The sequence below is a fragment of the Salvelinus fontinalis genome, chromosome 4 (genome assembly GCF_029448725.1).
Source record: "Salvelinus fontinalis isolate EN_2023a chromosome 4, ASM2944872v1, whole genome shotgun sequence".
NCBI lineage: Eukaryota > Metazoa > Chordata > Actinopteri > Salmoniformes > Salmonidae > Salvelinus > Salvelinus fontinalis.
In genome coordinates, this window is record NC_074668.1 from 22,024,039 (window position 1) to 22,096,127 (window position 72,089).

General features: G+C 42.8%; 2 protein-coding genes and 1 non-coding gene across 4 annotated transcripts in view; all 3 read left to right on the forward strand.

Annotated features, from left to right (window-relative positions):
* Positions 1-12,721: 12,721 nt before the first annotated feature.
* trnaa-ugc (transfer RNA alanine (anticodon UGC)) lies at positions 12,722-12,797 on the forward strand. Its single transcript has one exon. It is a non-coding gene; the product is annotated as a tRNA-Ala (tRNA).
* Positions 12,798-23,807: 11,010 nt separating this feature from the next.
* On the forward strand, positions 23,808-44,673 carry LOC129853341 (coiled-coil domain-containing protein 92-like). 2 transcript variants are annotated; one of them, XM_055919281.1, is made up of 4 exons: positions 23,808-24,235; positions 28,273-28,446; positions 36,434-36,475; positions 39,080-44,673. In XM_055919281.1, exons 2-4 carry the CDS (start codon positions 28,311-28,313, stop codon positions 39,856-39,858), a joined length of 957 nt encoding a protein of 318 aa, XP_055775256.1. In that variant the 5' UTR covers positions 23,808-24,235; positions 28,273-28,310; the 3' UTR covers positions 39,859-44,673. The 2 variants fall into 2 exon arrangements, with proteins under 2 accessions (XP_055775256.1, XP_055775255.1); XM_055919280.1 differs by having other exon boundaries at positions 23,809-24,223.
* Positions 44,674-60,991: 16,318 nt separating this feature from the next.
* Positions 60,992-72,089, forward strand: part of LOC129853343 (E3 ubiquitin-protein ligase DTX1-like) — a 63,871-nt gene continuing 52,773 nt past the window's right edge. The window contains exons 1-2 of the mRNA XM_055919284.1: positions 60,992-62,008; positions 63,522-64,213. Coding sequence (XP_055775259.1) covers positions 63,955-64,213 — 259 coding nt within the window. The 5' untranslated portion in view covers positions 60,992-62,008; positions 63,522-63,954. The remainder of the gene's footprint in view (positions 62,009-63,521; positions 64,214-72,089) is intronic.

The following is a 72,089-nucleotide window of genomic DNA, read 5'->3' on the forward strand; positions in this document are numbered from 1 at the left end:
CATTTTAAAGATACACTTGTTGTAAATCCAGCCACAGTGTCCGATTTAAAAAACGCTTTACGACGAAAGCACATAAAACAATTATGTTAGGTCAGAGCCAAGTCACAGAAAAACACAGCCATTTTTCCAGCCAAAGAGAGGAGTCACAAAAAGCAGAAATAGAGATAAAATGAGTCACTAACCTTTGATGATCTTCATCAGATGACACTCATAGAACTTCATGTTCCACAATACATGTATGTTTTGTTCGGTAAAGTTCATATTTATATCCAAAAATCTGAGTTTACATTGGCGCGTTATGTTCAGGAGTTCCAAAACATCTGGCGATTTTGCAGAGAGCCACATCAATTTACAGAAATACTCATAATAAACATTGCTAAAAGGTACAACTGTTATGCATGGAATTTTAGATCCCCTTCTCCATAATGCAACCACTGTGTCAGATTTAAAAAAAACTTTACAGAAAAAGCACACCATGCAATAATCTGAGTACAGTGCTCAGAGACCAACACAACCCAAACAGATATCCGCCATGTTGTGTAGTCAACAGAAGTCAGAAATAGCATTATAAATATTAACTTACCTTTGATGATCTTCATCAGAATGCACTCCCGGGAATCCCAGGTACACAATAAATGTTTGTTTTGTTCAATAATGTCCATCATTTATGTCCAAATACCTCCTTTTTGTTCGCGCGTTTAGCCCAGTAATCAAAATTCATGAGGCGCGATCATTAGGTGCAGACGAAAAGTCAAAAAGTTCCGTTACCGTCCGTAGAAACATGTCAAACGATGTATGGAATTAATCTTTAGGATGTTTTAAATCATAAATCTTCAATAATGTTCCAACCGGAGAATTCCTTTGTCTGTAGAATTGCAATGAAATGCAAGCTAACTATCACGTGAACGCGCGTTGCCAGCTCATGGCTCTCTGGCAGACCTCTGACTCAATCCCCTCTCATTCGCCCCCACTTCACAGTAGAAGCCTCAAACAAGGTTCTAAAGAATGTTGACATCTAGTGGAAGCCTTAGGAAGTGCAATAGACACTGTGTATTCGATAGGCAAAGAGTTGAAAAACTACAAACTTCAGATTTCCCACTTCCTGGTTGGATTTTTTCTCAGGTTTTTACCTGCCATATGAATTCTGTTATACTCACAGACATCATTCAAACAGTTTTAGAAACTGCAGAGTGTTTTCTATCCAAATCTACTAATTATATGCATATTCTAGCTTTTATGGCTGAGTAGCAGGCAGTTTAATTTGGGCACGCTTTTCATCCAAAATTCCCAATGCTGCCCCCTACCCTAGTGAAGTTAAGTCACACCTTCAGGCCCGGGGAAAGAATGGGGAGTGGACTGTCAGGAACCAGGATGGGAAACCAGAATGGCACCAGTGTGGAGGGATAGTAGAATTGGACCAGACTCGAAAAGAGGTATATTGGAATGGCGTAGAGGGGTAGCTAGTAGAATAGTCCAAGGAAGGTAATGTATCACAGAGATAGGGCATGATGTGTGTGGAGCTTGACTTTAATTCTAGGAGAGAGGTACCGGGCTAGTTGACTGACTCCATTCACTTTCCCTGCAGAGTAAGGGGACAACTTTAGGAAAAGCCTTGACAGTGCGTTGATTGGGCCTTTTCGTCAATCTCGCTGATCTACAGTTTCTCAATTGGGGAAGGTTTCAGGGTTGAAATGGTTTCCTTGTATTTTGCCTGGCCACACAGACAGTGGAAAACAGCTCTGAAGCACGTTTTGCTTGGCGAAGTAGGTCTGTTTTATTTGGAGGCCTCTGCTAAAAGATGAGTAGTCCTGCTCGCCTGGAGCAGGCCCAAGGCATTTGGAGATCACACAGGCACTAAAATCCATATGTGAGATGTATAAACAGCACCCAGTGTTTATATACGGCATATGATCCTTCAGCATGTACCGCATGCTTGCTAGCTCCACACCGGAAAGAGAGAGGAGCAGGAGTCGAACATTCCTGCGTCGGGTATAGGAGTACACTATTAGGGGAAAAAAGAGGGTTCTTCGGCTGTCCCCATAGAAGAACCCTTTGAATAACCATTTTTGGTTGCAGGTACAGAGGGTTCTACCTGGAACCCAAAAGGGTTCTACCTAGAACCAAACAGGGTTCTCCTATTGGTCAGCCAAAGAACCCTTTTGGAACAATTATTTTTCTAAAAGTGTACTATATGACATACCTTGGTGAAGTCTGTCACACTAAGAGGTGTCTCACCTTTTGGGGACCCTGTACTTAGCATTCATGATAAGAAGAGCCATGCTGAGCCAATACGGTTCCCCGGTCCACACATTATCTACCGGTTTAATGTTGTGTTTGATGTGTTCATGTGTGTTTGTAAGGGCTTCCATCACTTGCAGGGTTAAAAATTGTGCCTGCTACTGTAGGATCGACTGCAGAAATGTCAGATTACTGTACTCTCAGTATATTTCTAAAGACACTACTCACAGCAGGGGTCCTCCTGCTATGTAGTGAACGAGCCTGTAGGCCCGAAGTGGTTTCCTACCAAACCTGCAATAGCCACGTCTCACAGAGGATTGCATCAGTTCGATCAGTAAGAAAACAGCTCTCATCATGTGAGCCTGAGTCTGAATCATCCTCTCACCTTTTGGGGACCCTGTACTTATCGTTCATGGTAAGAAGAGCCATGCTGAGCCAATATGGTTCCCCGGTCCACAATACAGACATACGAATGTTGTGAATTATGGTGTGAGTCTTTGATTCACTCCTGAATCCTGACCTGATCTTCTGATGCTTATGATGGATAAAAACGAGGGGCCGAAATGTGTAAGTCAGCAGAATCTTCTTTATTATGACTACACACTGGAAAAGAAACCCTCTATTGAAAACAGTGTAAAAAGTATTCTATTTCTGTGGAAAAACAAAAATTATTTGAGCTCTATCTGTGAGCAGTGATTATGGTGGTAAAGTAGTGAGTGTTGAGGTGGTTGAAATAGGAGCTTGGAGGATTTTCAGTCTGCTCTGAGTCCAGGAAAGGCAGGTCTGCTTTGCTTTTCTGCTGGTATCATTCCAGCTTTCGATCTGTGTGGAATTGTGTCCATCACAAATAAGACTGTATATACAGTACTTTACCATTCAAAGATGGCCCGAGGCAAGGTTTTGTGCAGATTTGAGTGTCCAGAGAAAAATATGGAAAGTAGCTTATCCAGACTCTACTCAATGCATGTACACTACATGGCCAGAAGTATGTGGACACCTGCTCGTCAAAAATCTCATTTCAAAATCATGTGCATTAATATGGAGTTGGTCCCCCCTTTGCTGCTATAAACAGCCTCCACTCTTCTGGGAAGGCATTGCTGCAGGAACTTGTTTCCACTCAGCCACAAGAGCATTATTGAGGTCGTGCACTGATGTTGGGTGATTAGGCCTGGCTCGCAGTCAGCGTTCCAATTCATTCCAAAGGTGTTCGCTGGGTTTGATGTCAGGGCTCTATGCAAGCCAGTCAAGTTCTTCCACACCAATCTCGACAAACCATTTCTGTATGGACCTCGCTTTGTGCACGGGGGCATTGTAATGCTGAAACAGGAAAGGGCCTTCCCAAACTGTTACCACAAAGTTGGAAGCACAGAATCGTCTACAATGTCATTGTATGCTGTAGCTTTAAAAATTTCCTTTCACTGGAAATAATTGGCCTAGTCCGAACCATGAAAAACAGCCCCAGACCACTACTCCTCCTTCACCAAACTTTACAGTTGGCACTATACATTGGGACAAGTAGCGTTCTCCTGGCATTCGTCAAACCCAGATTAGTCCATCGGACTGCCAGATGGTGAAGCGGGATTGATCACTCCAGAGAATGCGTTTCGCTGCTCCAGAGTCCAATGGCAGCGGACTTTACACAACTCCAGCCGATGCTTGGCATTGTGCGTAGTGATCTTAGGCTTGTGTGTGGCTGCTCGGCCATGGAAACCCATTTCATGAAGCTTCCAACAAATAGTTATTGTACTGACGTTGTTTCCAGAGGCAGTTTGAAATTCTGAAATGAGTGTTGCAACCGAGGACAGACGATTTTTACATGCTACGCGCTTCAGCACTCGGGGGTCCTGTTCTTTTCTGTGAGCTTGTGTGGCCTACCACTTTGTGGCTGAGCCGTTGTTGCTCCTAGACATTTCCACTTCACAATAACAGCACTTACAGTTGACGGGGCAGCTCTGGCAGGGCAGAAATTTTACAACTGACTTGTTGGAAAGGTGGCATCCTATGACAATGCCACGTTAAAAGTCACTGAGCTCTTCAGTACAGGTCATTCTATTGCCAATGTTTGTCTATGTTGATTGCATGGCTGTGTGCTCAATTTTATACCCTGTCAGCAACAGGTGAGGCTGAACTAGCCAAATCCACTCATTTGAGTGTTATCACAATGTCTCTTCTAATGTATGTGTTAAAAGCTTAATTATACAGTAATTTTGCAGTAAAACTTTCCCAGTAAAGCACGTTGTGTGGGTGCAGCATTACAACCACTTCTAAGGATGGTGTTGGTGGCAATAAGCGCTGGTAATTAAAGTGTGGCTGTGAATAGTATTAGCACCATTATTCTCCCTGGACTGTAAAAATGAGTCTGCCTGAAAGCACGCATTTCTCTCATAGTCCACCCTCTAATGGATCGAACCCCAGGCTGTAGTGACGCTGCAACACTGCGATGCAGTGCCTTAGACTGCTGCGTCACTCGGGAGGCCCTACAGTACTGTTTTTGTTTGGTTAATGTTGCATAGGCTTATGTTTTTTTAAGTCATATAAAAAAAATCTGAGCGGTAGATCTTTGCTTGCATTTTGACTCAAAGTGATCTTGACTCAGAAAAGGTTGATGACACCTGTTCTAGAGTTTTCCCTGTGAACACTATCAATGTTTCCCTTTGCTGTGGCAATTGTGATCGAATCAGTGCAATATTAGTCACTTTCAAAGCAATATACTGAAACAAAATACACTGCAAGAGATTTTGTTGTAGGCACAACGCATCGGAGTAGGATTCTATTGCATTGACACACACTACTCAGCCCGTACTCTACACAGACTGGTGCGGAACAACCAATCAGAGCTGTACTAGGCCTGTATGCAAATAGACCATTGACATAAACTCAGCAAAAAAGGAAACATCCTCTCACTGTCAACTGCATTTATTTTCAGCAAACTTAACATGTGTAAATATTTGTATGAACATAAGATTCAACAACTGAGACATAAACTGAACAAGTTCCACAGACATGTGACTAACAGAAATGGAATAATGTGTCCCTGAACAAAGGGGGGGGGTCAAAATCAAGAGTAACAGTCAGCATCTGGTGTGGCCCCCAGCTGCATTAAGTATGGCAGTGCATCTCCTCCTCATGGACTGCACCAGATTTGCCAGTTCTTGCTGTGAGACGTTACCCCACTCTTCCACCAAGGCACCTGCAAGTTCCCAGACATTTCTGGGCGGAATGGGGGGAACCCCTCACCCTCCGATCCAACAGGTCCCAGACGTGCTCAATGGGATTGAGATCCGGGCTCTTTGCTGGCCATGGCAGAACACTGACATTCCTGTCTTGCAGGAAATCACGCAAAGAACAAGCAGTATGGCTGGTGGCATTGTCATGCTGGAGGGTCATGTCAGGATGAGCCTGCAGGAAGGGTACCACATGAGGGAGGAGGATGTCTTCCCTGTAACGCACAGCGTTGAGATTGCCTGCAATGACAACAAGCTCAGTCCGATGATGCTGTGACACACCGCGCCAGACCATGACGGACCCTCCACCTCCAAATCAAGCCCGCTTCAGAGTACAGGCCTCGGTGTAACGCTCATTCCTTCGTCGATAAACGCGAATCCGACCATCACCCCTGGTGAGACAAAACCGCGACTCGTCAGTGTAGAGCACTTGTTGCTAGTCCTGTCTGGTCCAGCGACAGAGGGTTTGTGCCCATAGGCGACGTTGTTGCCGGTGATGTCTGGTGAAGACCTGCCTTACAACAGGCCTACAAGCCCTCAGTCCAGCCTCTCTCAGCCTATTGAGGACAGTCTGAGCATTAATGGAGGGATTGTGCGTTCCTGGTGTAACTCGGGCAGTTGTTGTTGCCATCCTGTACCTGTCCCGCAGGTACATGATGTACCGATCCTGTGCAGGTGTTGTTACACTTGGTCTGCCACTGCGAGGACATTCAGCTGTCTGTCCTGTCTCCCTGTAGCGCTGTCTTAGGCGTCTCACAGTACGGACATTGCAATTTATTGCCCTGGCCACATGTACAATCCCCATTTTTCAGAGTCAGTAGAACGGCCTTTTTAGTGTCCTAAGTTTTCGTAACTGTGAACTTAATTGCCTGCCGTCTGTATGCTGTTAGTGTCTTAACGATCGTTCCACATGTGCATGTTCATTAATTGTGTATGGTTCATTGAACAAGCATGGGGAACAGTGTTTAAACCCTTTACAATGAAGATCTGTGAAGTTATTTGGATTTTTACGAATTATCTTTGAAAGGCAGGGTCCTGAAAAATGGACGTTTCTTTATTTGCTGAGTTTATATGGATCTGTGCCATTTACTTTGAACTGAACTGTGTTTACAGCATGAGCGGTCATGAGTAGATGCACTTGTTTTGAGATCAACTCGAGAGCTGCATGTGCACATTATGTTCATATCCTTTGCCAGTTAGTGAGTTATTATCCCAATTATAGATCATTTGTATTCAGCAATAAGGGTGTGATTGCTTCCTACAAGAGCACTAGACATATTTGAAAAGCGAGTCAGGTGAAGAGCTATTTTTTGTCTTAAACAGTGTTGTATTTTGAGACAGGCTTGAATAAGCTAAGTAGCCAATAGGTAGAGGGTAGCAAAATCTGCCTGATTCTCTGTAATAATGGTATGGAAATAATAATGCATTTTATTTTGTAAAGTGGTTTCTTGCATCAAACAACACAACAACATTTTCAGTCACCTCCTTGTCTGAAGGACAAGTGGATAAACAGGTTCATGTCAAGCCCTGCATGTTTTGTTTTAAAAAATGGACCTACATTGAACACCACACATTGGCTGCTACTGTAGGCTGAATGATAGAACTGCTAATTAAAGTGTTATGGGATTCATTTTCTCTATTGTTTTTGATGGTAGGCCTACGTTATGATCAAATAGCCACAATAGCCTACTTGAGCACTGTTAAAACTGTAACTTAAAGCAGGTACAGCTTCAGTGTTCACAGTAAACGCGTGCTGGAAGTTGCACAACATTTTCACAACATTCAAGGTTGTGCTCAGCAGACCTGAAATTTGCTCAGTGCCAAAGAAAATTACAGGGAACTTTGGTAGTGACATTAGATTTGGGGGGTGGTGGGGTCACCATAAATTATTGGGAAAAAATGGGGTCACCAGAAATTCAGGGGGAAAACAATGGGGTCCCCCCTGAAAAAGTTATACCACAATGGAATACCACTGCTGTACAGTAACTGTCCCCTCCACTCATCTTACAGTAACTGCCCCCCCCCCTCCAGTCTTACAGTATGTCTTTGTGTGTTCCAGCTGCTACTACATATATTCTCCAAAAGGACATAGACAAATACTTCCATACCATAAAGCAGTGAACAAAGGCAAAGATTAAAGCCTCTGGGAGGTCCCATTTACAATTTAAGAGAAAGTGGGAATAGCCTCAACATCTGGTTCAAACATGATGAGATGCCTTACCAGAACTGGTGTCTTTTTAGGGTATAGGGGGTTACAGCAGGCGTATAGCAAATGTAGCAAGAGAGACCAAAGTCATTTTGTGTGTGTGTTCTGGGTGTATTGAAAGTAGTTTAGAGTTGATGGCACATGTTAAATAGTACTCGAATAGTTGAGAACCAGTCAAAAAGCAGTATACATCTAACATATTTAGGGTGAAATGCACCATTATGAACTTGAAGTAATTTCTAAAAAAGAATTTCATTGTTACTTTAAATGGACTGGTAGACTTGCTGGCTTTGAAGTGATCAAATAAATGACACATTGGTTTCAATATTGGAGTGATTACAACTATCTTTCCACAAAAAAATAGAAACTTAGCAAATGTAATGAGTTTTTCAGAGTTTTAGGGCATTTAGTCTTGCCAACCTCAATATAATGACAGTAACACTATTACAGCCTGAAAAGTGTTGGTATTGGCAGCTGGTCAGAGCGGAGGCAGTAAAACCCAGCCTTATTAGATGCTGTACTGCCACATCCATAATGTGATTGGATTTCAATGGTATTTCAGGGCATCGGACACAGCAGGTCTGAGTGTCTCTATTAACTCTGATGTGCCAACTAAGAGCCTATCATCCTCCACATTCTTCATTCTCCAGTTTAACTATTTCATGTTTTTTTGTTTTTTTATCTTCCTCTCTCTGTCCTTGAACGACTGCCTGCTGTTGTAACAAAAGCCTAATAGTTCAGTCTAATTACGTTCCCGCCAGTGTGCCCTAGCTGCGCCTCCCTATGACAGTTTTGGGCTCTTTTCCAACACCCGTCTGTAAGGCATCACTCTAAACATGTCTGAAGACACAGCTGAATTTAGTGTTGTTTTAAAGAATGTATTTCCTTGCCTTCGTAATAAAATAAAAAGCTCAATCTGCAGGCCTAGTGGGCAGTAAATCACTGGCACGTTTATGGGGCCTGCCAGCTTGTTAAAGGAAATCAGACAGTGGACGGCATGGGGGAGTGCTTGGGAAGTATGGGAAGGACATTTTTCAGCTGGACTTAATCAGTACCCCATCACTGTTACAGATACTCTACACTGATTCTCCTAAGTGAAATGTATGGACCTGCTTTTTTTCTGGACAATCTAGTTCCTTCATGAAACTTTGGAACACAAAAAGCCAAATTCTTGACCTACAGTGCCTTCGGAAAGTATTCAGACCCCTTGACTTTTTCCACATTTTGTTATGTTACAGCCTTATCCTAAAATTTTTTATTTTTTTATTAAGTCAGCAATCCACACACTAGACCCCATAACGACAATGTGAAAACCGTTTATTTATTTTTCTTGCAATTTATAATAAAATAAAAAACAGAAATACCTTATTTACATAAGCATTCAGACCCTTTGCTATGAGATTCAAAAATTGAGCTTAGGTGCATCCTGTTTCCAAATAAAATGACATATTGGTCACATACACATGGTTAGCAGATGTTATTGTGAGTGTAGCGAAATGCTTCCATTGATCATCCTTGAGATATTTCTACAACTTGATTGGAGTCCACCTGTGGTAAATTCAATTGATTGAACATGATTTGGAAAGGCACACACCTGTCTATATAAGGTCCCACAGTTGACATTGCATGTCAGAGCAAAACCCAAGCCATGAGGTCTAAGGAATTGTCCGTAGCGCTCCGAGACAGGATTTTGTCGAGGCACAGATCTGGGAAAGGGTACCAAAAAATGTCTACAGCATTTAAAATCCCGAAGAACACAGTGGCCTCCATCATTCTTAAATGGAAGAAGTTTGGAACCATCAAGACTCCTCTTAGAGCTGGCCACCCGGCCAAACTGTGCAATCGGGGGAGAAGGGCCTTGGTCAGAGGTGACCAAGAACCCGATGGTCACTCTGACAGAGCTCCAGAGTTCCTCTGTGGAGATGGGAGAAACTTCCAGAAAGACAACCATCTTTGCAGCACACCACCAATCAGGTCTTTATGGTAGAGTGGCCAGACGGAAGCCACTCCTCAGTAAAAGGCACATGACAGTCCGCTTGGAGTTTGACAAAAGGCACCTAAAGACTCTCAGACCATGAGAAACAAGATTCTCTGGTCTGATGAAACCAAGATTGAACTCTTTGGCATGAATTCCAAACGTCACATCTGGAGAAAACCTGGCACCATCCCTACGGTGAAGCATGGTCGTGGCAGCATCATGCTGTGGGGATGTTTTTCAGCAGCAGGGACTGGGAGAGTAGTCAGGACCGAGACAAAGATGAACAGAGCAAAGTAGAGAGAGATCCTTGATGAAAACTTGCTCTAGAGCGCTCAGGACCTCAGACTGGGGTGAAGGTTCACCTTCCAACAGGACAACAACCTGTTAAGCACACAGCCAAAACAATGCAAGACGGCTTTGGGACAAGTCTCTGAATGTCCTTGAGCCCGGACTTGAACCTGATCGAACAACTCTGGAGAGACCTGAAAATAGCTGTGCAGCAATGCTCCCCATCCAACCTGATCGAGTTTGAGAGGATCTGCAGAGAGGAATGTGAGAAACTCCCCAAATGCAGGTCTGCCAAGCATGTAGCGTCATACCCAAGAAGAATTGAGGCTGTAATCGCTGCCAAATGTGCGTCAACAAAGTACTGAGTAAAGGGTCTGATTACTTATGTAAATGTGATATTTCCATTTTTTTTATTTTTATACATTTGCAAACATTTCTAAAAACCTGTTTTTGCTTTGTCATTATGGGGTATTGTGTGTAGATTGATGAGGGGGAAAAAACGATTTAATACATTTCAGAATAAGGCTGTAATGTACTTTCCGAATGCACTTTATGCCCAAAAGGTTGACAATGCAAGTATAAACAAAACACAGCAGTGTAAAGGGCACTGAGGACTTTTGCAAAATAAAAGCCAATGTCAGGGAAGGAGCTCTCCACATTGATCAATGTCCATGGCCATACACTCAATCATTACTCCATAATAGAGTTGACATAAAACATGTTGAAACTGGATTACAACCCGTTTGGCATTTTATTTTATTTTCTTGTGCAAAATAATGTAGCCTATTCATGGTATGTTTAAACAGCTGATACGTTAAATCAAGGCAGTCTTGGAAGGCACTACAGCTAAATATATTGGAATGTGTTTAAATAAATGAATGTATTACTGGAACATTATCTTTGGCTAATCTTTTATTTGGGAGAAGGAATCTACGTCAATATAAGGACAACACAAACACACAACATTTCTGCTCCGGAGCATCATAACTAATTCTTGCAGCAAATAAAAAAGGGAACTGGTATAGGCTATAGCTCCAAACAATATGTTTATTAAAAAATGGTTTTCCTTTTCCTAGAATGGAATGAAAGTGACAGATGATTATCAACAGCCTCTCCTGGAACCTGGTGTCCTGCTTTTCTGTGAATAGGTGTCTGAGTGGCACACACAGTGACACACTCACTCCCAGTCATGATTCAGTGCTTTAGACACACAGCCTGGTCTCATAGATTAGACGTAACATAGTAAATGTAAATCTGGCAAACTGAAATTTGTATGATATGTTACTTTTGATATGGTTACATAAGACAGATGGTTACTTAAGGCAAAAACGAAAGTAGGGTGGGTGGGTGGGTGGTTGGTTGGGCTGGATGTGTGGGTGTATAACGCGAATGTCTAGCAACCCAAAGGTTGGGAGTTCAAATCTCATTATAGACAACTTTAGCATTTGAACTAATTTGCACATTTTCAACTACTTTTTTAGCTACTTTGCAACTACTTAGCATGTTAGCTAACCCTTCACCTAACCTTAATTCGTAACATACTGTACATTGGCAAGAATAAGTATGTGAACCCTTTGGATATACCTGGACTTCTGCATAAATTAGTCATACAATTTGATCTGATCTTCATCTTAGTCACAACAATAGACAAACACAGTGTGCTTAAACTAATAACACACAAATTATTGTATTTTTCTTGTCTATATTGAATACATCATTTAAACATTCACAGTGTAGGTTGGAAAAAGTATGTGAACCCCTAGGCTAATGACTTTTCCAAAAGCTAACTGGAGTCAGGAGTCAGCTAACCTGGAGTCCAATCAATGAGACGAGATTGGAGATGTTGGTTAGAGCTGCCCTGCCCTATAAAAAAAACTCACAAAATGTGAGTTTGTTATTCACAAGAAGCATTGCCTGATGTGAACCATGCCTCAAACAAAAGAGATCTCAGAAGACCTAAGATTAAGAATTGTTGACTTGCATAAAGCTGGAAAGGGTTACAAAAGTATCTCTAAAAGCCTTGATGTTCATAGTCCACAGTAATACTGTGTCTATAAATGGAGAAAGTTCAGCACTGTTGCTACTCTCCCTAGGAGTGGCCATCCTGCAAATACGACTGCAAGAGCACAGTGCAGAATGCTCAATGAGGTTAAGGAGAATCCTAGAGTTTCATCTAAAGACTTACAGAACTCTCTGGAACATACTAACATCTCTGTTGACCAGTCTACGATACGTAAAACACTAAGAATGGTGTTCATGGGAGGACACCATGGAAGAAGCCACTGCTGTCCCAAAAAAACATTGCTGCACGTCTGCTACCTCGGGGCCTGGACAGCTTGCTATCATCGACAGAAAAATGATTTTCCAAGATTATCAAGAAATTTTGCAGGATTATGTAAGGCTATCTGTCCACCTATTGAAGCTCAACAGAAGTTGGGTGATGCAACAGGACAACATCCCAAAAGACAGAAGTAAATCAATAACAGAATGGCTTGTACAGAAGAAAATACGCCTTCTGGAGTGGCCCAGTCAGTCTTGACCTCAACCCGATTTAAAATGCTGTGGCATGACCTTGAGAACTGAAACAGTTTTGTAAAGATGAATGGTCCAAAATCCCTCCTGACCGTTGTGCAGGCCTGATCCGTAACTACAGAAAACATTTGGTTGAGTTTATTGTTGCCAAAGGAGGGTTAACCAGTTATTTAATGCAAGGGTTCACATACTTTTTCCACCCTACACTGTGAATGTTTACACTGTGTGTTCAATAAAGACATGAAAACATATAATGGCCCTGTGTGGCTCAGTTGGTAGAGCATGGCGCTTGCAACGCCAGGGTTGTGGGTTCGATTCCCACGGGGGGCCAGTACAAAAAAAGTATGAATGTATGTACTTGTAAGTCGCTCTGGATAAGAGCGTCTGCTAAATGACTTAAATGTAAAATGTAAATGTATAATTGTTTGTGTTTTATTAGTTTAAACAGACTGTGTTTGTCTATTGTTGTGACTTAGATGAAGATCAGATCAAATTGTATGACCAATTTATGCAGAAATCCAGGTAATTCCAAAAGGTTCACATACTTTTTCTTGCACCTGTATATTTTGCAAATTTGTAACATATAATACAAATTGTAATTCGTAACATATCATACGAAATGGGTGATGTACAGCCACAAAGTAATAAATAGCAAACGTAACATATCATACTAAATGGAGTGTCTCAGATTTACTTACAGAATAATATGGAATGCTCTGAGACCAGGTTGAGACACAGGATTGCAGACTGCTTCTAGATGGTAGTTTATGATGGCCAAGCTCCTTGTTTTACTTGGTGAGTTTCTTACCCCTCACTGAGCTATTTTAATACTTGTTATGATATATAAATAACTCTAACAGCCTTTAAGCAAAACAAATCATGAGGAAGGTATGAGGCTGAGGAATTATTTTTCACCTCAGAAGGGTAAAGAAATATGCTGGAGGAAGAATATCTAACCCTCACCCCAACTGGTTGGTCTCTCCTCTTGATAGAAGGATCTAGGACGTATGCCAGAAACACTAAAAATAAAGAAGAAAAGAATTTAATCCTGTCAAAAACATGCCAAAGCCAGGGAGCGATTAAGGCTGCTTCCCAAAAATAACATTTCAGAGGGAGACAATAATTCAATTTATTCCATGAGACATTTTCCCCATTCATTTGAGACACTTTCTTAGGTTGGTTATGAAAATTGATTTCTTGTTTTTGGTTCCTATCATTTTACGTGGTAGCTTTGCCACTGTGGAATTCCTCTTGCCAGAGATAATAAGGTAGCTTTGGCAGAATGTGAGGTGGGAAAATGGTGGGTGTAGATAAAAAGTCCACTGTCCTCACTGTTTATGTACAAAAGTAAAATAATCTGAGGACTTGAGCAGAGCTGTTATCGAGTGTAAAGCTTTGTTAACCCCTCCCGTCACTTAGTGCTTGACAAAGCAGGCAGAAGCATACTGGTAACACATAGGCTGCACTAGCTCGCCTGCTCTACTTACAGTAGACTAGTAGTAGCACTATCTATAAGACTGGGCCTATTTCTAAATAAAATAAATTATCAATTAGTTGTCTGATTAGGTAAAACTGATTTAGGAAAATAGTACATTTTACCCTTAAATTCCTCATCTCTTTAGCTCTGCTCACTATTGGTCAGCAGTCCACATTTTACTGGGAAGGTGAAATAAGTGTTTTTGATGTTGATACCTTATTCTTTTACTGTCAATGGTCTATAAAGATTTGACCTTTGTAAATGTTTGATAAATGAGCTTTCCTGTTTGGATACTAAAAAAAGTGGTATTCCAATTTTAGCTGAAATTAAAATCAATCTGCATTATGTCAGTCTTCCCATGATGACTGTAGGCCTACAAATCGTTATCGTTGCTCATTGTGTCTTCATTATCACTATTATTATTAAATTGTACTTTTCTATAATTTCTCTATTTTCTTTCCCTCTGCATTCCACTGTTAGTCTACACCTGTTGTTTACGAAGCATGTGAGGTATAAAATTTGATTTGATTTGAAAAGGTTTAGGTGGGCTCAAGGGTGTAACACTATGTTGCATATGGGGGGGGGGGGCAGGTCAATGGGTTCCAGGGGCAACAGCCTTTTCCGGCTGGGTCCAGGGGCATACCCCCCCCCCCCCCCCCGGGATATGTTTTTTAAATAAATAGCTGTGAAATGGTTGTTTCTGGTGAATTTGGAAGGGAAAATATATCCAAAACGTTCCTGATAATTTAGTCAATATATCCCAACCACAACAGGAATACCAATCATTTCTGTATTACTTTACTTTAAAATTGTTGGTCAGTTCAGAAAGTAACCACGCTTGGCAATTTGAGAAAGTCAGTTCTGGGGTGCGTTCAGTTCGATTGAATGTTTGCTACGTTGCATAACGGGTTGTAGTGAACGACATGATTCCCCAAAAACATTCTTTAATGTTCTTGAACAGACTTTGGTGGGTGTGGTGGGTGTGACTTGAAGCAATGAATGACATATTTGAATGGCAGCGGTGCATTTTGAACCCACAACCCAACCCCTTCCCGTTTTTCAACTGGTCGTTCAGAACAGCCCTGGTTCTGTTTAATTGAACGCTGCATTACATTTTATTTGTACTGAACGCAGCTCTGGTGACTTTTCTACTCCAAAATGTATGAAAATATAATTTTCCCCTCCAAAAACGAGCCTAAAAACATATTGGTCCATATTATCAGGCTGGTGTGTTTTTAAGCAATATGCATGATCACATATAGCCCAACTGATGCAACATATTGTCTATAAATAAATAGGCTGAAGCATGGGGTTGCCCATCTGTTTTTATGGTAATCATTAGCTAGATCAGTGCTTCCCAAACTTTTTCTGTCATGAACCCCTTTCATCATGGGGGAACATCATATGCCCCCTAACCTCCCCACAAAAATACAGTATAACAACACACAAAATGTGGGGTTCAACAAGGATTCTTCTAAGATCCTCAAAGTTCCTTGAAGAACCTTACGGCTCTTGCCGCTGAAAGATACCCCCATTAGGTTCTTCCAAGAACCCCATAGGAGATGGGGTTAATTGAGGAACCTCTTTAGTTCTTCTGGGTTCTTGCAGGAACCTAACTACCCAACTGAAAAATGTTGATTTGAATTTGAGATGACAACATGTGCAGGCACTTAACTGAAAAATGTAAAGATCTCCTCAATTTAAGGTAAGGTGTCTCCCTTATGTGTAACGGCGTTCCTCTCTCTCTTCATAAGAAGAGGAGGTGTAGTGATCGAGCCAAGGCGCAGCGGGTTGTGAAAACATGATGAGTTTTATTTATAAGACAAAACGAAACAAACTATACTTGAATAAACTAACAAAATAACAAAACGAAAATAGACAGACTAGTACGACGAACTGACATAACACACGCAGAACGAACGAACGAACAAGTACTTACTACAAAAACGCACGAACAAACCGAAACAATCCCGTATGGTGTAACATCGACACAGACACAGGAGACAATCACCCACAAACAAACAGTGAGAACACCCTACCTAAATATGACTCTTAATTAGAGGAGAACGCAAAACACCTGCCTCTAATTAAGAGCCATACCAGGCAACCAAAACCAACATAGAAACAGATAACATAGACTGCCCACCCAAAACACATGCCCTGACCTAAACACATACAAAAACAACATAAAACAGGTCAGGACCGTTACAGAACCCCCCCCTCAAGGTGCGAACGCCGGGCGCACCAGCACAAAGTCCAGGGGAGGGTCTGGGTGGGCAGTTGACCACGGTGGTGGCTCCGGCTCTGGACGCTGTCCCCACACCACCATAGTCACTCCCCGTTTCTGTCTTCCCCTCCCAATGACCACCCTAAAACTCACATCCCCTAAATAAACGGCCAGCACCAGGACAAGGGGCAGCACCGGGACAAGGGGCAGCACCGGGACAAGGGGCAGCACCGGGACAAGGGGCAGCACCGGGACAAGGGGCAGGTCCCGGCTGATATACTCTGGCAGATCCTGGCTGAGGGACTCTGGCAGGTCTATGCAGGCTGACGGCTCTCGACGCTCATGGCGGGCTGACGGCTCTCGACGCTCATGGCGGGCTGACAGCTCTCGACGCTCATGGCGGGCTGACGGCTCTCGACGCTCATGGCGGGCTGACGGCTCTCGACGCTCATGGCGGGCTGACGGCTCTCGACGCTCATGGCGGGCTGACGGCTCTCGACGCTCATGGCGGGCTGACGGCTCTCGACGCTCTTGGCGGGCTGACGGCTCTCGACGCTCTTGGCGGGCTGACGGCTCTCGACGCTCTTGGCGGGCTGACGGCTCTCGACGCTCATGGCGGGCTGACGGCTCTCATGGCGGGCTGACGGCTCTCGACGCTCATGGCGGGCTGACGGCTCTCGACGCTCATGGCGGGCTGACGGCTCTCGACGCTCATGGCGGGCTGACGGCTCTCGACGCTCATGGCGGGCTGACGGCTCTCGACGCTCATGGCGGGCTGACGGCTCTCGACGCTCATGGCGGGCTGACGGCTCTCGACGCTCATGGCTCTCTGACGGCTCTCGACGCTCATGGCTCTCTGACGGCTCTGGCTGCTCATGGCTCGCTGGCGGCTCTGGCAGATCCTGTCTGGTTGGCGGCTCTGGCAGATCCTGTCTGGTTGGCGGCTCTGGCAGATCCTGTCTGGTTGGCGGCTCTGGCAGATCCTGTCTGGTTGGCGGCTCTGGCGGATCCTGTCTGGTTGGCGGCTCTGGCGGATCCTGTCTGGTTGGCGGCTCTGGCGGATCCTGTCTGGCAGCGGCTCTGGCGGATCCTGTCTGGCGGGCGGCTCTGGCGGCTCCTGTCTGGCGGGCGGCTCTAGCGGCTCATGGCAGACGGGCGGCTTTGCAGGCTCATGGCAGACGGGCGGCTTTGCAGGCTCATGGCAGACGGATGGCTCAGACGGCGCTGGGGAGACGGATGGCTCAGATGGCGCTGGGGAGACGGATGGCTCAGATGGTGCTGGGGAGACGGATGGCTCTGGCCGGATACGGCGCACTGTAGACCTGGTGCGTGGTGCTGGAACTGGAGGCACCGGGCTAAGGATAAGCACCTTCCTACTAGTGCGGGGAGCAGGGACAGGGCACACTGTATTCTCAAAGCCCACTCTATACCTGATGCGAGGTACCGGCACTGGTGACACCGGGCTGAGGACAAGCACATCAGGATTAGTAGGGGGAGAAGATACAGTGTGTTCAGGGCTCTGGAGACGCACAGGAGGCTTTGTGCGTGGTGCCGGAACTGGAGGCACCGAACTGGATACACGCACTACAGAGAGAGTGCGTGGAGGAGGAACTGGGCTCAGGAGACGCACTGGTAGCCTAGTGCGTAGTGTAGGCACTGTAGGTACTAGGCTGGGGCGGGGAGGTGGCGCCGGAAATACCGGACCGTGGAGGCGTACTGGCACTCTTGAGCATTGAGCCTGCCCAACCTTACCTGGTTGAATGCTCCCGGTCGCCCGACCAGTGCGGGGAGGTGGAATAACCCGCACCGGCCTATGTAGGCGAACCGGGGAAACCATGCGTAAGGCCGGTGCCATGTATGCCGGCCCGAGGAGACGCACTGGAGACCAGACGCGTTGAGCCGGCCTCATGACACCTGGCTCAATACCCAATCTAGCCCTACCAGTGCGGGGAGGTGGAATAACCCGCACTGGGCTATGCACTCGTACAGGAGACACCGTGCGCTCTACTGCGTAACACGGCGCCTGCCCGTACTCCCGCTCTCCACGGTAAGCCTGGGAAGTGGGCGCAGGTCTCCTACCTGCCCTTGGCCCACTACCTCTTAGCCCCCCCCCAAGAAATTTTTGGGTGTTACTTACGGGCTTTTTGGGCTTCCGTGCCAGACGCGTTCCCTCATAGCTCCGGTTCCTCTCTCCGGTAGCCTCTGCTCTCCTCAGTGCCTCCAGCTGTTCCCATGTCCATTGCTCCTTCTTTTCCTGTCCCTTACTCCATTTACTCCGCTGCTTGGCTCTGGAAGGGTGGGTGATTCTGTAACGGCGTTCCTCTCTCTCTTCATAAGAAGAGGAGGTGTAGTGATCGAGCCAAGGCGCAGCGGGTTGTGAAAACATGATGAGTTTTATTTATAAGACAAAACGAAACAAACTATACTTGAATAAACTAACAAAATAACAAAACGAAAATAGACAGACTAGTACGACGAACTGACATAACACACGCAGAATGAACGAACAAGTACTTACTACAAAAACGCACGAACAAACCGAAACAATCCCGTATGGTGTAACATCGACACAGACACAGGAGACAATCACCCACAAACAAACAGTGAGAACACCCTACCTAAATATGACTCTTAATTAAAGGAGAACGCAAAACACCTGCCTCTAATTAAGAGCCATACCAGGCAACCAAAACCAACATAGAAACAGATAACATAGACTGCCCACCCAAAACACATGCCCTGACCTAAACACATACAAAAACAACATAAAACAGGTCAGGACCGTTACATTATGAGCTAAATTGATATTGTTTTATGATGATATCATCTATCTTTTCATATTTGTGCAAATGGCTTGGTTGTTTGACACGTTTTCCCTTTTTTAAATGATTTCTAAAACAGGAAATGGACACAATTCAATGTACAGTATATCAATCAACAAAGAGGTAAGAATAGTTAAGAATATGTTAAAGGCTATAGCTCACTTTCATATGTGTCTGTGTCTGCAGGTATACCGACGATGAGTTACAAAAAACGACGATGAGTTACACAAAGGTATGTAGCCTAGAATTGGCATTGGTTTGCCTCATAATGTTATGCAGATTACATGTATCATCTACAGTTAGTTGTAATTAATGAATCCTCTAAAACCTTATAGGACACAGTCACAGCAGCCTTCTTCCTCTTCAATGAAGATCTGATAGGCCTCTACATTATGGACAAGGTATGTGTATGAAAACTGATGTCAAAAGTGAACTGTTTTTTCATTGACAGTTACCACAAAACCCAAGGTATGAATACTGTTGTGTGCACATTTTGTTAACCATCTGTATAATTATTATTTATTGTTTATAGACTTCACCCTCCCTACAAAATCATTATGGCTATAGATATCCTACAGAGGACATCAACAAGCCAGAGGATATAATGTACCCTTTGGACTTGGGGCTCTGCTGGGAGTTTACCTCATATTTAGATTTTTCAATTCTGTTTTACCACTAAAATCATAACAAACACTGACAACTAAAAGATAGTGTTATTGTTGTTATTGTTATGCTGATTATTATTATGAATAATACCCAAAGGGTTCTTTAAAGAACTTATAGGGGTTCCCCCAGTTTAAATGTATTAAAGAACCCCCAAAGGATCCTCCAGGAACCCTTCCTTTTTAAGAGTGAATACATTTCACTCACCAAGAAATAGTACATACAAACACCAGTACCTGGTTTTCCTTCCATATTGAAATCAAGAACAAAAAAATGATGAAGATTAAATAAACCAGTTTACTGCTGTGCAATGTCACATACATCCCTATTAATGAAGACTAGGATGGGCCAATTTCTTTTGTAGATTTTCTCAATTGATATAAAATATAAAGGTGGTTCTGGAAGTATTCTTAGGGTGATTTGTAGGTTGCATAAACATCATGTGTGCTTTCTCTCCACAATTTTGGCAGTCAAATTTGTTTTCTAAATAAGTTTGTTTTCTAAGCATGCTGCCTCTGACTGGGGAGAGAAACAGGCTTGCTTGCAAAGCCACTACACAACACAACACTAAACAATACATTTCTCTGAAACAGGTTATAGGCTACAGTAGAACAGTCAGAACAGTAGGCAAAATTAAGAGGGTTAAATAGACCAAATTATTAGGGTGAGGCACAAGGGCTACTAACATCTTACTACACAACATACACTTAGTGTTACTTTCTTAGCTATAGTATACATATCTCCCTGGCATATTACATAATTTATGAAGCAGTATACAATGCATTTTGGGACTCACATTGTTGTGCTTGGCTCACTTGAACAGGAAGGTGGTACGGCGGTCCTCCAAGTTAACAGTCGTTTTGAACGGCACAAATCATGCTTCATTGACAGCATGACCAATGTTGAATGTTTATCATTTTAATCCCAGATTTGGGACCACACAGCCACTGATACCTTCCAAACCACTTGTTGAATTTGCGATTTCCAACTTGTTGTATAATGTTTATGTCCAATGGTCGAAGAGCACTGGTACGTTTTATCTATTTACATTTACATTTAAGTCATTTAGCAGACGCTCTTATCCAGAGCGACTTACAAATTGGTGCATTCACCTTATGATATCCAGTGGAACAACCACTTTACAATAGTGCATCTAACTCTTTTAAGGGGGGGGGGGGGGGGGGGTTAGAAGAATTACTTTATCCTATCCTAGGTATTCCTTAAAGAGGTGGGGTTTCAGGTGTCTCCGGAAGGTGGTGATTGACTCCGCTGACCTGGCGTCGTGAGGGAGTTTGTTCCACCATTGGGGTGCCAGAGCAGCGAACAGTTTTGACTGGGCTGAGCGGGAACTGTACTTCCTCAGAGGTAGGGAGGCGAGCAGGCCAGAGGTGGATGAACGCAGTGCCCTTGTTTGGGTGTAGGGCCTGATCAGAGCCTGAAGGTACGGAGGTGCCGTTCCCCTCACAGCTCCGTAGGCAAGCACCATGGTCTTGTAGCGGATGCGAGCTTCAACTGGAAGCCAGTGGAGAGAGCGGAGGAGCGGGGTGACGTGAGAGAACTTGGGAAAGTTGAACACCAGACGGGCTGCGGCGTTCTGGATGAGTTGTAGGGGTTTAATGGCACAGGCAGGGAGCCCAGCCAACAGCGAGTTGCAGTAATCCAGACGGGAGATGACAAGTGCCTGGATTAGGACCTGCGCCGCTTCCTGCGTGAGGCAGGGTCGTACTCTGCGAATGTTGTAGAGCATGAACCTACAGGAACGGGTCACCGCCTTGATGTTAGTTGAGAACGACAGGGTGTTGTCCAGGATCACGCCAAGGTTCTTAGCACTCTGGGAGGAGGAAACAATGGAGTTGTCAACCGTGATGGCGAGATCATGGAACGGGCAGTCCTTCCCCGGGAGGAAGAGCAGCTCTGTCTTGCCGAGGTTCAGCTTTAGGTGGTGATCCGTCATCCACACTGATATGTCTGCCAGACATGCAGAGATGCGATTCACCACCTGGTTATCAGAGGGGGGAAAGGAGAAGAGTAATTGTGTGTCGTCTGCATAGCAATGATAGGAGAGACCATGTGAGGATATGACAGAGCCAAGTGACTTGGTGTATAGCGAGAATAGGAGAGGGCCTAGAACAGAGCCCTGGGGGACACCAGTGGTGAGAGCACGTGGTGCGGAGACAGATTCTCGCCACGCCACCTGGTAGGAGCGACCTGTCAGGTAGGACGCAATCCAAGCGTGGGCCGCGCCGGAGATGCCCAGCTCGGAGAGGGTGGAGAGGAGGATCTGATGGTTCACAGTATCAAAGGCAGCCGATAGGTCTAGAAGGATGAGAGCAGAGGATCTATAATTCCTCTTCATTATTTATCTTTATATGACAAGGATTAAAAAGGATTTACCAGTAGATTGTCGACTTGATTCATGATGATGACTAGCTAAGATTGTGAAAGTATGATGTTGACATGATCAGTCCAATCAAAGCTACTGTACATATAATGTGATTTGACGTCATTTTATCTGTGGCCAATGACCTTGAGTCTTCTTGGATGGGCACTTCTATGGCAGCAGCCGAAGGTGATAGAATTTTCAAGGTCTGCTCTTACACTTGGCAGTGACGTAAAGTATCCGTGAGTGACAGAACACTGAGCCAATCACGGTGCAGTGCTCTGTATTTTCTGCTGGCTTGCCCCACCACAGAAAGCACAGAGTTAAACTGAAACATCTGCATTTTGGACCTGCCTTACTCAAGAAAACAAAAAAGAGACCATGTTTCTATACGTCTTTACTAACTCAATGATATATATTCTTTTTTACATTGTTTTCAAACTGATGTGACACCTATTAATGCCAAAATAACATGCAAAACAGGCAAGCCCCCCCAAAATGTGCCCACCTGCCCTGAATAACGGGTCGCCACTGCTTGAGCCTACTGCATGAGGTTCAAACAGTCCTTCTCGAATTCTGTACCCTACTTGAAACGAGTTGTTTTAAAGTTTATAATACTACCAAAGTTGTCTTTGAACTCACAAAATTGAGCACAATATGCCGTAACCGTTACCAATTATCACTCCTTTTGGGAAATTCCGCTCACACGAGATGCGCGTGTTGTCTATTGGCAATAAAAACTTTCTCCATTGGAAAAATATAATGTTCTATAGAATTCTTACTCGTTCTTATGAATGTGCCATGCTAACTGTGACTGTACTTTATTTGTCACAAGTTAGTTCACAGAAGTATGGGTTTGTTAAGGAGAGAAAGACAGGAACTTTTGCTCTGTTCTCCTTACAAGTCTTGCGCATTTTTTTCCTCTTTACAAACCACCGCCTCTGAGGACCGGGCCAAACCAAAAGCATAATTGGCGGCGGGGGGAATCTAATCATACAATTAGGACTTGTGTAGTGTAAAGCCACAGAAAGCCAGTAGCTACGGTGGGAAAATACTTTCTAAGACTTCAAATTCATCATGGTCATCATGACCCCCTTGTCCCCCCCAAGTTATGCTTCTGGGTGGGCTGCTGCTTTGCACTACTTACCTGGCTACAAACCCACATCGCTGCGGCCAAACGCCACGTTTCTTACTTCACGTCAAAGGCCCATTCTTGAAGCACTGCTCCCTCTGCTGTCTGGTGTAGTCTGTTTAAAAAAATTTTTTTTACCTTTATTTAAACTAGGTAAGCCAGTTAAGAACAAATTCTTATTTACAATGACGGCCAAACCCGGACGACGCTGGGCCAATTGTGCGCCGCCATATGGGACTCCGAAACCACGGCCGGGTGTGATACAGCCTGTTGAATGTTATAATGAACAATTTGGGTCTATTATTTTTGTCGAGATATTTTATCTTGAATTAATATTTAAATATTCATATAGTGTAAATGAATAACGTTTTTTGGTTAATTTACACAGAAGTGAGCCCTCGCCAGTTTTGTACCTTACCTCCTCTCTTCGTCGCTAGATGGCTCAAATTAATCATTTTTGTGTGGACAGTGCCACGTTCGGTTGCCAAACGTTGTCGAACGTTGCAGATAGAAATGCCATGACTTGAGTCGACACGATTGTTTGTTCTACATAACATATTTATTGCGGAACGTTCCAAAACGTTGTGTCCTGCTGAACGCGCCCCGCGAATGAGCCCAGCAGTGTTCTGTTTCTATGGCAATGACACTTACGCCCTAGATACAGCTCGACGACATGCGTAGCAACCGCCAGGTTAATCAATTACATTTTAGACTAAAATCACATTTTCTTTGACACATTTATACATTTTCATACATGTATTCCCATCTATTTCAGAGTGTCAAATCATAAGTCATGAAACAAACGAAATGTTCTTGAACATTGTTACTACTTTCAGTAGTATCCCATGATGCATCGCCTTATTTTGTTGTAGCTGAGGGTGATAAGAAGACTGACACAGCCCATCCATCCTGTTTCTGCCGACAGAAGAGGAGCCTTTGGCATCATCAACGATAACAATGCCTAACATGGCAGAACGGATTTAGCCACTGTAGCAATTACGACAAGAATTTATATATTAGAGAATATTCGACGATATTATCATATTTTCTTTTAGGGTAGGTATCACGGTAGGTTGTTAAATGTATAAACCCTTTTCCTCTCTGTTTGGTCAGTGGTAACACAGCAGCAGGACCCCTCCTCGATTGTACCTGCCTCTCTGGTTAACGTTATCTATATATCTATCTAGTTAGGTAAATTAGCATAGCTAGCTATCTATTTGCAATGGTTCATTTTTTTGTCATGCTTTGTTTTGGAATGGTAAAATGCAATGGGGCCATGGTGAACATAACACGATCTTCAAAATCACCTTCGCATGCAGCATTATAACTAGAGCTAGCTTCCAATAATTTTAGCTTACGCGTTAGCTTACCACGATTTTCTTGGTTGGATAGCTACCTAGCCATGTGTGACTGGATAGCTATCAATAAGTAATACTAGCTGACTTGCTGGTTGGTTGGCTACACAATGCCAAATGTATTTAACTTTACTAGCTATCTATGACAATTTTAACTAGCTAGCTATTTAGAATTGGAATGCAAAAAGACATGTTTACAAACATGTTAAGTGGCCTTAACCAATTGTTATGGACCGTTCAACGTTCGTCTCAATTACTGTGAACATTAAATTAAACAATTAGTTAACTACGGTATATGGCTAACATTAGCTAACTAGCTTTGCTGTCAAATCGATTTTGGATTGGAATGTGCTGGTTGGTTGTCAGAAGCGCATGTGATAGTCGGATCGGGTGCTGTCCGCAATGCAGGTGCTGAAACCTTAAACGCTCTACTATAATTTTGTAGTAGGGCAATTCCATGGTAACAGGATGATGCTGGGACTATGCTCACTTTAAAATGTATGCCAAACAAAAACTAACGATTGCAAAGTTAAACAAACCATACAACTCTATGCACGACTTTTCACAATTTCCACTGAAAATTGTACAAAAAACGATTTACTTGTAGAACATAACAGTTCTATAGTTGCCATGGTACGCTAATAGCATCCTAAGCACAGAGCGCCTGTAAATTTGTACATATTTTGTTATTTTTAGGTGTTTTTAATTGTTTTTGAAAACTATTTTGTTTTTGATAACATTTCATGTGTCTGCAGATTGACTGAAAGGTAAAACTTTTTGGCTAGCCTTTGTTTGAAAAGATGCATCTGGACATATTGTTTTACCTGGCTGCCAATTCCTGATCTTTTGAGAACATAATTTGAGGAGTTGCGTGCAGCATGAGAGGAATGGGAGATGGAGAAATACAGCAGAAGACTTGTAGAGAGGACGATTGGCTACTATTCTGAACTTTGTGTTGTGAGCTTTCTGGAACCCAGAGCTGCTGAGGCATCACCCAAGTGGGTGCTACACAGAGTGGAAGAGGAGAAGTCCAGTGGCTATAGGACTCCAGCTGGTTCCCAGACTTGCCCTGTACAAGATCATCAGCAGACTCCATCACCATCATCTACCGTTCTCTGTATAGCTCCCTTCACTCAAGCCATGAGCTGCCCCTCTCCATCTTTGGAGGATGAAGCTATCAAAGACTTGTCCTCTATTGGTTGACCTGTCATTATATTGCTTGTTTGATTTTTGCTCTTGAAGTGATTTGAGATTCTATGAAAAGTGCTTTAGAAGTGTAATATGCATGCACAAGGCCTACTTTTAACAATTTCCACAGAAAGTTTTACAAAAACAAATTTACTTGAAGAACAGTGCAGATGCAAAGTTTAATAAAATAATGACTGCACAAACAGCACAAACTGTCATTCTGTTATTAAACTTTGCATCTGCACTGTTTTTCAAGGTAATGTGTTTTTGTAAAATTCAGTGGAAATAGTTAAAAGTAGGCCTTGTGCTTATAGTTGTATAGTTTGTTTAACTTTGCAAGCGTTGGTTTTTGTGTAACATAACATTTTAAAGTAAAATATGATTCTCAGCCTCATTCTGTTATCGTGGAATTTCCCACTAGCATAAGGTATGTCTGACTTGCTTTTCCATTTGAATGACTAATGAATCCTACAAGGACACAGTGTCTTATTGCTGCAAACCCAACTGGCTACCTGGCTGTTAAGGTGAAAAGTGGAACTGTATAGATTTAATTCGGCACATTTTCTAGCCGATAAATAAATATAGGCTAAATGTCTTAATTGATTCTCCCAAAGCACATGGAAAGTGAATTCTATCAACTGGAACAAAATAGCCATTCAACAAAAGCATTTGCTCCACACCCACCCATCATGGTCCATAGGAAAGCTGTGAGTTCATGATAGCTCCAGCATACTCTTGAGGCAGCACCTGGCTAGGTGATTCGTAAGTGATTTTCTAAGTCTTACAGTAAATGTATGAGACTTCTCCCCTCTTTTTATCACATGGGGTGTGTCTGGAGCGTTAATCTGTTTTAGCGAAGGATGGTAGCTAGTGTGACTTACTGCTGCAGTTCATTGATTATTTATGTCTTCTGTGAGAGGAAATGCTTGTTGGTGTGTAAGCGGAAGGGAGAGAGGAAAGGGGAGTTGTCACTTATCACAGATATTCCATTTTATCTTCAAAAGCAACATACATTTTGGATAACTGAGTATACCAAATCACTACAAAGGCAGAAAGAGGGTGGAGGGTTGTATGTTGGTGATGTAATTACAATGTGATGTCATTAGATAATGTTGTTAATTAAATTTTGCCCTGTAATATCACTGTGCTATCGCATTATCCGTAGTGATGGGAAAGGATTCTGGGAAGTAACCAGGCTTACTGGCATGATCAATGGGAACCTATCAAGCTTGATGCTTGGAAGGGGTGTGTGAGTGTCTGCCATCCATGGTTTACAGGAAGGACTCAGGATTACTCATCTATTATAAATTATCTCTCATAGTGCACTCTTTATGACACATCAGTCACTCTCTCTTTTTGTGATTACTCTGCTGTGTTGGGAGGTCAACTGGTGTCCTTTGCTTCTGTACACACAGTGAGAGAATTTGACATGGCATTGCTATCACTGAAGAGCATGTCTTAAGAGGTGACACACAATTTATTATTCATGTTAGTAAGATGATGATGCAATAGGGAGAAGCTATGAGATGTTTTATTGTAGCTTGCTAATGTATTCAGGGGGAAGGCTCTCTGCACTCAGAGGGGAAAATCAATGTGCTGTCTACTCCCGACTCAGTGGTGTTGTCTGGGAGAGATTGAAGACAATGGGGCTGCTGCTCTGTTCTGACTGACTGATGGTCTCTTACCTCACCCCTGGGCGCCGTCTCTGGCTGAGTATTGGATGCAAGGATGTCCAAGGAGGGAGGAAGGGAGGGAAGCAGGCCCAGCCTGCTGCTGGAGACTGGCTGCATCATGCTGCACCCTCTGACACTGATGTTTGCTAATGTTCTCAAGATCTCTGAAAGCATTCTGTATTTACCCTCAGCAGCCTCATGTGCTTTGTGTACTGAAGTGGAGGAGTAGCCTGAGGTTCCACCTAGAGTTTGTTTGTCCTTTTATAGCCTCGTTTTTTGGATGACCTGTTGATAATGACCTATTCGGTCTATTATATACTGGATTTTTTTACTGGGTTAAAGTAGGCCTTTTGGCCAACCAACGGCAATGCTGATGAATTGTTTCCCCCTGAGGTTAGTCTTCTTTAGACGTAGACTGCCCACTCTGATGATAAAATCAATAGCTCAACATCAGTGTTTGTAAGCCAATTAGAGTAAGCAACAAAGGTATGAGCTTATGTGCCCCCTCTCTCTTGGCAAAAAGCATTATAATGGTATTGACCGAGTAGCATTCCAAAGACAATCTCGAGATCAATAGTGTGCTATTTAAATTAATAATAATATCCTGTGTGTCATCATGTTTGGGCATTAGGCTAGTGACTACTTTAGCAAGCCCAAGCAAGTGGCCAGGAGTTTGGATGGATTTGATGGAATTGTCTTGTAGTCGTAGTGACTGTTCAGTGTATCGTCCAAAGAGGATTATCATGGTCACTGTCATTGGCAGGCAAAGTAAAGCTGGAGCACATCCCAGATGTCTATGGGTGAAAGGGTGAGCATTTAGGTTCAGCACTGAACCCCAGATGGTACGACTCTTGTTTTGATGTTGTCTGTTTGTCGTCTGTGTTTGTAGGTCTCTAGGACTGGTGTGTGTCTGCTGCATTGTCTGCCATGGCATCCCACAATGGTACCCTGGAGAATCAGCTGCACAGCGCCCAGAAGAACCTGCTCTTCCTCCAGCAGGACCATGCCAAAACACTGAAAGGGCTACATGCAGAGATCCGCAGACTACAACAGCACTGCACAGGTGAACATGCTGAACCTCGAATTGAACATGAACTGTGGCCACTATACCTAAATACATACACTTCATACTGCTACAGAATATAAAAACAAACTAGCGCAACCAAAATAAAACATTTTGAACACCTGGATTGCAAGCACACTAGATAGACTATTACATTCTGAGTCCTACATGCTGAATACTCATTTACAGTTCTGCCTGAACAACATGAACAGTTACATTAGATCACAGAACAGCAGCACTGCAAAGTGAACAGGATTAAACATGAACAGACCACACCAGGGATCTTCAACTGGTGGCCTGCGAGACAAATGTGGCCCGCAGACTATTTTATTTGGCCCCTAAATGTTTTCTGAGCCCAACATTTATTAAATTTTGTTATTACATTTCAGTTTTTTAGGCATAAAAGATTAGGAATTTACCTCAAAATTATTAGAATTTAGAAAATGTATTCCCAACTGTTTCCACTCATAAATAGAGAGACATACATTACCGTTGAAAAGTTTGGGGTCACTTAGAAATGTCCTTGTTTTTGAAAGAAAAGCACTTTTGTCCATTAAAATAACATCAAATTGATCAGAAATACAGTGTAGACATTGTTAATGTTGTAAATGACCATTGTAGCTGGAAACGGCAGATTTATTTTAATGGAATATCAATCAATCAATCAAGTTTATTTTATATAGCCCTTCGTACATCAGCTAATATCTCGAAGTGCTGTACAGAGACCCAGCCTAAAACCCCAAACAGCTAGAATGCAGGTGTAGAAGCACGGTGGCTAGGAAAAACTCCCTAGAAAGGCCAAAACCTAGGAAGAAACCTAGAGAGGAACCAGGCTATGAGGGGTGGCCAGTCCTCTTCTGGCTGTGCCGGGTGGAGATTATAACAGAACTATGCCAAGATGTTCAAAAATGTTCATAAGTGACAAGCATGGTCAAATAATAATCATGGATCATTTTCAGTTGGCTTTTCATAGCCGATCATTAAGAGTTGAAAAACAACAGGTCTGGGACAGGTGGCGGTTCCATAACCGCAGGCAGAACATCTGAAACCGGAACAGCAGCAAGGCCAGGCGGACTGGGGACAGCAAGGAGCCACCACGCCCGGCAGTCCCGACGTATGGTCCCAGGGCTCAGGTCCTCCGAGAGAAAGAAAAAGAGAAGGAGAAAATTAGAGAGAGCCAATATTTTCAAAATGTTCATAAATGACAAGCATGGTCAAATAATAATCAGGAATAAATCTGTTGGCTTTTCATAGCCGATCAATAAGAGTTGAAAACAGCAGGTCTGGGACAGGTAGGGGTTCCGTAACCGCAGGCAGAACAGTTGAAACTGGAATAGCGGCAAGGCCAGGCGGACTGGGGACAGCAGGGAGTCGTCATGCCCGGTAGTCCTGACGTATGGTCCTAGGGCTCAGGTTCTCAGAGAGAGAGAAAGAAAGAGAGAACGAGAGAATTAGAGAAAGCATACTTAAATTCACACAGGACACAGGATAAGACAGGAGAAGTACTCCAGGTATAACCAACTGACCCTAGCCCCCCGACACAAACTACTGCAGCATAAATACTGGAGGCTGAGACAGGAGCGGTCAGGAGACACTGTGGCCCCATCCGAAGATACCCCCGACAGGGCCAAATAGGAAGGATATAACCCCACCCACTTTGCCAAAGCACAGCCCCCGCACCACTGGAGGGATATCTTCAACCACCAACTTATAATCCTGAGACAAGGCCGAGTATAGCCAACAAAGATCTCCACCACAGCACAAACCAAGGGGGCCGCCAACCCAGACAGGAAGATCACGTCAGTAACTCAACCCACTCAAGTGACGCACCCCTCCCAGGGATGGCATGAAAGAGCACCAGTAAGCCAGTGACTCAGCCCCTGTAATAGGGTTAGAGGCAGAGAATCCCAGTGAAGAGAGGGGAACCGGCCAGGCAGAGACAGCAAGGGCGGTTCGTTGCTCCAGAGCCTTTCCGTTCACCTTCACACTCCTGGGCCAGACAACACTCAATCATATGACCTACTGAAGAGATAAGTCTTCAGTAAAGACTTAAAGGTTGAGACCGAGTCTGCGTCTCTCACATGGGTAGACAGACTGTTCCATAAAAATGGAAATCTATAGGAGAAAGCCCTGCCTCCCGCTGTTTGCTTAGAAATTCTAGGGACAATTAGGAGGCCTGCGTCTTGTGACCGTAGCGTACGTATTGGTATGTACGGCAGGACCAACTCGGAAAGATAGGTAGGAGCAAGCCCATGTAACGCTTTATAGGTTAACAGTAAAACCTTGAAATCAGCCCTTGCCTTAACAGGAAGCCAGTGTAGGGAAGCTAGCACTGGAGTAATATGATCAAATTTCTTGGTTCTAGTCAGGATTCTAGCAGCCGTATTTAGCACTAACTGAAGTTTATTTAGTGCTTTATCCGGGTAGCCGGAAAGTAGAGCATTGCAGTACTCTAACCTAGAAGTAACAAATGCATGGATAAATTTTTCTGCATCATTTTTGGACAGAAAATTTCGGATTTTTGCAATGTTACGTAGATGGAAAAAAGCTGTCCTTGAAACAGTCTTGATATGTTCGTCAAAAGAGAGATCAGGGTCAAGAGTAACGCCGAGGTCCTTCACAGTTTTATTTGAGACGACTTTACAACCATCAAGATGAATTGTCAGATTTAACAGAAGATCTCTTTGTTTCTTGGGACCTAGAACAAGCATCTCTGTTTTGTCTGAGTTTAAAAGTAGAAAGTTTTCAGCCATCCACTTCCTTATGTCTGAAACACAGGCTTCTAGCGAGGGCAATTTTGGGGCTTCACCATGTTTCATTGAAATGTACAGCTGTGTGTCATCCGCATAGCAGTGAAAGTTAACCTCTACCGAGCACCTACCCCGTGTCCGGGAGCACCCCCCACCCCCCCCCACACTGATTAGCATCGCTAGCATAGCGTCACAATTAAATAGTAGCATCTAAATATCATTAAATCACAAGTCCAAGACACCTAATGAAAGATACAGATCCTGTGAATAAAGCCACCATTTCAGATTTTTATAATGTTTTACAGGGAAGACACAATATGTAAATCTATTAGCTAAACACGTTAGCAAAAGACACAATTTTTTTACTCCAACAGTTTTTTCCTGCGTCAGTAGCTATCACTAATTCGACTAAATAAAAATATATACAGCCACTAACCAAGAAACAAGTTCATAAGATGACAGTCTGATAACATATTTATGGTATAGCATAGTTTTTTTTTGAAGAATGTGAATTTTTCAGGTATAAATCACAGTTCTACATTGCAGCTGCAATCTGAAATAGTGCTGACGCAGCCAGAACAATTACAGAGACCAACGTCATATAACTAATTACTTGTCTTAAAACATTTCAGAAAAAATACACAGCGTACAGATATTGAAAGCCCAACATCTGGTGAATCCAAACAATATTTCTGATTTATTAAATGTTTTATAGCGAAAACAAAATGTAGCGCTAAATTAGCATAGCCACGCCAGCCAGAACCAGCTGGGCGGCCCCGACCAGTTCACATGCACGACAGATATATGAAATAACATCGTAAATTGGGTCTTACTATTGCTGATCTTTCATCAGAACGTTGATCAAGGTGTCCTTAGTCCTGATGAGTCGTTCAATCCATTCATAATGGCAACTTTCCCTCTTCATTTAGCATATGTACTGGTCGACTGGCCAAAGAAAAAAAGTCACAGAACGGAACACGGCAAAACTCCCGAAAAAATTCAAATAATCTGATTAAACTATATTGAAAAAACATACATTAAGATGATATGGTCACATGTATCAAACAAACTTCGAGACGGAGATAGTTTTCATCCGTAACGGCAGCAAAACAGAAGACAATCACACCTACAAATCGCGCGATTCAGAGAACCGGAAGTTGTCGGTCACGCCAAAGAAATAGGTCTTATTTCACGTCAGTACAAGATAAACAAAAAATTTCTCCTCTGACGTCCTCTTGACACCCAGAGGAAGACGAATGAAGTGTGTTTCGGGTCATAGGTGGCGTGACCATATATAGGCAGAGCGTTGAAGCGAGCATACACATCTTGCATTCTTCTTCTTGGTCAGGGAAAGTGCTGTCAAATGACTTCTGTTTCACTTAGAGACAAAATTGAAACGGTTTTAGAAACTATAGATTGTTTTCTATCCAATGGTATTAATTATATGCATATAGTAAGAGCAATAATTGAATAAGAGGCAGTTTAATCTGTAGAGGAAATTATGCTAATGCGAAAACAGCACCCCCTGTATTCTCAAGAAGTTAACCTCTACAGAGTACCTAACCCGGATCCGGGAGCACCCCCCCCCCCCCACACACTGATTAGCATCGCTAGCATAGCGTCACAATTAAATAGTAGCATCTAAATATCATTAAATCACAAGTCCAAGACACCCAATGAAAGACACAGATCTTGTGAATAAAACCACCATTTCAGATTTTTTAAATGTTTTACAGGGAAGACAAAATATGTAAATCTATTAGCTAAACACGTTAGCAAAAGACACCATTTTCTTACTCCAACAGTTTCTTACTCCATCAGGTGCTATCACCAATTCGGCTAAACTAAGATATTGATAGCCACAAACCAACAAACAAATTTATAAGATGACAGTCTGATAACATATTTATGGTATAGCATAGTTTTTTTTTTTAAATGTGCATTTTTCAGGTATAAATCACAGTTCTACATTGGAGCTGCAATCTGATATAGTGCTGATGCAGCTAGAACAATTACAGAGACCAACGTTATATAACTAATTACTTGTCTTAAAACATTTCAGAAAAAATACACAGCGTACAGACATTGAAAGCCCAACATCTGGTGAATCCAAACAATATTTCAGATTTTTTAAATGTTTTATAGCGAAAACAAAATGTATCGCTAAATTAGCATAACGAGGCCAGCCAGAACCGGCTGGACGCGCCCGACCAGTTCACATGCACGACAGATATATGAAATAACATCGTAAATTGGGTCTTACTATTGCTGGTCTTTCATCAGAATGTTGATCAAGGTGTCCTTAGTCCTGATGAGTCGTTCAATCCATTCACAATGGCAACCTCCCCTCTTCATTTAGCCTGGGTACTGGTCGACTGGCACGGTCCATGTCCAAAGTTAAAAAACTCAAAGAACGGAACACGGCAAAACTCCCGAAAAAATTCTAATAATCTGATTAAACTATATTGAAAAAACATACATTACGGTGATATGGTCACATGTTTCAAACAAACTTCGACACGGAGATAGTTTTCATCCGTAACGTCAGCATAACAAAATACAAAGCCACCTCTGAAAACGCGCATTTCAGAAACCGGAAGTTGTCGGTCACGCTAAAGAAATAGGTCTTATTTCACGTCAGTACAAGATAAACAAAAAATTTCTCCTCTGACGTCTTCCAGACACCCAGAGGAAGAAGAAGGAAGTGTGATTCGGGTCATAGGTCGCGTGACCATATATAGGCAGAGCTTTGAAGCGAGCATACACATCTTGCAATTTTCTTCTGGCTCAGGGAAAGTGCTGTGAAATGACCTGTGTTTGACTCAGAGACTCAATTGGAACGGTTTTAGAAACCATAGCTTGTTTTCTATCCAATGCTATATGGTTATATGCATATAGTAACAGCAATAATTGAAAAAGAGGCAGTTTAATCTGTAGAGGCAATTATGCTAATGCGAAACAGCACCCCCTGTATTCTCAAGAAGTTAACATTATGTTTTCGAATAACATCCCCAAGAGGTAAAATATATAGTGAAAACAATAGTGGTCCTAAAACGGAACCTTGAGGAACACCGAAATGCACAGTTGATTTGTCAGAGGACAAACCATTCACAGAGACAAACTGATATCTTTCCGACAGGTAAGATCTAAACCAGGCCAGAACTGGTCCGTGTAGACCAATTTGGGTTTCCAGTCTCTCCAAAAGAATGTGGTGATCGATGGTGTCAAAGGCAGCACTAAGGTCTAGTAGCACGAGGACAGATGCAGAGCCTCGGTCTGACGCCATTAAAAGGTCATTTACCACCAATATCTACATAGGTGTACAGAGGCCCATTATCAGCAACCATCACTCCTGTGTTCCAATGGCACGTTGTGTTCGCTAATCCAAGGTTATCATTTTAAAAGGCTAGCACAGCTGAAAACTGTTTTGTTGATTAAAGAAGCAATAACACTGACCTTGTTTAGACTAGTTGAGTATCTGGAGCATCATCATTTGTGGGTTCGATTACAGGCTCAAAAGGGCCAGAAGCAAAGAACTTTCTTTTGGAACTCGTCAGTCTATTCTTGTTCTAAGAAATGAAGGCTATTCCGCATGCGAAATTGCCAAGAAACTGAAGATCTGGTACAACGCTGTGTACTACTCCCTTCACAGAACAGAGCAAACTGGCTCTAACCAGAATAGAAAGAGGAGTGGGAGGCCCCGGTGCACAACTGAGCAAGAGGACAAGTACATTAGAGTGTACATTAGTGTCAAGTACATTAGAGTGTCTTGTTTGAGAAACAGACGCCTCACAAGTCCTCAACTGGCAGCTTCATTAAATAGTACCCGCAAAACACCAGTCTCAACGTCAACAGTGAAGAAGCGACTCCGGGATGCTGGCCTTCTAGGCAGAGTTCCTCTGTCCAGTGTCTGTTCTCCCGTCTTCATCTTTTCTTTTTAATGGCCAGTCTGAGATTTGGCTTTTTCTTTGCAACTCTGCCTAGAAGGCCAGCATCCCGGAGTCGCCTCTTCACTGGTGACATTGAGACTGGTGTTTTGCGGGTACTATTTAATGAAGCTGCCAGTTGAGGACTTGTGTGGCGTCTGTTTCTCAAACTAAACATTGTAATGTACTTGTCCTCTTGCTCAGTTGTGCTTGTGCTCCGGAGCCTCCCACTCCTCTTTCTATTCTGGTTAGAGACAGTTTGCACTGTTCTGTGAAGAGAGTAGCACACAGCGTTGTACCAGATCTTCAGTTTATTGGCAATTTCTCGCATGGAATAGCCTTAATTTCTCTGAACAAGAATAGACTGACAAATTTCAGAAGAAAGTTCTTTGTTTCTGGCCCCTTTGAGCCTGTAATCGAACCCACAAATGCTGATGCTCCAGATACTCAACTAGTCTAAAGAAGGCCAGTTTTATTGCTTCTTTAATCAGGACAACAGTTTTCAGCTGTGCTAACATAATTGCAAAAGGGTTTTCTAATGATAAATTAGCCTTTTGAAATTATAAACTTCGATTAGCTAACACAACGTGCCGTTGGAACACAGGAGTGATGGTTGCTGATAATGGGCCTCTGTACGGCTAACTCGATTTTCCATAAAAGAATCTGCCGTTTCCAACTACAATAGTCATTTACAACATTAACAACGTCTACACTGTATTTCTGATCAATCTGATGTTATTTTAATGGACAAAAAATTAGCTTTTCGTTCAAAAACAAGTACATTCCTAAGTGACCCCAAACTCTTGAACGGTAGTGTATGTGGTTGTGTACCAATGTAATCGAGGTTTGAAATGATTGTTTTTGTCTGTTTGGGCTTCTTGTGTCAATTTGCAGTGTACAAATTATTTATAATTATGTTCCGGCCCCCTGACCATCCGCTCAAGAAAAAAAATCGGCCTGCGGCTGTACCTAGTTGATGACCCCTGGACTACACCATAAGTAAAGCATGACACCCTGAGCCACAAACCAGAGCACACCACAACAGAGTGGCTAGCCAGGGCCAGGTCCATTAATTCCATCGCTCTGTGCTTTGGCCGATTTGTCAAATGTCCTTGGACAACATACTGCTAAGCTGGCCTGTGACTCTCACTAATCCTGACCGATCTGTAGAGGCCTGCCATCTCACCTCTCTCCACTAGATACCTGCTTCTGCATAGGCTCTCTGAATAGCATGCTCCTTGATGCCACTGCACCGCCCCTGTCAGAGCTGAAGCTTTCACTTCCCGGCCTAATCCTCTTCTCTTTTCACAGACTTGACCTATGAGCTGACAGTGAGAAGTTCAGATCCAACAGGTAAGACGTTTCCCAGGCCTTCCTCTATTATGGGACCCCAAGTACACACATATCCACACAGGTATCTGTTTCACACGTCACATTCCATTGCTAGAGCAATTGGCCTGACTTTCTCTCTCAATAACTAATAGCATAGTTATTGAGAGAATACTATGGATCTTTACTGGGATTGGCAGGCAGGGTCAGTTAATTTTCACATGATTTTTTTGTATATTTAATTCTGTGGGAATCGTTTCTCTCTGTGTTTTGACCTGACTCTGCTGTCATTGTGTAAGTAATATAGGCCCTAGCAGTGCAGTGCATTGTTGGACAGAGACATGGAAAATGTTTGATGTATTTTGTAGCCAATAATGTTTTACCAATTACTTTGACACTGATTTCAATTTGATTGGAAAACTTTAGGATTATGTGCTTTCAAATTAAATTGATATATTTTCTGCAAACTATCGTGCTGGCAGTTGTGTTGTTAATGATGTTATGTAGCCTATGTGAACTAAGAATCACTCAATATATATAAAGTTCAGGCTCTGCTTGCCTTCACCCTGGCTGTTCAACAGTGGCAGTGACAGTGAACAGCCCAGGCCCTAAAACCTGCAACGCTATTAAATAAGACTTTCTGCAGCAGAACAGAACAGAGGCCTCTGTATTTCTTTGCCCTGGGAATGGGAGAAAGCAGAAGGCTAGGGCTGTATCCTGGTAACACTTTTCCACCCAGGAAACTGCGCTGCAGCCAGAACCGCCTGCTGTTCAGGGCACTGTCCTCCTTTCACAGTCAGCTCATTGCCTAGCTCACAGCACAGCCCCCTCCCATCCCCCATATTACCATGGACATGTAACAAGAGTCAAACAGTCTGAATTATATACACAGGAGAACTGCCCATGGGCATGCATTAGAACCACATGGAGGTCTAACCTTGGGATCTGACCTGTAGGCTAGTAGACAGACTCAAAGAATTGATCAATAATTACAGGACATCTATGCAATGGGGAAACAATATAGCAATCAATGTGATGTTGTTAGATATTCAGTCAGTAATATAGAAACAGTGTTAACAATGGGAAGAGGTTAAAGCTCTGCCAGTAAACCTGTCAGTAAACAGTTGGAACTAAGCCCTTCTACCCTCATGCTGACCTTTCAGGACATCATTACAGTCCTGATTAAGCCGCTGAAATAGCTCTATATACTAGCCAGAGAACAATGGGCTGATATACACTTTGTAGCATCTCTAGCCATGGACCCAAGCAAAAAATAATGATAGGAAAGTAAAAACATCCTTTTGCTGAAATCGGAAGTGTTTTAATCAGGCTTGATCTTTGGGCTACATTGGCTTGATATTTGATGTATTTTGTGCTACTGAATTATTGAATGGGAAATCAGTCAGTTCACTGTTACAGAAGAGTAGGTTCATAAGAGTAGGTTCAGGTTGTATGACAGGTAACATGTCTCAATGTTACCTTGTGAATCCTGTAATGGGGAGGTGTTCTTCCTGGCTATGTGCAGTGCAGACAGTGTGGTACTGTGGGGATTGTCGGAGACAGTAGCAGGTTAGTGTTGGACATCATGCAGATTGCAGTGCAGGAAATTAGATGATGTGCCACAGCACTAATGCACAGTCTGCAACTTACTTAGTGCAGCAGGCAGGACTCAGCGGCTCTAGCTGGGGTCCAAAACAAAGACAACATCCCCCTTCTCAGCTGGTAGAGAAACATATCATCACCCCCACGCCCCTAGTAGGAGAAAATTGCAGCTCTTAAACACAGACATGGACAACCCCCCCCCCCCCCCCCCCCCCCCCCCCCCCTCCCATTAAGCAGTAGAAAATCGATATATACTCCAGTATTAGATGTAGATGGTTGTGTTGGGTAGATATCATTATCTAGGATCTATGGTATGCTTTAGGCCTATCTATCTGCTACAGAGAGCTTATAGCTAGGCTATATCTGTACCGTAGCTGATTGTGAATGTGTGTTTGATCATTGGGTTGGGGGGAGGCGATGTGTGGGCAGTGTTGAGCTGGCGAGGGAGGAGGATGGGCAATAATGAAGGTCAGAGGAGAGCTGTGCCCTGGCTATGGACCAGAGCTGTATTATGAGACAGGAGCTATTGCCTCTCGCTCTGCCCACTGCTGATGAGTCTCTGTAGACATCAATCTCGCCCACTCACATCAGCTGATAGACTCAATCCGTGGCCAGTGGGTGCACTTAAAGTGCCTATGGGCAATTAGTGTGTGTGTGTGTGGGAGGGGTGGAAGGTTGGATGTACAGTATGTGTAGCCTATATTTTATACAAAATTGCTGTGTGTGTGCGCGTGTTAAGCATTATTAGGATTTAAGTGACAGCTTTTTGTATTTCGTTTGTAGTATCTGACATGTACACATGCCTACGGTATGTTGACTGCAGATGGTAGCCCTACCAGACCCAATAGGAAAACAGCCTCATGTATTCCTTATGGAATATTTTGAGAGGAATGGACCATGTTTTATTGTGGATACAAATGAAGCAGGCTACTGTATTGGTGACGGTGAATACTGGGTTTCTGATGGTTGTGTGTGTTTTGTCTTCAAATACAGGTCTAACAGTGTGATTTGTTTGTGTTTGTGCAGACAGCAGTGAGGCGCGCTGCAGGGAACTGCACAGTAAGTGCGAGGAGCTGGAGGCTCAGGTGAAGGAGGAGGAGAACACGGAGCTGCTTAGAGACCTGGAGCAGAAGAACGCCATGATCTCTGTCCTGGAGAACACCATCAAGGAGAGGGAGAAGAAGTACCTGGAGGAGCTGAAGATAAAGAGCCACAAGCTGGCTGTCCTGTCTGGGGAGCTAGAGCAGAGAGCCAGCACCATCGCCTACCTCACCTCTCAGCTCCACACCACCAAGAAAAAGCTCCTGGCAGGCAGTTCCTCCGAGGCCAGTCCCAACGTCAGCCCTGTGAGCTCCTACAAGCCCACCCCTCCCCCAGCTAAAGACCGACAGCCTGGCCCTGAGACCCCTCGCCGCCGCATGAAGAAGAGCCTGTCTCAGCCGCTGCACTCAGAGTTAACCGAGGTGTACCGGCTGGGTTCTGATGGGAGGAGGATGGTCCTACGGGAGGCGGTGGATGCAATGCCCGACCCCACCCCCTTCCTGCAGGCATCTCGAGACATGCCTGATCTGCAGATGGTACGAGACCGGCCTGCCGTCATACCCCCCATCACCTGTGATCGCTCGTCCAGCCACAGCCCGGCACGGGACCGGCAGCACCATGCACACATGGGCGTTGCACACCGCATCCACCATTGCACCCCTCCCGTGGTGCCTCCTCAGCCAGAGCTGGAGATCCTGGCTGTGGACCAGGTCAATGGGGGCAAGGTGGTGAGGAAGCGCTCTGGGGCAGACAGAACAGTTTAACACACTCACACACAAGAGCGAGAAGGAGCATCACCTACTGTATAAATCACCTGCTTTTTATGCAACACTGCAATGAGCAAAGAATGTAAAATGGAAAACAGACAAAAATACCACCATGCCAAATGTTTGGTTTTGAAACACATGTGACTTACACATCCTGTCCTTTTTTTGCTTTGTCTCTCATTTCACTCTGTCATACATTGTGCACATAAACTTATCCGCCAAACATCTGCATTATTGCCTGCTTACCTGGTGAAACCATACACATATTGTTATCGTTACTACCAGGGGTGAAAGTATATTTAATTTCTTACCAGTGCGGGACTACAGAAATTACAGTAGTCTACTTTGCTGACACAGACAAACGGATCAATAAAAACAATGTTGTCTGATCCATATAATTGGCCTACGAAAAGGGGAGACACAAATACAATATGACGACCATCTAACCTAGAGGAGGAAGTTATTGTCCAAAGACAAACAAAAGTGGCACTGACCCAATGACAAAGACACTGAATATGCGCACTCCAGGGATATGGCCGATGTTTTCTGCTACTGCCAATATGATATGCTACTGTTCGCAGAATTCAGTTAAGAATTTTGATAACTAAAAGACAGATTGAAAATATTGTCATTCATCTCTTTAAAGTAATAGCCAACCGTTTTTCTGCGATTGTACTTTTATTGTAATATGCCTGGCTGGGTCTCTGCTTTTCACTGACAGTCACAACTCAACAATCATCAACATTATATATACAGTTGAAGTCAAACGTTTACATACACTCTAGCCAAATACATTTAAACTCAGTTTTTCACAATTCCTGACATTTAATCCTAGTAAAAAAATCCCTGTTTTAGGTCAGTTAGGATGATCACTATATTTTAAGAATGTGACATGTCAGAATAATAGTTGAATTATTTATTTCAGCTTTTATTTCTTTCATCACATTCCCAGTGGGTCAGAAGTTTACATATACTCAATTAGTATTCGGTAGCATTGCCTTTAAATTGTTTAACTTGGGTCAAATGTTTCGGGTAGCCTTCCACAAGCTTCCCACAATAAGTTGGGTGAATTTTGGCCCATTCCTCCTGACAGAGCTGGTGTAACTGAGTCTTGGTTTGTAGACCTCCTTGCTCGCACACACTTTTTCAGTTCTGCCCACAAATGTTCAATAGGTTGAGTTCAGGGCTTTGTGATGGCCACTCCAATATCTTGACATTGTTATCCTTAAGCCATTTTGCCACAACTTTGGAAGTATGCTTGGGGTCATTGTCCATTTGGAAGACCAATTTAACTTCCCGACTGTCTTGAGATGTTTCTTCAATATATCCACATCATTTTCCTACCTCATGATGCCATCTATTTTGCGAAGTGCACCAGTCCCTCCTGCAGCAAAGTACCAACACAACATGATGCTGCCAACCCCGTGCTTCACGGTTGGGATGGTGTTCTTCGGCTTGCAAGCCTCCCGCTTTTTCCTCCAAACATAACGATGGTCATTATGGCCAAACAGTTCTATTTATGTTTCATCAGACCAGAGGACATTACTCCAAAAAGTACGATATTTGTCCCCATGTGCACAGTTCCTAACTGTAGTCTGACTTTTTTATGGCGGTTTTGGAGCAGTGGCTTCTTCCTTGCTGAGCGGCCTTTCAGGTTATTTCAATATAGGGCTTGTTTTACTGTGGATATAGATATTTTTGTACCTGTTTCCTCCAGCATCTTCACAGGGTCCTTTGCTGTTCTGGGATTGATTTGCACTTTTCGCCCCAAAGTACGTTCATCTCTAGGAGACCGAACGAGTCTCTTTCCTGAGCAGTATGATGGCTGCGTGGTCCCATGGTGTTTATACTTGCGTACTATTGTTTGTACAGATGAACGTGGTACCTTCAGGCATTTGGAAATTGCTCCCAATGATAAACCAGACTTGTGGAGGTCTACAATTGTTTTCTGAGGTCTTGGCTGATTTCTTTTGATTTTCCCATGATAAGCAAAGAGGCAATGAGTTTGAAGGTAGGCCTTGAAATACATCCACAGGTACACCTCCAATTGACTCAAATGATGTCAATTAGCCTATCAGAAGCTTCTAAAGCCATGACAGAATTTTCTGGAATTTTCCAAGCTGTTTAAAGGCACAGTCAACTTCTGACCCACTGGAATTGTGATACAGTGAATTATAAGTGAAATAATCTGTCTGTAAACAATTTTTTGAAAAATGACTTGTGTCATGCACAAAGTAGATGTCCTAACCGACTTGCCAAAACTATAGTTTGTTAACAAGAAATTTGTGGAGTGGTTGAAAGACAAGTTTTAATCACTCCAACCTAAGTGTATGTAAACTTCCGACTTCAACTGTGTGTGTGTGTGTGTGTGTGTGTGTGTGTGTGTGTGTGTGTGTGTGTGTGTGTGTATAAATACAAAAGTATGTGGACACCGCTTCAAATTAGTGGATTCTGTTCTTTCAGCCACACCCGTTGCTGACAGGTGTATAAAATCGAGCACAAAGCCAAAGGATCTCCATAGAGAAACATTGGCAGTGGAATGGCCTTACTGAAGAGCTCAGTGACTTTCAATGTGGCACTGTCATAGGATGCCACCTTTCCAACAAGTCAGTTCGTCAAATTTCTAGAGCTGCCCCGGTCAACTGTGCTGTTATTGTGAAGTGGAAATGTCTAGGAGCAACAACGGCTCAGCTCAGCCACACAAGCTCACAGAACGGGACTGCAGATTGCTGCAGCGCATAAAAATCATCTTCCCTCGGTTGCAGCACTCACTACAGAGTTCCAAACTGCCTCTGGAAGCAACGTTAGAACTGTTCGTCGGGAGCTTCCTTGAAATGGGTTTCCATGGCCAAGCAGCCACACACGAGCCTAAGATCACCATGCGCAATGCCAAGCATAGGCTGGAGTGGTGTAAAGCTCGCCGCCATTGGACTCTGGAGCAGTGGAAACGTGTTCTCAAGAGTGATGAATCACGCTTCACCATCTGGCAGTCAGACAGACAAATCTGGTTTTGGCGGATGCCAGGAGAATGCTACCTGTCCCAATGCATAGTGCCAACTGTAAAGTTTGGTGGAGAAGGAATAATGGTCTGGGGCTGTTTTTCATGGTTCGGGCTAGGCCCCTCAGTTCTAGTGAAGGGGAACATTAACACTACAGCATACAATGACATTGTAGACGATTCTGTGCTTCCAACTTTGTGGCAACAGGTTGGGGAAGGCCCTTTCCAGTTTCAGCATGACAATGGCCCCGTGTACTAAGCGAGATCCATACAGAAAGGGTTTGTTGAGATCGGTGTGGCAGAACTTGACTGGCCTGCATAAAGCCCTGACCTCATCCCCATCGAACACCTTTGGGATGAAGCCCAACATCAGTGCCCGACCTCACTAATGCTCTTGTGGGTGAATGTTCCAACATCAAGTGGAAAGCTTTCCCAGAAGAGTGGAGGCTGTTGTAGCAGCAAAGAGGGGACCAACTCCATATTAAGGCCTATGATTTTGGAATGAGATGTTTGATGTGTAAGTGTCCACATATGTTGTGTATTTGATATTTGCTGCGTGCGCTGCCCAAATTGCGGGCACTTCCGACTGTAGCCTAGGCAATTTAAAACATTTATTTTTTATTTTTAAGAAGCCAATGATCCTCTATGGCCAAGTCATGCTTTCTGTTGTAGTTATATAATTTTGGCAATTCAATGTACTTTAGGGAAAGCTTCCCCTAGCATTATGGACACGCCGCCTATGTTTTTAATGTGGCATAAACAACACCAGTCATTATGTTTTCATCTGATTGTTAATCAGCCACTCAACAAAGGCGCTCCTGTAGGCTACTCGCGCACATTCGTCCACTCACAAAATAATTTCAACATCCAAACCCCAACAGTGCACTGTGCACCCGCAATTTGATGAATGGAAAGAGACATCTGTTACAAAACCCCTATGTGTGTTGTAATGACATTCTACGATTGTCATTAGGCCTAGATTTGTAGTATGAATTGATTCATCAACTGCGAGCCTTGGGTCTCTGCCACTCATCTCCGCCTTGTCCACGAGCATCTCCGCCACTCAGCTCCCCGCCTTGACAAAATGTAAGTGTTCTCCTCAAACCACAATGCAATTCGGATCGAATACCAGCCGGTTTCCAGTCAATTCGCAAATGTGTCATGCGGCTGACCTGCAGTAATGTTAAATAATGCTGTAATGGCCTATCGTTATTTGGGCATGTTGTATTAATTGTGATAGGCTCACGTTTTACCGGTATAACCAACAATTTATTTAGCCAGGACGCTGTATGGGACAGATATCGCCTTACTTTCACCCCTGGTTACTACTACAGTTAAGTTATCCATCCATACTTCATCTGGTCAGCAATATTGTCCAGTCATGTCAACAAGCTACTGTATATAAAGTATACAGCTACGTACATGCTATAGAAGTTAACTTATTAAACTAATACTCCCTGAATGTTATTCATCTTATTGTGATGTCATGTCAATATATGGACAAAACAACAGGAAAGAATCACACAAATGAATAGGTAATTGGCAAGTTCTTTATGCTGTTTAAGAATGGGTCAAATAGGGCGGTGTACAGTATGTGTTCTTTAGGTTTAAGTGGAAGCAAGAGTGAGGTGTGTATGTGTCATGTATGTGACACAAAAATACCAATGTCATAGCTTTCACTAAGACATTGTAGACACGCAACTTTGTATGACATATGCCCTTTATGATATCTGTAAATATGTAATGGATTTATTTATTGGTTGGTTGTTTTACTTTTACTAATATAGAAAAATACATCCCAAGTATCAAAATAATGGCATTATATAATCACTTATTGTCATTCTTCTCACATCACACTTGTCCTTGAATACTATGTATATGACAATATATCAAAGTGGTCCTTTTTCTTACCAATGTGGTGTGTGTTGGAAAGAATCTAACCTCTGTCAAAGGCTTTCACAACGTCAGCGAAGCATGGGAGCCGAGCCTAGGAAGAATCTGAAGCAGAAACTGCTTGAAGTTTCAGGCTTCCAGTGGACATACTTTAGGATGAGAAAGATGCAGTGGCAATTTAAGCATGTAAAACTTGGTGGGGCAAACGTAATATTTTTAGACGCATGCCAGCAAAGCCACTACACAACACAGCACTAAACAATACATTAATTGTACTATAATGGTGACAAACGGTGCCCACAAACTGTTAGGGCCTACATAAAGCGGTCCCAACAGCAGAGCTTTCTTTTCAGCACCATGCAGTGAATTAGTCCTTACCCCTGCTACACCTGGCTATCAGCAGAGCCTTGTCTGGAAGCGAAACATTTAATTCAGCCTCATTAATTGTTTAAAAAAAAACATATACTACCGTTCAAAAGTTTGGGGTCACTTAGAAATGTCCTTGTTTTCCATGAAAACATACATGAAATGAGTTGCAAAATGAATAGGAAATATAGTCAAGATGTTGACAAGGTTATAAATAATGATTTTTAATTGAAATAATAATTGTGTCCTTCAAACTTTGCTTTTATCAAATAATCCTCAATTTGCAGCAATTTCAGCCTTGCAGACATTTACATTTGACATTTTAGTCATTTAGCAGACGCTCTTATCCAGAGCGACTTACAGTAGAGTGCATACATTTTTATTACATTTTACATACTGAGACAAGGATATCCCTACCGGCCAAACCCTCCCTAACCCGGACGACGCTATGCCAATTGTGCGTCGCCCCACGGACCTCCCGGTTGCGGCCGGCTGCGACAGTGCCTGGGCGCGAACCCAGCCCAGCCTGGGCGCAAACCCAGAGACTCTGGTGGCGCAGCTAGCACTGCGATGCAGTGCCCTAGACCACTGCGCCACCCGGGAGGCCTTTGGCATTCTAGTTGTCAATTTGTTGAGGTAATCTGAAGAGATTTCACCCAATGTTTCCTGAAGCACCTCCCACAAGTTGGATTGGTTTGATGGGCACTACGTACCATACGGTCAAGCTGCTCCCACAACAGCTCAATAGGGTTGAGATCCTGTGTCCTCTTGCTCAGTTGTGCACCGGGGCCTCCCACTCCTCTTTCTTTTCTAGTTAGAGCCAGTTTGCGCTGTTCTGTGAAGGGAGTAGTACACAGCGTTGTACCAGATCTTCAGTTTCTTGGTGATTTTTCACATGGAATAGCCTTCATTTCTCAGAACAAGAATAGACTTATGAGTTTCAGAAGAAAGAGCTTTGTTTCTGGCCATTTTGAGCCTGTAATCAAACCCACAAATGCTGATGCTCCAGATACTCAACTAGTCTAAAGACGGTCAGTGTTATTGCTTCTTTAATCAGCACAACAGTTTTCAGCTGTGCTAACATAGTTGCAAAAGGGTTTTATAATGTTCAATTAGTCTTTTAAAATGGAATACTTGGATTAGCTAACACAACGTGCCATTCAAACACAGGAGTGAATGTTTCTGATAATAGGCCTCTGTACGCCTATGTAGATATTCCATTTAAAATCTGCCGTTTCCCGCTACAATAGTCATTTACAACATTAACAATGTCTCACTGTATTTCTGATCAATTTGATGTTATTTTAATGGACAAAATGTGCTTTTCTTTCAAAAACAAGGACCCTTCTAAGTGACCCCAAACTTTTGAACTGTATAGCTGATATGGCTGACTTGCTTAAACAAATGTTGTTTCTACTGACAATTGAGATGTGAAAACTATGGCATAAGGGGTAGACGAGCGGATAAGAGGCAATCCGTAATTTCGATAAAGACATTAATGAGCGAGCTAGGACGGACGTAGTCAACATAAATATTTGTTCAGCACTTTTGAAATGTACAGCAACAGAATTCAGAACATGGGCCGTTCTTACAGTATTCTCCCTGTACACCAAGTCAGAACCGTAGGATAAATAAAGGGGGCATATAAGCAGACAGTGAAAGCTCTTACAATATTCAATGATTACATTTCTGTTAAACAGGCTATAGGCTACATGTGCACCACCAAGTCAGAAGAGTAGGCTAAATTATGAGGCGGAAATGGACAAAATTATTAGGGTGAGGCACATGGGCTACTAACAGCTTACTACATACACTTCGTATTACTTTCTTAGTTATAGTATACATATCTCCCTGGCATATTACATAATTTATGCAGAAGCATACGATACATTTTTGGACTCACCTTGTTGTGCTGTGCTCACTTGAACAGGAAGGTGGCACGGCGATCCTTCTTGTGGGCTCTAGAAGGAGACCAACATCTCGATTTGGAATTCTGAGTTGGATGACCGTTCAAAATTGTTTTCCGTATTTTCCCAGTTGGAGTTAGTTTTATCCGAGTTCCCAGTTGTCTTGAACTCACAAAAGTACGAGATTTCCCAGTTCAGCGTTACCAATTATTTTGAACGCGGCAGAAGTCATGCTGGATTGACAGCATGGCCAATGTATTCAAACTTTTCTGGCCCATGGCGTTACTCCCTTTTCCATAATATCCAATTGGTAGTTACGATCTTGTCTCATTGCTGCAACTCCCATACGGACTCGGGCATAGTCAGCTGTGACACAGACTGAGATTGAACTCGGAGCTGCAATGGCGCATTAGTACTCATTGTTGAATTGGCAATTTCCCACTTGTTGTGTATTGATACGTTTTATCTATAGTTTCTCTTCATATGACAAGGATTGAAAAGGATTTGCCAGTAGATTACTGACTTAATGCATGATGATGACTCCTTGTCTAGCTTGCTAGTTAAGATTTAGAAAGTATGATGTTGACATAATCAGTCCAATCAAAGCTATGGTAGATATAACGCGATTTGACATTTTATCTGTGGCCAATGACCTTGAGCCTTCTTGGATGAGCACTTCTAATGTAAGTCTATGGCAGCATCCAAGGGGCTTGAATTTTCGAGCTCTACAAAAGAAATCAGCCAAGATCTCAGAAAAAAAATTGTAGACCTTCACAAGTCTAGTTCATCCTTGGGAGCAATTTCCAAACGCCTGAAGGTACCACGTTCATCTGCACATAAATCAACTTGGGGGAGTGGACATTTACTGCTGAGGCCTTAGAAAACACTGGAACTATTGTATCTCTCTTGCAAGTTTGTATAGCTGTAGCATGGGCTTGGTCTGAGGAGTAGCAGGTAATGACATATGCAGTGACATCACTAGGGCTGGACTTCAGGCTTAATAAAATAACTTGGGACGATTCCTATGGGGCAGAACTCATGACATCAGTTGTATATGTGATGTTTGATCTTTGACTTCTGTCTACAGCTGTACATGTATTTCGATTAAAATTGTTATGATCTATAAGTGCACATTTTGAGTGTTCCTTATTTGTTAAGTAAATAAAACGGAGCACAGAAAAACAGAACCAACATTTGGCGAGCTTGCCAGGAGGGAGTGAGTGCAACGCTACTGGACGGAACCTGAACCCCCTTCTCTGATCACCAAATTGTGAGGTAAGCAGACACCTGTTATATCGAAGTCTGTCATTTATAAGAAGTGGGTGTTCAGTGTTTCGCGGGTATGTAAAAGCGCCGCCTCCCTCTTGTAATTGTAAAAACAAAGGAACCTAAAATGTGCATGTATAAGTCAATGAATGTGTGGTAATTGTTGTATGTCAATGTGTGTTATATGTCATATGGATAAGAAGAGTAGCTCGCCTTCTAGCGTGTTGGGGTAACTTCCGGAAGGGTACTCAAGAGTAGTTAGGATCAGAAGCTGTATCTAGCGGGAAAGTTCTGAAACAGGCGATAACCTATGGGGCACCTGGAAGATAGGAATAATATGTTGTCTGTCCTTATGTGTTTGGTGTGAGTGAAATGCGCAGTGGGTGAGGAGATAAACAAATCGAGAATTGGTTATTTATGATAAGGAGGAGGATAGTTTTGTAGAGAGGAGGTTTTGTTTTATGGGTATATGAGAAGACAGTTGAGGAAATAGAGTTAAAACTGATACAATACTATTGATATTATTGCAAGTTAGATAATAGGTAGGTAGGAAAGGCTAACATAGAGCACCTACACCATTATCATTACATGGCTGACTGTCAAATAAAACCAAACAGATGCTCACCATGTCTGCAAAGGCCTGCAAAGTAGGTTTTATTAGGTAATGGCCAATGGTGGAATAAAAAGTTAGCAGTAGGACAGAAGTTATTTTAATAACAGGTTGATGAACATATTTGTTAGTGACACTTTCTTACCATAGGATAGTATAGGAGAGGTACAACCCGACAACCCCTAATATACCAGTAAAATTATTACAAGGAAGTGGTGTTCTGTAGAGATTTTCATAGAAAATTTGTTTGTGACGCTATCACCAGGGGGAACTGGTGAATAAAATATTACTGATACTCTACCCTTAGGAATTTAAGTCTAGCATGTGGTTGTCTATGTGAGGCCCGTGTGTGAAATATATTTAAGTTTAGTAGAACTGTTTACTATTTACCATAGCCTGGAGGAAGTGAGAGTAGAATTAGGATTTCGGTATCACCCACTGTTGTTTAACACACACTGAAAGGAGATAGAGAAGAATATAGGCATATTCCTACATATTACACCCACTTTAGAATAACCCTATAGAAATTGGAAAACACATTACACGCAGACTATCTAAATAAAAAGCCGGAGCACCATGGCACAGTCAAACCAGAATGAGGAGATGGGAGCAATGAAGCCTGTTACGCCTGTTGATTATATGCAAAAGAAGTTTATTGCTGTGGAATTTACATTTCCTTTTAAGAAATGGCATGTTTGGACAGAGATGGTATGAGAACATAGATATCCAATGGCTGGTTCATTCAACAAGACTAGGTTGGATTTAGTCAAGGAGGTATTTCAGACAAGGAGAAGGGGATGAAGAGAAGTGCCCTTGTATCAGAAACTGTGATGGGAATGATGGTGCTGGAAGAAAAAGGAGGCACAGTTCCTGGAGGGAGTTTCCCTCGCCACCCCAACTCACTCCACAAAAAGGACAGACTGGAAGACCCTAGACATCTGCTCAAGTTGTTTCTACAGGCTCACCACAACCACAGCCTGCATCTCCCCCACATTCACATCAGTCACACCTGTGAACCTGGTGCCTGCAGGGTATGTGCTTTTCACCACTCAACATTATGGTGACCCACAAACATGGACTCGAAGAGGAGGTGGGCCCGCCAGAGCCCTTTGTGAATGGAACAACACTCAATGCTGAACCTGTGGGCAGTTGGGGCATGTGAGTTCGCAGTGGGGGAAATGGAAGAGGTTACAACAGGGGCAGAGGAAACTTTGGGTCTGGTAGAGGAAGAGGAAACTCAGCCCCAGTAACTTTGTGGTCCCGTGTGGCTCAGTTGGTAGAGCATGGCGCTTGCAATGCCAGGGTTGTGGGTTCAATTCCCACGGGGGGACCAGGGTTCAATTCCCACGGGGGGACCAGGATGAATATGTATGAACTTTGCAATTTGTAAGTCGCTCTGGATAAGAGCGTCTGCTAAATGACTTAAATGAAATGAAATAACACTCGCCCAGAGCTGGAAATGTTCCCCGGGGCCACTTATGCCCTATGGACAAGGAGGACAAGTTCATGACAGAGGACAGCCATGGCCAATGCGAAATCAGAACACCAACAGTTATTATTTCCCTCAGAATCAACAATGAAGGCACCCGACACCCCTGCTCCAGTATGAATTCAATAATGGAAGAGAAGAGCCAATGGTTACTCTTAATGTTAAGGACATGACCTACCATTTCTAATAAGACACTAGAGTTCACTGTTCCTGTTTAGACAAACCTGGACAGGTTGTTTGGGCTTTTTTGAGCAAATCATCAGTAATAATAACAGGGAAATCGGGACAGCCTAGAAAAGTGTACTGAACAAAGAATTGTTTGATGAACCTCTGCTTGACATGGTGCTGTTTGTTGATGGTTCTGCTTATATACAGTATATCACAAAAGTGAGTACACCCCTCACATTTTTGTAAATATTTGAGTATATCTTTTCATGTGACAACACTGAAGAAATGACACTTTGCTACAATGTAAAGTAGGGAGTGTACAGCTTGTATAACAGTGTAAATTTGCTGTCCCCTCAAAATAACTCAACACACAGCCATTAATGTCTAAACCGCTGGCAACAAAAGTGAGTACACCCCTAAGTGAAAATGTCCAAATTGGGCCCAAAGTGTCAATATTTTGTGTGGCCACCATCATTTTCCAGCACTGCCTTAACCCTTTTGGGCATGCAGTTCACCAGAGCTTCACAGGTTGCCACTGGAGTCCTCTTCCACTCCTCCATGACATGTAGGATTAGCTGTAGTAGATGTGGAAGGTGATATTGAGGCCCCTACCAGACCATTTATCCACGCAATAGGCATATTTATTAGCTCTGACCATATCTTATGAATTGGGGGAAGGGAAGGCCCTTACTTGCTCGTGGGGTTTAGAGAGCAAGAGGGTTTACTAAGTCCACAGGCACACCTATTTAAAAACAGACCTTATGTTGAACAGTTGATTGAAGCTATGTGAAAACCTAACACATTGGCTATTGTTAAGGTTGAGGCACACACAGGTTGCTGTGATTGTGCTAGAATTGATATCAGCATAGCTGATGAGGCGGCCAAGATGGCTGTTTCCCGTTGTCACACACATCCATTTTATTTTTTGTCGTTTGTGTCAACTGAAACTACTGATCTTGAGAAACAGCGACAGGCTGATATTCTCAAATCACCAAGTGTGGAGGGAGAGAGGGTGTGCTCTCTGTCCTAGGTCTGGCTTAAGGCTACATCTTTTGTCTGGCATGCCCTGTTTACCATCAACCATGATCTTTAATATTTGCCGATTGGCTCATGGATTGAGCCATTCATCAAAGGGGGGATATTAGGAGGAGAATATTTCGGCCCAATGGTTTTGCCAAAATTTGAATCAGCACGTTAACAATATATATATATATATAAACTGTTCATTTATCGTTGCGTGACATGTTTGCTATATAAAATAGACAAGGGAACTCCACTGTAACCAGGGAAGTTCCCCACTCCAAAAAGACCTTTGGTCCACTTTGCTATGGATTTCATAGACATGATCGAGCGAAAAGAAAGAAAGAGAAACTGCCTGGTGATAATTGACAGGTTCACCAGGTGGGTGGAAACATCTTCCACCACCAACTGCGTTGCGCGAACAGTTGCAAAATTGCTAGTTAGGGAAATTATACTCAGGTTCGGAGTGCCTGAGGTTTGTCTGCAGACAATGGGACCCATCTCATAGGAGATGTGGTTGCCCAAGTGGCCAAAATTATGGGTGTTGACCAGAAGTTTGTGTCCATCTATCACCCGTGGAGTAACAGGATTACAGAGAGGGCTAATTAAATGATCAAAGGGGGATTGCAAAAGCCTGCCATTCCACAAAAATGCGCTGGGTGGAATGCTTGCCCCATGTCCTCGTGAAAATGTTCAGCAGCCTTAACAAAGGTATTGGGTGTACACCTTATGAAATGTTAACAAGACAACCAATGAACACCCCAGGGGTGAGACCTATGACTGACCGACAGATAGACATAACTAAGACATAGTGTGACCATTTTGAGTACATGAAGGAACTAACTTCTGTTGTAAGTTTTCTCCACTCTCACACTAGGAAAGCAGCAGAACCAATCCACGAGGTCCAGATGGCACCATCTCTCCCATCCCAGGCTTCTCCCAGATTGGCAACCATCCTGCTTTAGGACACAGAGGAGGAAAGAGGCTGAGATCCACCGATGAGGAGGGGCCAGAGGAGAAACGGGGGAGACCACAGCCAGAGGGCCGAGACCAAAGGCCAGAAGAACCAACAGAGGGTTCTGCCACAGAACCTGAAGAGTCATCAGATGTCGAGGACACCATCATACACACACACGATGGTTGTGAATCAAGAAAATCGCTACCATGGAAACACACATGCATGGTATTTATTGCTCTCCAAATCCTACTCGTTCCCTTTGTGGATGGGGATGTGGAGAATAATGAATGAGTGAAGGCAGTGACATATGTAGGATTACAGGGAAAGGGGAACACATCTGGCACACGGGTAATGATTTTCCATAAACCCACCTCCACAGCCTTTCTGTGAGGAACCCAGGCAGTACCAACTGGAAAGAATGATTTTATGCAAAGAAACAATACCAGGGTTCGACAAAGAAACAGCAATTATACTATTCTGATGTTGGTCACTAGGGGGAAGGAAGCAGCATAGGAAGGTGGATTATCCAATAGGACAACAGGTAATAGTTCAGATGCAGCTAAAGAATTTAATGAGGGTGGATCCATTGAGACTAAATGGCCAAGGTGGACAAAGGTTCCTAGCGTACAAGGTAATGGCTAAATGTCCTCTGGTCTGATGAAACAAAAATAGAACTGTTTGGCCATAATGACCATCGTTATGTTTGGAGGAAACGACATCAGTCAGGAAGTTAAAGCTTGGTCGCAAATGGGTCTTCCAAATGGACAATGACCCCAAGCATACTTCCAAAGTTGTGGCAAAATGGCTTAAGGACAACAAAGTCAAGGTATTGGAGTGGCCATCACAAAGCCCTGACCGCAATCCTATAGAAAAGTTGTGGGCAGAACTGAAAAAGCGTGTGCGAGCAAGGAGGCCTACAAACCTGACTCAGTTACACCAGCTCTGTCAGGAGGAATGGGCCAAAATTCACCCAACTTATTGTGGGAAGCTTGTGGAAGGCTACCCGAAACGTTTGACCAAAATGTAACAATTTAAAGGCAATGCTACCAAATACTAATTGAGTGTATGTACACTTCTGACCCACTGGGAATGTGATGAAAGAAATAATTGCTGAAATAAATAATTTTAGATTTTGAGGGGACGTAGTGTCCCAGCAGGGACGTAGTGTCACTGCGCAACTAGAGATCACAGCGATTTTCAATCACGGCGCAACTAGAGAACATTACCAACCCCTACGCTCAGTGTTTTCCGCTGACTGCCCCACCTCTACAGAAAGCACTGAGCTAGGCTGAAACACCTGCATTTTGGAGCTGCCTTACTCGAGAAAGCAAAAAAGAGACCATGTTTGTATGCAACATTATTGACTTTTTTTTCTTACATTGTTTGTAAACTGATATGTGACACATATTAATGTCAAAATAACATGCAAAACAGGAAAAAAATTATGTTTATTTATTTATTTTATTTTTTATTTTAGCTAAACAGGTGGGGCTCAAAAACAGGTGGGGCTCTGAATGATGTGTTGCCACTGGAAACAGGTCATTCATTACACAGTGTGTTTTTGCAACTATTGTAACACTGGGTGTGTGTAAAATTAGACGAACACTATCACACTGTCATGATAATGTTACAACACAAGTACTGTAATTTAAAGTAGATATTTTACAATACATGTAGGTTTGGTCAAAGGCAAAATGGCAAGACGGCATCTTTTATTGGTAATAAAGTGTGGGACAGCTTCTTTCTGTGTATAAATGAAAACAACTAGTTTCCACACTCATCATGTTCAGTTATGATTATTAGCTAACCATTAAGACGTTGGTTTATCCCGTGGGAGACCTAGATTCAGATCCCGACCCTGACTATGGCGCCCAACTGTGGGACGTTCTCTTGGGGGGAGGAGGTCGGGTCAAAGGGAGGTGAATGTAGCAGATGTTGAGTCGGGCCCATGATCTCGTGATATAGCCCTGCTTGCAACTTCAAAATCAGTGTCACCCTTGGACTCAGCGGGAATTTCCTATTGGGCTAACGGTTAAGACTCGCGGTTTCTACCGTGGGGGACCTGGGTTCAGATCCCACCTTTGACATGTGCATGCATTCTCAGTTACTTCTCATTCTCATTCCCTCTCTCCAGGAGTCTGCTCTACATCCAGCAGGGGTCATCCTCTCAGAAACACAAGTAACCTGGTGTATGTGTGAAGCAGAGAACGAGTGTCCTCTAGCGGCAAGAGATGTAATAAACAAACAACAATATATATGGAATTCAAATACAATTTCTGTGCAGAAATTCTACAAGTCTACTTGCGTGGTTTGGTGATCCATGCTTATGGGATGAGAACCTTGCCTGAGCCCTGAAGATGTGTTAGACATAGCCTAGTTTCAAGCTGGGGCGGACTGGCTGTCTGGCATTTTGGGAAAATGCCAGATGGGTGGTCCATTTTTAGCCCTGTGGGCCTGTCAAACAATTTTTTATGCAAAATTATAATTATCTGGCTAATAATACCGGGGGCCTCAAGGAAAATAATGGGCCAATGTGTTAGAAATGCCATCGCCGATTTTTGGTCTCAGTCCACCCCTGGTTTCAAGTCTCCGGCAAGGGTAGTCATATGCGACGGACTGCATTAAGACTGTGTTACACTGTTGAGCTAAAGCCTAGGCATTGGTCCTGTGACTTGGATGGGTCTCTTCAAGGACGAGGTCAAAGGGGGGTGAAGTGTACCACAGGTGGTTCAGCGACCACGCTTGTGTGAAGTGTCTTGTCTGAGACTTTAAAAATTGCATTGTCTGGTTTATAGGAGACCTGGGTTAGAGCACCGTCAGTCAAGCTAACACGTCTTCATGTCTCAGCCAAGGTTGCTCATCATATAGCCTCGTGAGCGGCCTGATCCCGCGAGCTTACATGAATGGTTCGCTACACATGGTCATCAGTCTGGTAATTACGAGGCTACTCATCACATGGATGGATCACCAAACCACCTATATTGCGCTCTCATTAAATGAGGTGCACAGATCCTTATGCTTGTGTATTGTTGTTGCGCATTAGGTCTGATTTCGAAACCCAGGTGGGGGGGGGGGGGGGGGGGGAAATGCAACCCAGGTGGTTCGATGAACCTTGCTGGAGACTTAAAGACTTGTGTTAGCTTCTTGAACTAATTCCTATGGGCTTTTTCTAAGTGGGCTAACATGGTCTTGTGACATGCAGGAGACCTGGTTCGAACCCAGTCAGTAACAAGAGCAAGATTAAAAACGGGAACAGAAGGCACATCCATGCTCCAGAGAGTCTTAGCTTTAAGGAATGGGGTCATAATGGCTTATAGACAAAGCGGCTCAAACGCTAGAGCGAAATTCATAGAAAGAAAATAAATTGAGCATGCCACATTGGCTTCAGAAATGACCAGAAGCTTCTATTTACCACAGAGAGTGTTTGATTCTATATGCTCTCCTCTACCTTTTCTGTCTTGCAAAGTACAAGGATATTGTCTTTGGTTTTGAATCTGAATAAAGAGCACTGAATTTGGAATCTGAATCTGAATGCATCTGAGAAGTTGAGTAAATTAAACTTTGATTAACATTAAATTATGGTTTGTAAACTTGATACACAGACAATGCAATATCTACCATATTGAAACTGAAAATATGAATATTGAATTGGAATATTCAATCAAATGTCAATTTTATTTGTATTCAATTCAGTTTCAAATCATGAAAGTTCAATTTATGAATTCAATGTTTAAATTTGTGAATTAAACATTCAAAAATATTACATTAAAATTCAATATCCTAATACAAATTATAAATATCAAATACAATTTCTGTTGGCACTGAAATCGCTCCATATGTGGTTCTAGGGCCAAAGGTCTCTCAAAGCAATATTTTCCAGACTAGTACCTAAAGCAACATATTGACCAATAACCCTTCACATAGGTGTGGTCTGCCACATAGATGGATATGAATCAGTCAAGGATATTCGCATTGTAACACAATTTGGTTACAAGACTCGACATAGACAGGTTGGTTGTTTAGCAACAAAACCGAGGCGTGCGCAACTAAGGGGCAAAACGGACAGGGTTGGCTTAGATTGTTGACAACATGGAAGCTATATTTAGTCTCCAATGTTTATAAGCATTGACATGAAATCAGTCAAAACACCTTAAAACAAGACATGGTATCAATAACAAGATGAAACGAACCACTTACGTTTCCACACATGGCAGTTTCTTTTCATTCTCGCTAGCAATCTGGCCATCCAGAATCACAACAGGCTAACTTCTGCCACATGGAAGCACACATCGTTTTAGTGACGTTGTCAACGAATCCATCAATTTGAAAGAACATTCATATCAACCACACAGTGGCGCTATAATGGGCACAAGTTTATATCTTGATCTGTTTGACTTGAGTGCTAAAATTTGGCACACATGCTCTGGGATATGAGTCTAGCTAGCCATGCGATATCTCAAACGCCACAGGCCCGATTTAGACTAAACTTGGGTGAATTATGCGTCCTGCCATAGGGATCCACTATATACAAAATTACACTGATTGGCCCAAGGGGTGCTGTATAGTAATCAACTGTACGTACATTAGTCACACAATATCTCAGGCACCACTGGACAAATTTTCTTCGGCGAATGACAGATTTAGCATTTTTACAAAATTACACTGATTGACCCAATGGGGGTGCTGCATCATTCGTGGGGGACTACATGTTTACAGTTTCCTCTTACTATTATCTAACCTGATGCCCAGTCACTTTACCCTGCCTTCATGTACATATTTACAGTTGAAGTCGGAAGTTTACATACACCTGTCTTAGGTCAGTCAGGATCAACACTTTATTTTAAGAATGTGAAATGTCAGAATAATAGTTGAGTGAATTATTTATTTCAGCTTTTATTTCATTCATCACAATCCCAGTGGGTCAGAAGTTTACATACACTCAATTAGTATTTGGTAGCATTGCCTTTAAATTGTTTGACTTGGGTCAAACGTTTCGGGTAGCTTTCCACAAGCTTCCCACAATAAGTTGAGTGAATTTTGGCCCATTCCTCCTGACAGAGCTGGTGTAACTGAATCAGGTTTGTAGGCCTCCTTGCTTGCACACACTTTTTCAGTTCTGCCCACAACTTTTCTATAGGATTGAGGTCAGGGCTTTGTGATGGCCACTCCAATACCTTGACTTTGTTGTCCTTAAGCCATTTTGCCAAAACTTTGGAAGTATGCTTGGGGTCATTGTCCATTTGGAAGACCCATTTGCGACCAAGCTTTAACTTCCTGACTGATGTCGCTTCAATATATCCACATAATTTTCCTACCTCATGATGCCATCTATTTTGTGAAGTGCACCAGTCCCTCCTGCAGCAAAGCACCCCCACAACATGATGCTGCCACCCCATTGCTTCACGTTTGGGATGGTGTTCTTCAGCTTGCAAGCCTCCCGCTTTTTCCTCCAAACATAACGATGGTCATTATGGCCAAACAGTTCTATTTTTGTTTCATCAGACCAGAAGACATTTAGCCATTACCTTGTACGCTAGGAACCTTTGTCCACCTTGGCCATTTAGTCTCAATGGATCCACCCTCCTTAAATTCTTTAGCTGCATCTGAATTATTACCTGTTGTCCTATTGGATAATCCACCTTCCTATGCTGCTTCATTCCCCCTAGTGACCAACATCAGAATAGTATAATTGCTGTTTCTTTGTCAAACCCTGGTATTGTTCCTTTGCATAAAATCATTCTTTCCAGTTGGTACTGCCTGGGTTCCTCACAGAAAGGCTGTGGAGGTGGGTTTATGGAAAATCGTTACCCGTGTGCCAGATGTGTTCCCCTTTCCCTGTAATCCTACATATGTCACTGCCTTCACCCATTCATTATTCTCCACATCCCCATCCACAAAGGGAACGAGTAGGATTTGGAGAGCAATAAATACCATGCATGTGTGTTTCCATGGTTGCGATTTTCTTGATTCACAATCATAGTGTGTGTGTATGATGGTGTCCTCGACATCTGATGACTCTTCAGGTTCTGTGGCAGAACCCTCTGTTGGTTCTTCTGGCCTTTGGTCTCGGCCCTCTGGCTGTGGTCTCCCCAGTTTCTCCTCTGGCCCCTCCTCATCGGTGGATCTCAGCCTCTTTCCTCCTCTGTGTCCTAAAGCAGGATGGTTGCCAATCTGGGAGAAGCCTGGGATGGGAGAGATGGTGCCATCCGGACCTCGTGGATTGGTTCTGCTGCTTTCCTAGTGTGAGAGTGGAGAAAACTTACAACAGAAGTTAGTTCCTTCATGTACTCAAAATGGTCACACTATGTCTTAGTTATGTCTATCTGTCGGTCAGTCATAGGTCTCACCCCTGGGGTGTTCATTGGTTGTCTTGTTAACATTTCATAAGGTGTACACCCAATACCTTTGTTAAGGCTGCTGAACATTTTCACGAGGACATGGGGCAAGCATTCCACCCAGCGCATTTTTGTGGAATGGCAGGCTTTTGCAATCCTCCTTTGATCATTTAATTAGCCCTCTCTGTAATCCTGTTACTCCACGGGTAACCATGGACACAAACTTCTGGTCAACATCCATAATTTTGGCCACTTGGGCAACCACATCTCCTATGAGATGTGTCCCATTGTCTGCAGACAAACCTCAGGCACTCCAAACCTGAGTATAATTTCCCTAACTAGCAATGTTTCCACCACCAGACCAGAGGACATTTCTCCAAAAAGTACGATATTTGTCCCCATGCGCACAGTTGCTAACTGTAGTCTGGCTTTTTTATGGCGGTTTTGGAGTAGTGGCTTCTTCCTTGCTGAGCGGCCTTTCAGGTTATTTCAATATAGGGGTTGTTTTACTGTGGATATAGATACGTTTGTACCTGTTTCCTCCAACAGGGTCCTTTGCTGTTGTTCTGGGATTGATTTGAACTTTTCGCACCAAAGTACGTTCATCTCTAGGAGACAGAACGCATCTCCTTCCTGAGCAATATGACGACTGCATGGTCCCATGGTGTTTATACTTGCGTACTATTGTTTGTACAGATGAACGTGTTACCTTCAGGTATTTGGACATTTCTCCCAATGATAAACCAGACTTGTGGAGGTCTACATTTTTTTTCTGAGGTCTTGGCTGATTTCTTTTGATTTTCCCATGATAAGCAAAGAGGCACTGAGTTTGAAGGTAGGCCTTGAAATACATTCACAGGTACACCTCCAATTGACTCAAATTATGTCAATTAGCCTATCAGAAGCTTCTAAAGCCATGACATCATTTTCTGGAATTTTCCAAGCTGTTTAAAAGCACAGTCAACTTAGTGTATGTAAACTAGAATTGTGATACAGAGAATTATAAGTGATATAATCTGTCTGTAAACAATTGTTCGAAAAATTACAAAGTAGATGTCCTATCCAACTTGCCAAAACTATAGTTTGTTAACAAGAAATGTGTGGAGTGGTTGAAAAACGAGTTTTAATGACTCCAACCTAAGTGTACGTAAACTTCCGACTTCAACTGTACCTCAAATACCTCATACCCCTGCTCCATTCTCATGTATTTTATTGTCCCCCACGATGAAATTGGGAAGGGACTGTGAATCTGTCAGTATGTTCATCACACGCGATATCTCAGACAGTACTGGCCCGATTTTTGATGAAACCTGGGTGATATTTGTGTCTGGGTGAAAACCTGGGTGATACCTGGGTGATATACGTGTCTTGTTATAGAGATCTGGCATTTGCAAACTTACACTGATTGGGCCACGGTGGGTATAGTAATTACCTAAAATATCATTAGTGGAGGATGACATGTTTACTATTTGCATTATTTATGTTACAAAAGAAAAGGACTGGCTCATCTAGTCGATCTACTGCATTTTCTATGTGTTATTTATAGGCAGAAAAGGGCCTCATATTGTATCATAGGTTGAAAGATACGGAGAGACAGTTTATGGGATGAATGAAATTGTGGGCATAATTGCATTACTTACCTATAGCCTACATTTCCATATCTAGACACAAGATGTCACTATACTATCAGTACAGACTGTCAACGACAAATATTTATATCAAAATACTAAATAGAGCATACAGGGATAGAACAAATAGGCATAGTGATTGAGGAGACACAGCCAGAGCAGGGCTTGAACCATGTAACTATGGAGTTGCAGAACAAGTACAGGACTACAGGTCCAGACCTCTTAGCGGAGACTGTAGTAGGTTACACTATATGAGAGAGAGAGAGAGAGAGAGAGAGAGAGGCGAAGGCAACTTTCCCACAAGTGCTGATCTAGGATCAGGTCCCCTCCTGTCCATATTGCCTAATCTTATTAATTATGACCTTAAAGGCCAAACTGATCCTATATCAGCACTCTGAGACACTGTAACACAGTCAAATCTCTACAAGTACATAGGGCTCAATTTGGGATTTGGCCTAGACCAAGTCCCTCACACTGCTCTGATGGCCCCATCCCACCAATGTAGCAATCTTTGCAAACGGCAACAGTGTAGCGCCCCTTACAGGTCTCGAACCCATGTTCTTCAGCCCGTAGTCAGACCTGCTAACCACTGCTTCAATAAGTATTGACCCGTTTTGGGGGAGGTCGTAACAGGTTTACCTAGACACGGTTCGCTACACTATAATAATGTCAAATTCATAACTCAAGTCATACGTAGAAGTATCCGCTGCCGCAAGACTGGTCTTTCTGTTAGGCCTATCTCTCTATAGCCTACTATCCTATTTTATCTCTTTTGTCGCTTCCCACAACGATGCTACTGAGGGTTGTGGAGCAACAGTCCAGTGTGCTGTTATGTGCACACCGCGTAGGCTTTTCTCCTAGTGTCGACTTGGGTCTACCGAATGTAGCCTAATGAAATTCACGGGAAGCCCTCAGATCAAAGCGTTGAAGATGACCAATTTCATGCAATGATTTTTAACATTTTTTGAATAAATAGGCTTATATAGTTGATTTAATTCATTTCCATGTTACCAATATGTTGCTGTTTTTAGAATAGACTGTTCACCGTCGTCTCATTTTCACTTTAACGACGCAACATCCTCTGAATTTTCCACAACTACGCGATTACGCGCGTCAAGAGGAAGGTAGAGATTTGCATCACAGGTGCTCGTGGACCTTTGTGCGTAATTTTGGACCACTTTGCATGTTCAGTGTATAAGCGAATTAATTTAATACATCAAAGGGGAAAACACCAGAACAGTCCTACAGCAAGAATGGTTCTGCACCTCTAACGTTCGGTTGATTGTAATTGGGGCATGCGTTTTATTGTTTATCCATAGCGGACTGTCGGAGTTTCGATAAACCTAGATGCAAAAAACAAAACATAGCAAATAATTGGAAATAACACGAGGCACTGCTTGATTATGAGGGTATCCATAATCTGAAAAGCATTTTTATTTGTAATTTTAAGGAAGGAAATATTACAGGCTTGAATAACGCTTCTGTCCTGCACAATAGAAGACAACATTTGTAAGTATGCCTGCGTTATAGCCTAGATCACAACCTATGATTTGATTTTGCACCTGTGTTTATTTTTTTGCATGAATCTGCTAGTGCAAACTCCACTGGATTAGAACAATTAACCTCGATTATTACAATGGTTTATCGAGTCCAGCGAAAATTGTGCTTTAACGTCTATAGCCTATATATTTTTATTTAGAATTAACATCTCAGTACTATGTTTTGGATTAGGCTATATTTATATTCAACACAGACGCTTGAAAGGTGAATAGGAATGCAAAATGTCGGTATAGAGATCTCGATAATATTGTATACCATTGAGGAATATCGTGCCCATGATTGTAAATGATGAATAAATAAGCTGTAGTAATTAAATCCCAAACCAACCCCCACCCCTTCTACGCGATGGGCAGTGTGTGGATCATGATTGTCCAGTATTGCCAAGACATGGTATTACAATCTTCATCCCCAGGCCTATGGTTTTGCTTTGTGTAGGATACATCCATGGCATGGTTGACTCCAATCATCCTTACATTGCTATTGATCAGGGTTTCCCAAACTTGGTCCTGGGGCCTCCCAGGGGTGAACGTTTTGGCTTTTGCCCTAGCACTACACCGCTGATTCAGATCATCTAATTTTGATAATGAGTTGATTATTTGAATCAGCTGTGTAGTGCTAGAGAAAAATTGGATAGTGAGTTGATTATTTAAAGCAGTTGTGTAGTGCTAGAGAAAAAAATGGATAGTGAATTGATTATTTAAAGCAGCTGTGTAGTGCTAGAGAAAAAAATGGATAGTGAGTTGATTATTTAAAGCAGCTGTTTAGTGCTAGAGAAAAAAATGGATAGTGAGTTGATTATTTAAAGCAGCTGTTTAGTGCTAGAGAAAAAAATGGATAGTGAGTTGATTATTTAAAGCAGCTGTTTAGTGCTAGAGAAAAATGGATTGTGTGTTGATTATTTATAGCAGTTGTGTAGTGCTAGAGGAGGGGTGTCAAACTCATTCCATGGAGGGCCTTGTGTCTTTTGGTTTTGCCTTTGAATTAAGACCTAGACAACCAGGTGAGGGGAGTTCCTTATTTATCAATCAAGTACAGGAGAGGAGCGAAAACCCGCAGACACTCAACCCTCCGTGGAATGAGTTTGACACGTGTGCTAGAGCAAAAACCAAAACGTCCACCCATGAGAGGCCCCAGGACCGAGTTTGGGAAACCCTGCAGTTGATAAATATGCTCATAACAGAGGAATTGTGTCACCATACTACCTAGAAATCACTACGCAAAGAATTTATGCTCCTGCAGCAGCATGCTTATTATGGGGTAATAACATTGCAAGTGTTGATGGTATCCTATGAATGTATTTAAATGGTCATCTGTTTAATATGGTTGTTGTTGCCATTTTTCCCCTTTAGTTTAAAGACATGGTGAGATTTATTTTTTAAATCAACTCAGGACCAATTATACCATTGTGCATTTTCAATCTGGTTTGTATCACATGTACTTTCCTGTCTCTTGTCTGATTTAGAGTGTATATCCCATGTTCATTCTGCTGGGGTTTTCTGAGACTGCTCCGGCTGTATACTTTTGCAAAGCTCATCAGCATCAACATTTTCAGCCACTTCAAACACATCACGCCACAAGAGGAGGGAGCCTAGCTGCTTTTGGCATTTTAAAAAGACGCTGATCAAAGAAGAAGTCAAAACTGAACTGCAGTGAAGAAAACACCTTCAGGAAGACAGTGAGTTTCTTGAGTGAACCAGAAGACTCCACCAGGCCTGTGCCCTGGAAACAACACCATTTGACTGAGAACTATCAGAGTGACTGCTGACCTCACAGCTGTTATTGTTGTTTTAAAAAGGAAGAAGAAATGTGTGGGCATCTCTGGTGACCTGCTGGGTAGCAGTGGTCTTCTTGTGCTGTAGTAGGAGTGGCTGAACCACGATTACCATAGTGGGACAATGGCACGGCCAGGCTCTGGGTTGCTGGTGTCGGTCAACGGGCTGGGGTACCCCCCTCAGAACCTGGCCCGGGTGGTGGTGTGGGAGTGGCTGAATGAACATGGGCGCTGGCGGCCCTACAACGTGACAACTTGCCACCACATAGAGAACGTACTGAAGGGGGATACGCGGGGGACTGTGGTCCTTGGACAGGTGGATGTCCAGCTTGCCCCTTACGTCATAGACCTGCAGTCCATGCACCAGTTCAGACAGGACACAGGTAAGAACCATTCAAAAAAACGGTGTAGTTCATCATCATGTGATACATACAGGGGTCACAGACAATGATATAACTATTTCCTATTATTTAGGAATTTCAATGGTTGAATAGATGAACAATGTAAAAGGTGCAGTCCATGCCACAGCATGCAGTACATATTATTTACAGTGCCTTCAGAAAGTATTCACACCCCTTGACTTTTTCCACATTTTGTTGTGTTACAGCCTGAATTTAAAATGGATTACATTTAGGTGTTGTGTTACTGATCTACACACAATACTCTATAAAGTCAAAGTGGAATTTTGTTTTTAGAAATTTGTACAAATTAATAAAAAATGAAAAGCTGAAAAGTCTTGAGCCAATAAGTATTCAACCACTTTGTTATGGCAAGCCTAAATAACTTCAGGAGTAAAAATGTGCTTAACAAGTCACACAATAATTTGCATGGATTAACTCTAACTAACAAGATTTTTGAATGACTACCCCATCTCTGTACCCACCACACACAATTATCTGTAAGGTCCCTCAGTCGAGCAGTGACTTTCACGCACAGATTAAACGACAAAGACCAGGGAGGTTTTCCAATGCCTTGCAAAGAAGGACACCTACTGGTAGATGGGTAACATTTTTTTAAAGAAGACATTGAACATTCCTTTGGTAAAAGGAAATTAATTTATTTCCATGACAGACTTAAAAAGCAATTTTGGACTGACCATTGTAGATATTTTCAAATACATGCAACTTAAAAGTTTCATATCAAGACATTTCGATTTGAATCTTTTGGACATCAGAGAAATCTTGAGGGAACCCTATTTGAGTCAGAAAATATATTCATATGGTAGGTAAGATATATATATATTTATATATAAAACATTGCAGAGAGCCTTTCCAACTGAAACTCTTCAAGAAAAATATAAGCTACTGGAACCAAAACTTTAAAATAACTAATATTGGAGGGAATGTTGGAACATAACTAATGAAATTACAGTTCTGTAATTTCATGTACGCTTAGTCCAGTATAAACTAATGTATAGAATTTACACAAAATTCACATTCTACAGCACAACGGAAGTATAAAACTAATATTGACTCAATAATCCATGCCTTCTGGGAATGCTATAAAGCCCAAAAGTTATGGGCGGAGTTAGAAAGTTGGCTGTCAGAAGTAGTACAATGTAAATGTACTTTTAATCCGTCTGTCTGCAAATTTCAAGACATGGCATATGAGGGTGCAGTGAGATACCCAATGGGTTGGAAAAATAATTTTCTTGTCATCTTGAAAAAACCTACAGTGGGGAGAACAAGTATTTGTTACACTGCCGATTTTGCAGGTTTTCCTACTTACAAAGCATGTAGAGGTCTGTAATTTTTATCATAGGCACACTTCAACTTCAAAAATCCAGAAAATCACATTGTATGATTTTTAAGTAATTAATTTGCATTTTATTGCATGACATAAGTATTTGATCACCTACCAACCAGTAAGAATTCCGGCTCTCACAGACCTGTTAGTTTTTCTTTAAGAAACCCTCCTGTTCTCCACTCATTACCTGTATTAACTGCACCTGTTTGAACTCATTACCTGTATAAAAGACACCTGTCCACACACTCTCTCCACAATGGCCAAGACCAGAGAGCTGTGTAAGGACATCAGGGATAACATTGTAGACCTGCACAAGGCTGGGATGGGCTACAGGACAATAGGCAAGCAGCTTGGTGAGAAGGCAACAACTGTTGGCGCAATTATTAGAAAATGGAAGAAGTTCAAGATGACGGTCAATCACCCTCGGTCTGGGGCTCCATGCAAGATCTCACCTCGTGGGGCATCAATGATCATGATGAAGGTGAGGGATCAGCCCAGAACTACATGGCAGGACCTGGTCAATGACCTGAAGAGAGCTGGGACCACAGTCTCAAAGAAAACCATTAGTAACACACTACGCCATCATGGATTAAAATCCTGCAGCGCACGCAAGGTCCCCCTGCTCAAGCCAGCGCATGTCCAGGCCCGTCTGAAGTTTGCCAATGACCATCTGGATGATCCAGAGGAGGAACGGAGGAATGAGGTCATGTGGTCTGATGAGACAAAAATAGAGCTTTTTGGTCTAAACTCCACTCGCCGTGTTTGGTGGAAGAAGAAGGATGAGTACAACCCCAAGAACACCATCCCAACCGTGAAGCATGGAGGTGGAAACATCATTCTTTGGGGATGCTTTTCTGCAAAGGGGACAGGACGACTGCACCGTATTGAGGGGAGGATGGATGGGGCCATGTATCGCGAGATCTTGGACAACAACCTCCTTCCCTCAGTAAGAGCATTGAAGATGGGTCGTGGCTGGGTCTTCCAGCATGACAACGACCCGAAACACACAGCCAGGGCAACTAAGGAGTGGCTCCGTAAGAAGCATCTCAAGGTCCCGGAGTGGCCTAGCCAGTCTCCAGACCTGAACCCAATAGAAAATCTTTGGAGGGAGCTGAAAGTCCGTATTGCCCAGCAACAGCCCCGAAACCTGAAGGATCTGGAGAAGGTCTGTATGGAGGAGTGGGCCAAAATCCCTGAAACCTGAAGGATCTGGAGAAGGTCTGTATGGAGGAGTGGGCCAAAATCCCTGCTGCAGTGTGTGCAAACCTGGTCAAGAACTACAGGAAACGTATGATCTCTGTAATTGCAAACAAAGGTTTCTGTACCAAATATTAAGTTCTCATTTTCTGATGTATCAAATACTTATGTCATGCAATAAAATGCAAATGAATTACTTAAAAATCATGCAATGTGATTTTCTGGATTTTTGTTTTAGATTCCGTCTCTCACAGTTGAGTGTACCTATGATAAAAAAATTACAGACCTTTACATGCTTTGTAAGTAGGAAAACCTGCAAAATCGGCAGTGTATCAAATACTTGTTCTCCCCACTGTATATACTTAACTGGAAATCAACCAATCCTCCATCGTTAACACAATGGAAAGGTCAAATGCTTTATTATCTAAATGTTGAAAGTATGTGGGCGACGGAGAGAAACAAAATGGTTCAGTTTGAGGCCGTGTGACGGAGAATGATACGGGCGCTGGAGATGGGGTGTGAGCAGGTGGGTCTGGGCATGGGTGATGTTGTGGATGTTTGTGTGCATCTGTATGTTGTCGCTTCTATGTGGATGTTTTGCATTGTAATTTTTTTAAATCATACATAAAATCTTACATCCTTCCTAACTTAATTAATGGAGAGAAAGGAAACTGCTCAGGAGACCAATGGTGATTTGAAACCAGTTAGAGTTAAATTGCTGTGAGGATGGATGAACAACATTGTTGTTACTCCACAATGCTAACCTAAATGACAGAGTGAAAAGAAGGAAGCCTGTACAGAATAAAAATATTCCAAAACATGCATCCTGTTTGCAATAAGGCACTAAAGTAATACTGCTAAAAATCGATCAAAGAACTTTACTTTTTGTCCTGAATACAAAGCATTGTGTTTTGGGCAAATATAACTCATCACTGAGTACCACTCTTCATATTTTGGAGCATGGTGGATGTTATGAGTATGCTTGTCATCATCAAGGACTAGGAAGTTTTTTAGGATAAAAAAAAAGGAATAGAGCTAAGCACATGCAAATTCCTAGAGGAAAACCTGGTTCAATCTGTTTTCCAACAGACACTGGGAGACAAATCCACCTTTCAGCAGGACAATAACCTAAACACAAGGCCAGATATACACTGGAGTTACGTACCAAGACGACATTGAATCTTCCTGAGTGGCCTTTTTACAGTTTTGATTTAAATCGTCTTGAAAATCTCTGGCAACACTTAAATGGCTGTCTAGCAATGATCAACAAGCAACATGTCAGAGCTTAAAGAATAAAAAAAAAAAAATGGGCAAATATTGTACTATCCAGGTTTGACTTACCCAGAAAGACTCACAGCTATAATCACTGTCATAGGTGATTCTAACATGTATTGACTCATGAGGTCCCATTAATTAAATATGCTATGTCATTGGAGGAGTGGTTGAGTGACCGACTTTCCCCCCTCATATCTTGTTTCTGTGGCTACAGCTAGAGATGCAGGTGTAATTTGGTTAGCTAGCAAGAAATGTGAATCGCTTTGCTAGCTAACTAGCTATGCTGAACTTGAACAACTGTTATCCAGTCAGCATATCGCTTGTGTTCGTAAATTAACTCTGCCGATCTACTCCGTTTTCAGATCACTCTCGTCTGTGTGCCAGAGAGGCATAATAACTGATGAATTTACAGACGCAACACCCGCTGAATATGACCAGTGTCAGTAAATGTCAGCAAAAAAGTAATTAAATTGTTGCCAGCAGCAGTGTTAGTCACTAATGCTCTAGATAACATGTAAATAGCCTAACTAGCTCTGCTAGGGTGAGTAAAATGGTCAGAGTTAGGTGTTCTCTCATTAATGTCTGGAAGTAGTTAGCAAGCTAGCCAACTTGAGCTAGTTAGCTTGGGTGCTTGACTACCTTTGGGAGGAACGCTCGGATCAACCCTACTCCTCTAACAGAGCGTCCAGTGTGTTTTGGGCAGTGCGCACTCTGAACACTCGGAGCGCGAAACGCTCTGAATTTACAAACAGACAATCTGACAACGCTCTGAATTTACGAACGACCCATAGCACACTGGAGGCAATTTATGAACGAACCCTTAGTTGTCAATCAAATGTATTTGGCATCGATCAAATGGGCGGGCAGGCAAGTTCCCATTCGGTTGTCAAAATGTGGGTTGGGACAAGCATTTTATTCCCCATCGAAGGCCAACTAGCTGAAAACGTGTCAGAGGGTTTATCTAATGTTCACTCATTAGATTTGATCTCATCTCGCTCTGGCTATCATTAGTTGTTGATCTTGTTGTTGTTGATGTACATAACTGAGGGAGAGAGCCTACCTTTTCATGGTTGTTTGATCAGTAGGACTGTAAAGTTCCCAAATCTAAGAGGACTCCCATGGTATTTACATATTTGCAGAAATACATTCACGGCGAATGCGTGTGTTCTAGTGATCTAAAGTCGCGCTTTTGTTACTGCCTGTAAACACACAGTCCAGTCTAAAGTGTATGATGGCAGGCCCGTAAGGCAAATAGTTATTTGCATAAAGGTCTGTTGTAGCTCTGATTGGCTATGGCGCACCGGTCTGTGTAGACTCCGGGCCGGACAAAACATGTTGTTTAGGTTTTATTTGTTGCTATAAATGTCTATAAATTGTCCAAACACACAGCCATTTCCCCACTCTATATTGCTATAGAATTTTCACAAATGCCTTAATCTACATTATTCCCAAACATTCTATGAGTTTGTGAAAAAGGGCTCGCTTGGTCAGAAAATGTCAAAAAAAAGTGTCATGTTCTTCCTGGGGGTGTATATGAACGGATTTGAATACGATTTCATGTTTCAGAAACGCTGTCAGTTCCACTTCCATTCCCTCCTCTTCTATGCTACAGTTTTAATGTCATGACCTTGCTGAGGCAGCGGAGCGTTTGTCAAGTGAGCAACTGCTATAATCGCCACTCTCCATCACCATGAAAAAAGGACAATTTATATTTTCTGTAAAAAAAAAAAAAAAATTGTGAACGATAAATCATTTTCATGTTTGGTTTTGATGTGGTATTTTCATGGTTCATCTTATTGTCTCTTCCCAGTACTCACAGTGGTGACAAACCTATCAATCATTTATGATGAGCAAAGCGACCTTTCACTCCATCTAGTTAGTAGATAGAGATTTTCTTAGAAATAGAGATATCCAATAGATATTCAGTACATAAACCAAAGGTTACAATCCCAGCAAAAATAAACCGTAACGTACTAGGCTTTTCATTCATCCTTTAGGTTGTTTGGTCATTGAGCTTCCAAATGTATTCCACTGAGGTGTTCATCTGCCTACCTCTGTTGCTTCTGTTTATTGGACACGTTTGCGTCTGAGTTATGATTATGTTTGCCTAAGATTATCAAAGCGTTTTTGTCTGAGTTTTAGATGTATCTGCCGTCGCAGTGTGTGCATGCGGGTGAGGTCACAGTGCCGAGAACGAGCTGCTGTCCGGATCTTGGAATCTATTCAACCCATAGAGTGCAGGTTGGCTAAGCCTACCTACAGTAGGCTAATGGGTGTTACTGTTTCATCAGGGAGCCACAAAGATGAAGTAAACAAATGTAATCACTGAATTCACATTACGTTTGCTATTTCATTCAGCCACAGAATTGAAACAAATAATTTTGTATCCATATTTTGCATTGTTTAAGGTTAAGAGATATCATGCACGCAAAGTAATTAGACTGGGTGTATAAGTATGCCTCCAGGATAATATGGCAAAGTTGGCCTCACGTATAGGCCCTTGAACAAATCAATAAAACCAAGGACATCCAAAATTTAACAGTTTTTAATGAAGACAGCAATGACAGTATACAGGTATTATTGCATATTGACTAACCAATCGCAGTGAAATTGCACTGAACAAAAATATAAATGCAACAATTTCAAAGATTTTACTGAGTTACAATTCATATAACAAAATCAGTCAATTTAAATAAGTTCATTAGGACCTAATCAATGGATTTCACATGACTGGGAATACAGATATTCATCTGTTGGTCACAGATAGCTTTTTTTTTTAAAGGTAGGGGCTTAGATCAGAAAACCAGTCAGTATCTGGTGAGACCACCATTTGCCTCATGCAGCGTGACACATCTCCTTCGCATAGAGTTTATCAGGCTGTTGATTGTGGAATGTTGTCCCACTCCTCTTCAATGGCTGTACGAAGTTGCTGGATATTGGCGGGAACTGGAACAGCCTGTCGTACACGTCAATCCAGAGCATCCCAAATATGCTCAATGGGTGACGTCTGGTGAGTCTTCAGGCCATGGAAGAACTGGGACATTTTCAGCTTCTAGGAATTGTTCACAGAGCCTTGCAACATGGGACCGTGCAGTATCATGCTGAAAAATGAGGTGATGGCAGCGGATTAATTGCATGACAATGGGCCTCAGGATCTCATCACAGTATCTCTGGGCATTCAAATTGCTATCGATAAAATTCAATTATGGTCGTTGTCCGTAGCTGATGCCTGCCCATACCATAACCCCACCGCCACTACGGGGCACTCTGTTTGCAACGTTGACATCAGCAAACCGCTTGCCCACACGATGCCATACACGCTGTCTGCTATCTGACTGGTACAGTTGAAACAGGAATTCATCTGTGAAGAGCACACTTCTCCAGCGTGCCATTGGCCATCGAAGGTGAGCATTTACCCACTGAAGTCTGTTACGATGCCAAACTGCAGTCAGGTCAAGACCCTGGTGAGGACAACGAGCATGCAGATGAGCTTCCCTGAGATGGTTTCTGATGGCAAAGTTCTTTGGTTGTGCAAACCCACAGTTTCATCAGCTGTCCGGGTTGCTGGTCTCAGACGATCCCGCAGATGAAGAAGCCAAATTTGGAGGTCCTGGGCTGGCGTGGTTACACGTGGTCTGCGGTTGTGAGGCCGGTTGCCAGTATTGCCAAATTCTATAAAACAACGTTGGTAGCGAAATTAACATTCAGTTCTCTGGCAATAGCTCTGGTGAACATTCCTGCAGTCAGCATGCCAATTACATGCTCCCTCAAAACTTGAGACATCAGTGGCATTGTGTTGTGACAAAACGGCACATTTTAGAGTGGCCTTTTATTGTCCCCAACACAAGGTGCACCTGTGTAATGATTATGCTGTTTAATCAGCTTCTTGATATGCTCCACCTGTCAGGTGGATAGATTATCTTGGCAATGGAGAAATGCTCACCAACAGGGATTTGAGAGAAATCAGCTTTTTGTTCATATTGAACATTTCTGAGATATTTTATTTCAGCTCATGAAACATGGGACCAACACTTTTCTCTG

Excerpts from the sequence above, each read along its gene's own strand:
- LOC129853341 (XM_055919281.1), top strand. The coding sequence starts at position 28,311 with ATGGCATCCCACAATGGTACCCTGGAGAATCAGCTGCACAGCGCCCAG. Across the intron at positions 28,447-36,433 it reads ACTACAACAGCACTGCACAG|ACTTGACCTATGAGCTGACA; the intron begins GTGAACATGCTG and ends CTCTTTTCACAG. Across the intron at positions 36,476-39,079 it reads GAGAAGTTCAGATCCAACAG|ACAGCAGTGAGGCGCGCTGC; the intron begins GTAAGACGTTTC and ends GTGTTTGTGCAG.